Source organism: Apium graveolens, chromosome 9 (assembly GCF_009905375.1).
Source record: "Apium graveolens cultivar Ventura chromosome 9, ASM990537v1, whole genome shotgun sequence".
Lineage (NCBI taxonomy): Eukaryota > Viridiplantae > Streptophyta > Magnoliopsida > Apiales > Apiaceae > Apium > Apium graveolens.
In genome coordinates, this window is record NC_133655.1 from 11,027,197 (window position 1) to 11,099,285 (window position 72,089).

Below are 72,089 nucleotides of genomic sequence, written 5' to 3' on the forward strand. Positions count from 1 at the left end.
CAGTCTTCCCAGCTCCTTATATCTCTTATTCTAATCCAATTTGTAATGTTAGGTCCCTAAGAGTTAGGTTCCAATCATAAACAGATTCGAGACCCGAAGTATCAAGAACCATGTTTAGGGATGAGGAAATTGGATATGGTGTTTATCCTTCTTCCTCATTGTGAGTGTGTGATTCTGTTTAGTGTACCTCACATGTGTTTCACTCTTCTCTCCACTCGTGTTTACACTCATTCTCACAAGTGTATCACTCCTCTCATAGCTCTAAAATTCAGCTGTACCTGCAAGAAAAATCACCTTAGCCATCCTTAAGGAGGTCATAGGTGGTGCAATGGGAGTTCGCAAATCCCCATCCTCGTTAAACTCGTCAGAAGAATCTGAGTCATAATCTATAAGTTGCTAGTTTCCTTTTTAGGGTTCCAGATTTGAACTCTGCGAAGGTAAACAATGATCCAACGAATTTAGCATAAAGATCAAAGTTCCCTTCTAATATTTGTGAAGACAATTCCTTGTGACACATCAGGTAATATCTGAATCATTATCAACAAGTTGCCGATCTGCGCCTATGTAAGATCCACTATCCGCAGATGCATTCAGGGGATTTAAGCCTGGGGAGGTAGACACTGATCACTGACATATGGCTATTGGATCAGTATCCTCTCCTAACACCTGTAAAGGTAATTTGTCCATTAAAGAACCTTGAACAATTGAATCTGACCTTAAAATGGTCGAAACTCTTGTTTCTGTCAACTCCTCCTTTGTGTGTGTAACCTTTCCTTGTGCATCAAGAATTGTTTATGTTTGAGGTGGTGACACTACATCGGATACCCTGGCCGACAGGCAAATTTCAATAGACGCACCCTGTTGAGAGGATGAATCTAGTAACTATTTTGTGCCTTTTTAGCCATTACATTTTTTTGAGAAGATTTATGGGGGCTAGCAGTTGTCTCGGTTTAAATACTACTCATCTTTGTAGGAGACAGAGCTGCTGGGTTGACTTCAGAACCTTCCTTATGTTGTGCACTAAGACACTATCTCCCTCACGCTCATTCGTACTTCATTTTAGTGGTAAGAGAGTGTTGGTTGGTTCTGTTTCTGTGTTTGTCTTTACAGTTTGGGATAAAAGTTGTGGGTTTTCAACCTCATAACTGTCAATGAAAGAAGGCCATTGGAGGCTGAACCTGTATCACAGAACATACGACAATATAGAGATAAAATGTACTTAAGATCTATAATGAATGAAAATTATACATTTTTTTTTGCTAAATGAAAATTATACATTTAATCTTTTGAGAGAAATGATGTACAATAATGATTTCAAAATATTTTAATGAAAATAAGAAATCACTAATGTAGAAGGAAGTTTGATTTTCTCCTAAAACTGTTCGAGTGCACAAGTCTGTTTTTATGCCTAAAAAGATAAATGATTTGATAAGACACAGGCTGATGACCTAGCAGTATTAAGAAGAGAAAGAAAGATTTTGTCTTTCAATATGAATGAGTTTTTTTTGTTAAAGCATTGATCACTTAGGGTAAAGTCTAAGTAATTCTCATTCATGTCAAAAGCTCCATAATATATCTTAATAAAATTATAATCAACAACATTGTTTGTTGAAAAATAATATTAATAAGAATGACTATGCCGCTGATTCCAAATTATAGTGAATCCTTTAGATATAGCAACTCATATAAATCCACCAGAACTTAAAATCTCACAATTATCTACAACAAAATATTAACAATATATCATTGACTGATACTTGTCAAGTATTTTAGATATCAATAATTATGTTGCATCCTATTTACAATATTAAAATAATATATCAATGAATTAAATACCAATTATCTATAAAAAAGATATCAGCATTTAATTTTATATATCATACAATTGTTAACTCCTAACAAAAAAAATTTAATAACATAGAAATGCAAAATACTTAACTATATTTACAAATCCATAAAATACAAATAAAAACTTATATTAATATAGCAAGAATACATAAAATATTTACAAATAAAAATACTCAGAAATAACTATATTTTAGTCCAAAAATATATTTCTTTTGAATTTTAGCAAATAAAATTCATAGAAAAATATTTTTAGAGAAAATAAAAATATTCTGAGATATTAAAATAGACAAGTAGGATAGATAAGTAAGATAAGATAATAAAATTACATAGAATAAGCAATAAATATGGTATAAATGATAAAATAAATTTGCGAATGAATTTTTCATACATGAAAAAATTATTTGTAAATTCATTCAAGAACAGATCTCAGATATTAACTAGTTTAATCACTAAAACTATTCAACATACCCAATTTACCAACTAATCTGGTAAATGTGGATTCATCAAGAGATTTACTGAAAATATCTACTATTTGTTCTTCTGTTGAAATAAAAAATAGTTCAACAGTACCATTCATGACATGCTCTCTGATAAAATGATACCCGATGTCGATGTGCTTGGTCCTCGTGTGTTGCACAGGGTTGTTGGTGATGGCTATTGCACTTGTATTGTCACATAGAATAGGAATTTTGTTCAATACAGAGCCATAGTCCCGTAGCTGGTTCCTAATCCACAAGATCTGAGCATAGCAGTTTCCAGCAACAATATATTCAGCCTCGGTCGTTGAGTTGGAAACTGTTTGTTGTTTCTCGCTGTACCATGAGACTAGCCTGCTACCTAGGAATTGACAAGTCCCTGAGGTGCTTTTCCTATCAACAACACTTCCTGCGTAATCTAAATCTGTATATCCAACAAGGTTAAAACCAGATTCTTTAGGGTACCAAATACCTAGATTTGGTGTTCCCTTAAGATATCTCAAGATTCGTTTTACAGCAACGAGATGAATATCTCTAGGATCCGCTTGGAACCTTGCACATAAGCATGTAACATACATAATATCTGGTCTACTTGCAGTAAGATAGAGTAATGAGCCAATCATACCTCTGTAGCTCGTGATATCTACCTTAATGGAGTTTCACATGTTTCAAGCTTGACAGCTGTAGATGACGGAGTCCTTGCTGATGCAGAATCCTCTAGATTGTACTTTTTGAGGAGTTCCTTGAGATACTTGGATTGACAAATAAATATTCCATCTAACCTTTGATTTACTTGTAATCCGAGAAAGAACTTCAGCTATCCCATCATGCTCATTTCAAATTTGCTGTGCATTAACTTAGCAAATCGCTTATAGAGACTATCGTTAGTAGACCCAAATATTATATCATCCACATAGACTTGGACTAATATAGTATCATTCTTATGTTTTTTTGAAAAGAGAGTTTTGTCTATGACACCTCTAATAAAACCATTTTCAATAAGAAATTCAGAAAGAGTGTCATACCATTTTCTCGGAGACTGTTTGAGACCATAGATAGCCTTGAAAAGAAAGTAGACAAAATCCAAATGATATGGATCTTCAAAACTAGGAGGTTGCTCTACATATACCTCTTCATCCAGCTTTCCATTCAGAAAGGCACTCTTGACATCCATTTGATAAACTTTAAAGTTCGAGAATGCTGTGAATGCCAGAAATACCCTGATGGCCTCAAGTCTAGCCACTGGAGCATAGGTTTCATCATAATCAATGCCTTCAGCTTGAGAATACCCTTTAGCTACCAGTCTTGCTTTATTTCTTGTAACCACACCATCTTTATCTAGTTTATTCCTGAATACCCACCGAGTACCAACAACTTTCTTGTGTGTAGGTCTAGGTACCAGTTTTCAGACTTGTTGATGTTCAAACTGATTGAGTTCATCTTGCATAGCAATCACCCAATCTGGATCAGTCAGTGCTTCCTCAATCTTCTTAGGTTCCATCTTAGAAAGAAATCCTGAGAACAGACATTCATTTTGAGTGTCACGTCTAGTTCTGACTCCAACATCTGGATCACCAATAATCAATTCAAAAGGATGAGCTTTATTCCAGATAGTCTGTCTTGGAAGATTTGATCTTGATGATTCGCCTTAAAATACATTGGGATGTTGTGTCCTACTAGTTGATCCTTCAGCATCTCCCCCTGATTTGTTGCCAGGTTGACTTGATGATTCCCCGTCATTAGCAGTGGTATCTCCATTGTTGCCAATGTTTCCATCACCATTACCTTGAGTATCATCATAATTAACAGGTTCTTCACCAGCAGCAACCTCAGGTTCTTGATCATTATCTGATTCTGAATCTGACATATCATCAAACTTCAGTTTCTCAGAAGGATCTTCAGTTTGGATACTTGGGAGTTTAGTGTCATCAAATGTAATATTGACACTTTCAGTTACTCTATGTTGATCAATGATATACACCCTGTATGATCTTCTTCCATAACCAACAAAAATACCCTCATATGCCTTTGCCTCGAACTTGCCACGACGATCATCTCCATCCTTGAGCACGAAACATCTGGCACCAAATACATGAAAGTATTTGATAGAAGGTTTCTGTTCATTCATAATCTGATAAGGAGTCTTCATGAAGTCCTTGTTGGTTAGAGTTTGATTCTGAGTATAACATGCAATATTGACAACTTCAACCCAAAAATACATTGGAAGACCTGATTCACTTAACATAGTTCTTGCAGCTTCAATCAACTTACGATTCTTCCTTTCTACCATTCTATTCTGCTGAGGGGTTCTAGGAGCTGAATATTGTCTGGTAATCCCTTTGTCTGTACGGAATCCATTGAGAAGTGAATTCTTGAATTTTGTTCCATTATCTGACCTTATCGCTCTAACATGGATATTAGAATCTAACTCGATCAACTTGATATGATCAATCACAGCTTGTGGAGTTTCATCCTTGGAGTGAAGGAAGAAAACCCACGTATACTTGGAATAGTCATCAACTATCACAAGACAGTAACACTTCTTTGACATCAAAAGAACATTAACTGGTCCAAATAAATCCATGTGCAATAACTGAAGAACACCGGTTATGGAGGATGTGTCAGTGCCTTTATGACTTGCTTTCTTTGACTTTCCTTTCTGGCATGCCTCACACAGTCCTTCTGGGGAGAATCCCAGTTGAGGCAGACCTCTGACCAATTCTCTCTTGACAAGAGAATTCATTGTTTTGAAATTGAGATGGGAAAGTCTCTTGTGCCATAGCCAACTCTCATTTGACGATGCTTTTGCCTAGAAACAATTGACTTCAGGACTGCTTCCAGAGTTCATGTCAGCTACGAACAGATTTCCTTTCCGGATTCCCATCAAGGAGGGTTTATCACTTTTCTTATGCAGGATCTAACACTTCAGCTTGTCGAATAAAACATAGTAGCCCTTGTCATAGAATTGACTGATACTAAGCAGATTGTGTTCAAGTCCTTGCACAATATACACATTTTCAATGATAACATTTCCAGCTTGCAAGCAGCCATATCCCTCAGTTAAACCTTTGCTGTTATCTCCAAAGGTAACCACTGGGCCAGCTTTCTCAACCATATTTGATAGCAGAGCTCTATCTCCGGTCATATGTCTTGACGATCCGCTGTCAAGAATCCACACTACCGGTTCCACCTGTTTAATGCCCTGCAATACAAATGGATTAGACCTTCTTCGGAACCCAAACTTGGTTAGGTCCGACATACTTGTAGAATTTGTCTTTATCAGGCAAAACAACATTCTTAACTTTTATGTTCTCAACTTTCTCAACGATTGGACATTTGACCTTGTAAACAGCCTTAACAAATTTTTGTTTAGGCTTAGGCATAAATGTCTCCTTTCTAGCCTTAGGAGGACTAGCAGTCTTAGACCTATCATGCTTCCTATTATTCACATGCTGACGAGGAGTAGTCTTATCACTAGAAACATGCTTACCATTAAAATAAGCATACATCAAATTAAAAGCACAAGACATACAATTAGGAACACCACATACTTTATGAGAGGGATTAACAATAGGAAAATTATGCATGGTAGACATGACATTTTTGTTATCCAACTCATGTGTGTCTGAGTTAGTCTCAGTTGCTTTCACAACTTTGACTGGAACTTTCGACACATTTGGCTTGGAAGCAACCTTCTCATTAGCAAGATCTTCAGCACATATTTCTTCTTGAATAATAAAGGAGGTCTCATCAAATGGTTCAACAATTGATTTTTTATAGAGGGGTTTATCAACACCCTTAAGCACATGTGGTACTTCCCTACCTTTAGCACAAACATGAGGAGGGGAGTCTATGCCTAATTCTCCAATAGCAACTTGTAATCAAAACCTATTCCAGATGTTTGATTAATAGCTTGCTTATTATAGAACTCTTTAGCCTTTGAATACGAATTAAAGTAAGCTTTAACCTTAGTCTCAAGACCGGTGATCTTGTCTTTGAGAATAGTTTCGAGTTATCTATAACAGTTAACTCTATTCTCTAGAAAAGATACTTGTTCTTTTAACTTGTCTTGATTAATGTGCACAAGTTTTAATTCATTGAACTCTTTCTCAAGGTCTTTGATTTGTTGAATTAAAATTTCATTATCACGACGAGCACAATCTAAGGAACCTCATAGATGATAAACTAATTCAGCATCGGTAAATTTTACCTATTTTCTTAACAATGAAGTATTTCCATCAATAGACATAAGAGAAAGATTCCCAACTTCTTCATCTTCACTATCAGTATCATCCCAGCTTCTTCCCTTTGCCAGATAAGCCCTTTCAGATTTACTCTTCTGATTTGAATCATAAGAGTTCTTCCTTACTTGCTTTGGCTTCCTGCATTCTGTGGCAAAGTGTCCCAACTCATTGCAGTTAAAGCATCGAATGGTGCTCCGATCAACCATCCCTATTTTGTATCCACCACAGCTGGTGTTAGAGGATGAAAATCCACCTTTCTGGAATCTGTTGTAGTTGGACTTGTACTTGAACTTGGGATTCCTCTTGAATCTGACATTGGAGAATCTCTTGACAATCAGGGCCATTGACTCATCTTCCAATTGCTCCAGCTCTTCCAAGGAGTAAACATCATCACCGGATTGATTTGTAGTAGGAGGATCATATTCTGCTACTATCATATTTTCCTCAGCCTTGGAAGACTGTACCATTCTCTCTGACCGTTGAGATTGTTGTTGTTGTTGTTGTTATTGTCGTCATTGTTGTTTTTGTTCTTCAGCTACGAGAGCAGTAGACGTGTTGACCACTCTACCTTTCCTGTAGACTTCCTTCTGCTGAATCTGCTCCAACTCATAGGTTTTTAACACACCATAGAGCCTTTCCAAAGAAATCTCACTCATATATCTCGCTTCTCTTATGGAAGTGATTCTATGTTCAAGATGAGTTGGCAGTGTTAAAAGGAACTTTTTGTCGACCTCCCTGATTGAATAATATTTTCCATTTATGTTCAGGTTGTTGATCAATGCATTGTACCTCTCGAACACTTCAGTAATTCCTTCTCCTGGATTGGATTTAAAATGTTTATACTCAGAGGTTAGGATCTCTAACTTGTTCTCCCTAACTTCCTCTATGCCTTCATTAATCACTTCAATAGTTTCCCAGATGTGTTTGGAATTTTTACATTTCATCACATGTCTGTTCATCAAGGGATCAAAGGGAATCAACTAAAATTAATTGAAGGCTGGCATCCAAGGAGGCTTCTTCCTTTTCAGCAGGAGTAAAATCCTCAGGCTCTTTTGCATAGGTTCTAGCTTTGGTAATTACAACATTATCTTCTATAACCTCTGGTTCAATAACCATCGGAATTTTTGGACCTTCCTTAACACGTCCAGATATTTGGGATTTGCAACTTGTAAAAACAAGAGCATCTTCTTCTTCCACATAATATAATTTTCTTTATCATACTGTGGAATTTTAACGGTTCCAACTTTTTGTGAAGTCATTATGAATTTTTGAAGAAATAAAAATTCAAGGAGTTGAAAAATCACAAAAGTCTAGGATCTTGATTTGTTCGTTAATCAGAAGGCTCTGATACCTATTGTTAGGTCCCAATATGTTTGTAGAAGGGGGGTTGAATACGAACTTTACCATTTAACTGAATTTAATGCGGAATAAAAAAAGTGAAACAAAATTCAAGTTAAATAAAACTATTATTAAACTTGAAAGGTGTTACAACAACGGTATCGTTTACAAGGGATTAATCTCAAATAAATTATCACAAATCTAGAATAAATTTGACATGAACTTTTTCTATTTTTGCAATAAAAAAATCAAATGATAGAAGCAATTTGAGATTAAGTTCTAGGGATTTTGATCCGCTAGATAGTGACACAAGAACAAGAGAATGATTTCTAGTGGTTTAGATTTAACTTTAGTTGCTAGAAATTAATGATCTTGAATTTGCAGTTGAGAGATGAAATGCTTCTGCGGCTTCTGTTGTTTTTGTTCTTGAGTAGTTGAAGTGTATTCAATGTGTGTTGAATGATCAGCTGCTCCTTGTCTTTTATAATTTAATCTACAGAACTGAATTGAACTGGCAAGACAATCTGAGAATTGGCATGACTTTCAGTGAGACAATCTGATTTAACTAGCAAGACAATCGGTGAGGCAATCACTTGAACTAGCAAGATAATCGGTGAGACAATCACTTGAACTAGCAAGACAATCGGTGAGACAATCACTTGAACTAGCAAGACAATCGGTATGACAATCTGATTGTCATATCAGTTCAATTGATTGTCATGCTGAATTAATATTGAATATAAATTCAAAATCAATTCTGAAAATTCATAATATTAATTCAGAATTAATTAATCAATTAATTCAATTAATAAATAAATTAATCTTTGCAGATATAATTTATTTTCTTAATTAAATTATATGACTTAATTAATTAATAGAGAATTAATACTGATCTTGAACAACAACCATTCTTCTGAAAATCTTCTGAAAATCACTGAAAATTATGAATCAATTCCACCACTTCAATGTTGACACTCAATGTACTGTTTGGTTCATGAGTGACTAACTTCCGAGACGTTTCTTCATGTCTTGACTTTGATAACTTGATTTTCTTCAGACTAAATCCCTGTAATTATTTGATACCCTGACAAAATCTCTGTCACTTGATTAAATCCACAATCTTGATTTATATCACTGAGGCTTGATCAATTTCTTGAACTTCTTCCAGTAAAGTAATTCCTCAAGTCTATAGATGAACATTATTTCTAAATCCTTTGACAGATGTTACTTTGTGAGATCTATTTGATGATAGATCCACTATTTACTTGTTACATTCTTATTTGAGTTGAGTTAAATCCTCGAATAAACAAATAGGCTATGACTATGCCTTTCAATATATAAAAAGAGAGAGAGGAGAGGGAGGAGGGAGAGAGGGGGACGAGAGAGAGCGAGAGAGATAGATAGAGAGAGAGGGGCAGAGAGAGGGAGGAGGGAGGGGAGGGGAGGGGAGGGGAGGGGAGGGGAGGGGGGGAGAGAGAGAGAAGCAAAGAGAGGGAGGAGGGAGGGAGAGGGGGGGGGTAATAGTAGCAATTCAAAGATTTGTGATGTATGCCCTATGCTTTAATAGACCAAACCCTCTATTTCTGTCCATTTATTATTTCCTTAATTTCTTATATAAACTTCAAAACTCAAGTCTACTCTAATATCTGCAACTTCTAAACTTTCCTCATCTGATTAAATATCAAAGAAATCTTTATACAATATAAAGATTGATGCACCAAATTAGATATTTTAATCATTCAACCACTGTAAGCTAATCTCTCTTCTACTCAAGCTATCATGGAAGCTAATCTCTCTTCAACCACTGTAATAATTGTTTATTTTGCAGGTGGTCTGGGCTGGTCCAAAATCACAGAAGGGTAAAGAAGACAGGGGTGATGAAGAAAGTTTTGTGGAAGGGAATAAAGAGGTTGGTGAAAGCAGCCGCAAAATAATATTTGAGAGGAAAATGCGAAACTGCTCTGAAGGGGACTACTCGAGGAAACCGGCACCAGATGCAAGGCCAACGATTCATTTTCTTCTTAACGAGAAAGGGTAAGAGATTGTATGCAATTTCTATTCTAAAATTTCTATTTCTAGTCTGGAAAGAGGCAGTACAAGGTTGTAGGTAGAGTTGCTATGGAACTTTTTCATTCCAGACTATGAATATTTTTCGTGCTCTAAAAGCTCAGCAATATTTTGCTAGCTGCAGAGATTAATCCAAAAATTGCCAACTTTGCCATGGCAAGGCTATTCAATTTAGATGGGACTTGAGGAATTACAAGTATGAAAAATGTCAATATAGGACTGCATCTGGTGTCAAAGATCCAGTAGTAAATACTCAAGTTATTAACTTTTTAGTTAATATTTATTGTGGTCTTTTCTTATTGCTTCTATGTTGTGTTATATTGGTGAAATTTCAGCCTTATATTGTATATTAGTTATTAGAATTGCTATTATATCAAATGCCATTCTTATTAACACCAACTTGTGTGATATGACTTGTTAGGCCACACACACTGTAGAAGGGGGTTGAATACAGTGTTTACTACAATCAAATCGAATATAAGAACTCAAGTAACAGAAAACAGATTTTATTCAACACAATAAACTCTGTTACAAAAAATTGTCCTCTCTCAGTGATGAACAAATTATCACGAGAGCTTCTAGGGTTACAATGAATAATAAACTCGATTATGATAACACTTATAGTGTAAACCCTATGCCTGTGTTTATATACTACATAGTTACAAGATAATCTTCTAATTGATATCGAATACAATTCTGCTTCCTAATATATATCAATCAGTTATCTTTTCTTCCAAGTATTCTATTCCTTATAGAATTCTTCTCCATGCATATTTCTTCTTATGTTTGTCTTGATCTTCTTTCCTTTCAATCAGCCGCCTTCCTTATCTGAACGTCTCCTTAAGTCCTAATATTATCTCCTGATAAATATCTCCTGATAACTTAAGTTCTGACAACTTAAGTTCTGATATCTTAAGTCCTGACTTCAGTATAAGTACTGATTTCCAGTTAAGTACTGATTTGTCCTGTTAAGTAAGATCTGAAAACTAAACACAAATCATAATAGACATGATATCACAAATATATCTAACAATCTCCACCAACTTGAAAATTAGAATAATATACAAGTTTAACAGGTATTTGATGATGTCAAAAATTTTAAGTACAAATGCATGAGAATTTGACTAGATAACTACAACTTACAGTCCTTATAGCTTTACCATCCTCAAGGTCTGATAACAACTTCAGTCTGTATACACTTCAGAATTTAAGCAGTTGTAGATCTTTGACTTGGCTTCAATTTCTGATCTCTTTGATGTCAGGAGTTGTCCTGAGATAGTTCTTCAACAAACATCTCTCAACATATTCAAGTTCATTGATCATCCTCCTTTTAGCATTCTTCAATTCAACTGTACCTTCACCAGTTTGAAAGATAGCAGCTCTGAGATCATTTATTTTAGCTTTCCTTATATCCTGATCTAGTCTGATTATGTAAGCTTTGTCAGACTCAAGATTGAATTCAAGTCCCTTAATACCAGAAAATGTAGTGATGATTTTTAGCAGTATTAGGCTTCATTTCAACAATTTCTCCACTATGAGATCTGTACTTGGGACAGTATGGGCTGTCAAACTTTACAGAGTAAAGCTTCTTCTGTGTTGAATATTTGACTTTAAACACCCTGCAACACCATCAGTTGATCTGTTTTTAACTTGAAGCAGAAATAGAACATGTTCCAGTTCTTCAAAATACTTCAATGAAATTGCATTCTCCCTGATCTGGAATACCCTCCCATCAGTCATAAAGTATAACATGATGTCTTCTTTCAAAATAGAATGGTAAACCATTTATACAGATTCAAGTTGATTCAATCTCTCAGGAGTTGCTCCTACACCTGGTTCACTTAAGGAAGTTGGATCATTGGTAGTATTGCTTACTCTCTTCTCTTTTGAACTACCCAATCCAGATTTGTCTCTTGCTTCCTTTCCTGTAACAACTCTTGCTTCAAAACCACTTGATATAGTCTTTAAAGGTTGAGTCTGTTGAGCTTTGGTGAATACTGGTAGTAGCATCTTTGAAGGTTTAACATGAGCAATGTCAGAGGTTTCCTTTTCCTTATCTTCTGATATCAAGCCAACTTGAGCTATGTCAGTAGAACTTATCCTTTTACCAGTATCATAACTTATTCTTCTCCCAGTATCAGAACTTGTTCTTTGTGTAGAAATTTCAGTTGTCTTTGATGAAGAACCTTTTCCACCTTTTCCTTGACCATGACCTCTACCCATTCCAGAGTTTCCCTGGTCATAATTTCCATCATCCTTTCCTTTCAGTGATTGAATAGATTTGCATTTGGACTTAATTACTTTCTCCCCCTTTTTGGCATCAGCAGGTAAAAGAAGAGGGACAAGCAATTCCACTGAGGATTGGATCTCATTGAGTTGAGTTTGATGAGAAGCTTGATTCTTTAGAATTTCATCAATTTGAGCTTGTTGCTTCTCCTGAGTCTTTTCAATATACCCAATTCTGACAAAGGCTGGCTTGAAAAATCTGTTCTTTTCCAATTTATATTCATATCTTGCTGGATCAAGGATTCTTGAATTTTATTCACCTTGTCATGCGTTATTGAGTGTTAACCTTGAAGGTGCCTAGTACTCATTGCAGTAACTCTCAGTGTGCCTTGAAATCATCAGTTATCAGCTTTGGCAAGGTGCTCAGCAAGAATTTTTCCAGTAGGAACAAAACTAACGGAGTTCCATTCCTTAGTCCACTCCTTTCCTCTAGGAGTTTCACTCAAAGGTACTGGTGCATCCTCTCTAACAAACTTCTTGATTAAATCAGTTTTGTTTGGAGCTTGTTGAGGTGCATGTCCTGATGGACTAGCTGCATCAGCATCTACATTTGCAGCAGCTTCACCAGTAAGTTCAGCATTATCAGCATCAGAACTTAGAGATCCTGCAGCATCACCATCCTCTGATAAAAGAACAGTATGTGAGGCTATAGAGGCTTCAACATCATCCTCTAAGTTCTGATCTGCAGCTAAGTTCTGATCAACAGCCAAATCTTGATGCCCACCTAAAATCTGATTTTCATCATCCAGATTCAGAATTGGTGTGGTTGGAATATCTTCATTGAAATCAGCATCTAGAAGTGGTGTTGTTGGCGGAGTGAGTTGAGTTGGTGGAGATTCCAAGTACAGAACCTCAGGCACAACCAAGTTATGAATATCAATTTCAGCACTTGTACCTGGGTCTTCAGTATGTACTGGATCAATTACAGGAGACACAGGAGGTGTAAGCACTTGCTCTGGAATATTCCCTTGTTCTTGAATAGGAGACTTTTGAGCTGATTCAGCAGTAGGAAGTAATTCAATTACTATAGGTTCTGTTGGGATCAGAGATTCCTGACCCCCTTCCTGAGCTGCTTCTTCCAGAGTTGCTTCAGAGTGTGATGATACACTTACAGCCCTCCTGGCTCTTTGCTTTTTAAGTCTCTTTGTAGAATTAGAACCTTTGGGAGCTTCATCATCAGAATTTATCTTTCTAAGCCTTTTAAGGGGCCTAGAACTCCCAGTTTTAGTGTCTTTCTGAAAAGAAATCTTCTCAGCTTCTACAACAACAGGTGCTGATATGGGAACCTGTTCCTCATTGTCTAACTCATCTCTCAAAACAATTCTCCTTCTCTTCTGTTTAGATTGAGGTACTATCTTAGTCCTCTTAGGTTTTGAAGATGAAGGCTGAATGTGCTGAAGGTTGAGGTTGAGATGACTGTGATGATTTGAAATATGTCCTGATGAAGGGTTGAGTAGGTTGAGATTGAGAAGTTTGAGGTGGTTGTGTAGTTGTGGTATGTTCTGATGGCTGTTGAGTTGGCTGTGATATGTTGGTGGGTTGAACATCAGGTTAAAGAGATGTGTATGTTTGTGGATCAGCATTTACCAGAATCTGTTTTACTAACCGAGGAATCTATAAGGGTCTCTGTACTGGTTTCTTAATGTCAGCATTTAACAAATCATTGAAAGCCCTTTTTGCAAGCTTAAAGGGTGGAATTAAATCACTGGTAGGTTGGGGTTCATCATCACAACAAAATGTATATATAAGCTGACAGAATCTAGCAAAGTATACTACATTCCTATCATCCGTCATCCTATCCCCTATGAAACCTAGCACAACACTTGCAAAATCAAAATGAGTTTGATGAATAAGGGCATATCCGATTTGTTGACTCATGATGGGAATAACATCAAAGTTGGACCACTTATTGGCGAATGCCTTAGTGATACAATCAAAGAAAAAGCTCCATTCTTTTCTGATATTTGCACTTTTCAGTTGACCCAGCTTTCCCAAACTTTTCTCATAGCCCAAACTAGCCATGAGCTGCTGTAAGACAGGATCCTCCACTGTTGAGAATGTGCAACCTTCAGGTAAGTGGAGATCTTTACGAACTGCTCCAGGAGTAACCACATGCTCAATATCTCCTGATGTGAAAACAATGCTTGGAGTACCAGTAGCACCACCATCATCAAAAAGCCAAGTTCTCCAAAATGTCAGCACTTGTTGGCTTGAAATAGTTTGACGTTGGGTCAAAGCATACCCAATCTCACTATGAGCTAATAAATCTTGCACAAAGTGCAAATCTGATGGAGCTTCAGCCTTGGTCAGGATTGCAGCATAATTATTTGGGACAAACTTGGATCCTTTATAATTAAATCCTTGGGTGCCATCAGAAATAAGTGAGAAGTTAGAGTGCCTGTAAGCTGTTTGAGAAAATGTCTGTAAAGAAAACCGTCAGAAAATGTAAGAGAAAATAAGAAAAGAGAGAGAGTATAATAAAAATGAAAAGAAAAAATTTGAAAATCTTTTATCTCTTTTACTTGGACACCCCACGTGACAGCAGTTAATAAGAAGTGGAACAGACCTTTACACCTGTCAGGCATGCAGCAGTTAAGGCAAAAGTTAATGGGCACGGTAAATAAGTAATAATTACATTGCACATTCAGTTTTTTTTAAAAAAATGTTCCCACTAAACAAATGATTATTACTGCTTTATCTCACATAAACCAATATTCTGTAAAAATATGACCGTTCAAGTAATGACAAAAAATAAACCAAGTAATTAAATACTGCCACGTCGGCATCAGAACTTGATTATTATCAGAATTTAAAAGTCATCAGAATATGGCTCCTTAACTTAAAAAGTGAATGTTTATTCATGTTATACTTCACACAAATACTGATATGGGTACATCAGAACTTCCATCAGAACTTATCCTCAGAATTTATGCAACTGACACTTAAACTGTTCATCCAAAATAATATTTATCACCACAGTAATTTTCATCATTCATATGGAGTGTATGTGTGTGCATTAAGCTAAATATCAGACAAAGAGTAAAGTCTGATTCACTTCAGTTTATCTTACAAATAAGGCATAACTAAGAACTTTGCTTAAAATCTGTCATTATTCTGAAGTCTACCATGGAATGAGTTCATGCATGAGTCCACCTCAACTGTTTTGTGCTCATTTTATGCATCTTTTGAAATTCCTTTTTACAGTGGCTTCTCAATGTAAGTGAGTCACAACTGCTTATCAGAATTTATGCTTTTATCAGAGTATTTCTCCAGTAATCAGGGAATGTGAAAGGTCACCAAGAAAATTTTATTTCGCTTTTCTAATGCATATTACTTAATACCAGCAATGCACTTGGGACTTCCCTTTCACATATATTTTTCTCTAGATCTCAAAGAAGTACCTGATATTTATTACTTTTCTTTTTTTTTCTTTTGATAAGTGAGGCTTATCAGCACTTAGTACATCCATTAGATTTACTAACATCAGAACTTAACAGATAAGAAGAACTATTCTAGTTTTTGACTTAGTAATAAGATACACAAAATAAACTTTAACCAAGCTCAATATCAGAATTTGCTTGTGTTAAAAGATTTCCACATAAACAATTACTTCACACATGGGATTATTAGTATATTAAAGATTACTAGGTCAGCATCTAGCACAGTTATCCTCATTGGATTGAATAGTCACGGAAACATTCATATCACTATCAGAGTTTAGAAATTCACATCAGACAACAATCAACACTTAGAAAATTTCAATTTAAGCACAAAATACACAAAGATAGTAATATCTGTAAATACTGATCATAAAGTCTGATGTATCAGAACATAAACTAAGCAGATTTAGAGAAGGAACCTGAAACCATTCCAAGTTCATTTACAAATCTTGTAAAAGTAGCTTCACATAGTGGTTTTATGAAGATATCTGCTAGTTGTTGATCTGTTGGAACAAAATGCAATTCCACTGTACCTTCATCCATATGTTCCCTTATGAAGTGGTACCTAATGCTGATGTGCTTTGTCATTTAGTGTTGAACTGGATTACCTGTCATAGCAATAGCACTTTGATTATCACAGTAAATAGGGATTTTAGAAAATGTTAACCCATAATCCAGTAACTGATTCTTCATCCAAAGAATTTGTGCACAACAGCTTCCTGCAGCAATGTATTCTGCTTCTGCAGTTGATGTAGAAATTGACTTTTGTTTCTTGCTAAACCAAGAAACTAATCTGCCTCCAAGAAATTGGCAGCTTCCACTTGTGCTTTTCCTGTCAATTTTGCATCCTGCAAAATCTGCATCTGAGTAACCTATCAGCTTAAAGTCTGAATCTCTAGGATACCACAATCCCAGATCAGCTATACCCTTAAGGTACTTGAAAATTCCTTTTACAGCTGTTAAGTGAGGTTCTCTTGGATCTGCTTGAAATCTTGCACAAAGACAGGTAGCATACATGATATCAGGTCTACTTGCAGTTAGATAGAGTAGCGAGTCAATCATACCTCTGTAATCAGTAATATTTACTGATGTACCAATATCTTTATCCAATTTTATTGCAGTGGCCATAGGAGTGGATGCATGTAACAACCCACACTTCCGGACTATTAAATCAAAATCAAAACTAATACAATATATAATCTATGTATCGAAAATTCAAAATCTATTACAAAGGTACTATTTCGAAAGCGCAGCTAACGGAAGTACAACAATTAATATGCCCCAATTCCAAGTCCTCGAACTCCAACGATATCCAACTCGAATCTTATGATGAAACCTGAAATTGTAAGAATGAGCTATATAGCCCAGCAAGAGACCAATCGATCCAACTAGCAGGCCAAGTAACATGAACACATATAACAAAATACGATAATCTATACGATACAATGTGCAATATATGAAACAAACACTTTCGATACACTTTCATATTCTTATTCGATACACATAGCACATAAACAACAATAATTTAAAATCCATAATCCATGACACGACCACTACAACCCGGTGATAACGGTCCTAAATTTTCTGAAAACCGTCACTACAATCCGGTGACTGCGGTCCTAAGTTCTTATTCGATATTTTCACAAACCATAGCACAAATTAAATATCTCAAATTATCGTCTAGACACCACACATACACCTCGATACATATTCTATAACACATAATACTTTCAAATATATCATCACTTAGCCCAAGTTTTGATCATCAAATATACATGTATAACACACAAGTTTGAAAACACTAGCAAGATCGATCGAAAACTTACTTCCAACTCTGACTAGATCTGAATTTAGCCTTTTGATCATCTAAACGATGTTATCTTGAAAAATACAAAACAGGAAAGTTGAAGATAAGGAAAAGACCTCTCCGAAAAGTCCAGAATCACTGAATTCTGACTTACGATGAATTTACTACGAATTTTACAAGACTGCTGATTTATGAAGAAAATCCCCTACGAATTTTAATGATAAAAACAAGAAACACGAATTGGGTGTATTTATAACGATACAAAACCCTATAACTTAACCTACAAGTTATCCATATTAGAATCTGATCCAAATTTTAGGCCCATTAGTCTAGTTCAATTTTAAAATCATAATCTTTATCCAATTTTAATCTTTTTTTTATTCTATTATTCTATTAATAATCTAATTCTAAAAATTATGGGATATTACGTACTACCCTCCTTAAAAAGAATTTGGTCCTCAAATTCACAACAATTCTATACGTCTACACCGTTTAATCTCCTATAGGTCAAACTAAATTACGGTCCACAGGAACGCATCCTAAGGAATGTACTAGTCCCATACCTAATACACTCCGAAAGACAGCCTGCTCTGATACCAACTGTAACGACCCGCCCTTCCGGACCATTAAATCTAAATCAAAACTAAAACAAAATACAATTACTAATCCAAAATCTCTATTACAAAGGTGACTATTACGAATGCGCAGCTAACGGAAGTCCAAAAGTCAATCTACTCCAATACTAAGTCCTTGAACTCCAATGCTATCCAACTCGAACTCCTAGATGAAACCTGAAATATTAAAAGAATGAGCTGTGAAGCCCAACAAGCAACTATCGTCCAACGACTCAAAATAATATTTTTATTTTTTCAAAAACACACTTTATACATATAACACATTAACGGATCACATAGAATCACACAAATATTCGATAACAATTAGCATAAGATTCGCACAATATATTCTATAACAATTATCAAAACAAAGTGCACAACATATTTTATAATCCACATCAATCTTAATAATAAATTCTTATCTTTAGTCCCACAGTCCTAAATCACACCTTATGCCACACTTTGCCAGTGACCGGTATCTTATACTTTATGTCACACTTCCCAAGTGACCGAGTTCTAATTCTTATTCGAAGGGGGGCTAGTTTACGTCCCTCGTCAAGTGAAACTGAAGCTTGACAAGGTATCGATGTGTTCCGGAACATGCGCAAACTAGTTCTAAGTTCTAAGTATCACACTGTCCAGTGATCGGAATCTTATTCTTATACATGATTAAGACTGGGGATTTCCGAAAATTTGTTATCTTATTAATCACATATATGTATCACACTTATAATAACTAAATAAATATCCGTGAACATCTAACCAAACATAATAAGGCACGTTACACAATACATACGGAGCAATAAAGATTCACTTACATACTCAAACAGATAATTCATGTTTCAAAATATACGAAATAACGAATAGTCACTTACAGAACACGTAAGCAAACAAATAATACAGAGCAACGGAAAGTTACTTGCCTCAATCACAAAAACATATAATTCACATTAGAGCACACATACAATCCTTAGCAACCCATCAAATACGACACGTTTAAAATCTCGATCTTCTCTGCGATTCCAATTCTGATCAGATCTTTGTTTATCCTTTTTGACCCTCTAAACGATATTATCTTGAAAAATACAAAACACAAAAGTTGAAGATAAGGAAAAGAACTCTCCGAAAAGTCCAGAATGACTGAATTCTGACTTACGATGAATTTACTACGAATTTTACAAGAATGCTGATTTATGAAGAAAAGCCCCTACGAATTTTAATGATAAAAACAAGGAACACGAATTGGGTGTATTTATAACGATACAAAACCCTATAACTTAACCTACAAGTTATCCATATTAGAATCTGATCCAAATTTTAGGTCCATTAGTCTAGTTCAATTTTAAAATCATCATCCTTATCCAATTTTAATCTTTTTTTATTCTATTATTCTATTAATAATCTAATTCTAAAAATTATGGGATATTACAATGCACTTGAACAATCTTGCATTCCAAATTTCTTCAACAAATTTCTGGTGTAATTAGATTGAAAAATAAAAGTTCCTTCTTCATTCTGCTTGACTTGAAGGCCCAGAAAATAGCTAAGTTCTCCCATCATACTCATTTGATATCTTGACTGCATTAGCTTGGCAAACCTTTTACAAAGTCTGTCATTTGTAGAACCAAAAATGATATCATCAACATAGATCTGTACTAAAAGTAAGTCCTTTCCATGGTTGAGATAAAATAATGTTTTGTCAATAGTCCCTCTATTAAATCCACTTTCCAGAAGAAACTGAGCTAATGTCTCATACCATGCTCTTGGAGCTTGCTTAAGGCTATAAAGTGCTTTATCAAGTCCGTAGACATGATGAGGAAATTTTGAATCTACAAAACCTGGAGGTTGTTCAACATATACTTCTTCTTCTAATTCTCCATTAATAAAAGCACTTTTTACATCCATTTGAAAGACTGTAAACTTTTTGTGAGCAACATAAGCCAAAAATATCCTTATGGCTTCCAATCTAGCAACTGGTGCAAATGTTTCATCATAATCAATTCCCTCATGTTAAGAATATCATTTTGCAACCAGCCTTGCTTTATTCCTTATAATTATGCCATCACTATCAGTTTTGTTTCTGAACACCCACTTTCTACCAACAACAGATATGTTCTTTGGTCTTGGCACTAGGGTCCAGACTTTATTTCTTTCAAATTCATTTAACTCTTCCTGCATTGCTTGCACCCAATCAGCATCTTGAAGAGCTTCTTTCACTTTCTTTGGTTCAGTCTGAGAAAGAAAAGAGTGATAGAGACATTCATTTGATGTTGCTGTTCTAGTTCTTATACCTGCTTCAGGATCTCCAATAATCAAGTCAGGTGTATGTGCTTTAGTCCACTTTCTTGCAGATGGAAGGTTATATCTAGAACTGGATGCTCCCCCATGATCCATGTTGTCTCCATCAACATTTTCTGATTCTCCCCCTGAAATTATGCTCTCTAAGTTGGATCCTTCAGAATTTGAGTTTCCAGAATTATCAGAACTTGGCTCATCAGAACTTGATGAATCAGAACTTGAGGAGCTTGTTCTAGATTCTGATGCTTCTTGAGATGTGGTTGGATCTTCTATATGCTCCCCCTGCACAGGTGCATTTTCCTTTGGTATAGTCACCATAGTTTCAATAACATCAGAGTTTAACCCATCAGAGTTTGATGTTACAGGATTTAGACTGTCAGAATTTAGACTATCAGGATTTACAGAATCAGAATTTAAAACTTCATTCTCAAATCTCAGCTGATCATGATCATTGAAATCTTCAAGTCCAGTAATCTTCTTATCATCAAATGAGACATTGATAGATTCCATGACAACCCTTGTTCTTAAATTGTAGACTCTGAAGGCTTTTGTGGAAAGTGGATATCCAACAAAAATTCCTTCATCAGCTTTTTGATCAAATTTGGATAGCTGTTCAGGATGAGTCTTAAGAACAAAACACTTGCATCCAAACACATGAAAATACTTCAGATTTGGCTTCTTTTTCTTCACCATCTCATATGGTGTCTTTCCATGCTTGTTGATAAGTGTTGCATTCTGAGTAAAATAAGCAGTCTGCACAGCTTCAGCCCAAACATAGGTTGGTAACTTTGCTTCATCAAGCATAGTTCGTGCAGCTTCAATAAGAGTACTATTCTTTCTTTCAACAACTCCATTTTGCTGTGGAGTTCCAGGAGCAGAGAATTCCTGCTTGATTCCTTGGTCTTTGCAGAACTCTTCCATAATCAAATTCTTGAACTCAGTGCCATTATCACTTCTTATGATTTTCATAGAGTCTTTAACCACTTTATCCATTTGCTTGACATGATCAATCAAGATAGATGCAGTTTCACTTTTTGTGTGCAAGAAATACACCCATGTGTATCTGGTGAACTCATCCACTATGACCATAGCATATTTCTTCTTTGCAATAGACATGACATTCACTGGACCAAATAGATCAACATGTAGAAGGTGATAAGGCTCAAGAATTGAAGATTCAGTCTTGCTCTTGAATGAAGATTTTCTTTGTTTTGCCTTTTGACATGAATCACAAAGGCCATCAGGAGCAAATACTGATTTTGGCAATCCTCTCACAAAATCTTTCTTGACTAGTTCATTTATATTGTTGAAATTTAAATGAGAGAGTTTCTTGTGCCAATTCCAGCTTTCTTCAATTGATGCTCTACTTAACAGACAGATTGCAGAATCATCAGTACTTGTCGAAAGCTTGGCTTCATAAATGTTATTTGCCTGTATCCTTTCAGAACAACTTTTCCTGTAGATTTGCTTACAACTTCACAGTGTTCTTCAAAGAAATCCATATGATAACCTCTGTCACAGATTTGACTAACACTCATCAAATTGTGTTTAAGTCCTGAGACTAGAGCTACATTTTCAATGATGACATTCCCAAGATTGATATTGCCATATCCCAGAGTTTTTCCCATGTTGCCATCTCCATAAGAAACACCTGGGCCAACTTTCTCCACAAAGTCTGATAGTAGGGCTTTATTTCCAGTCATATGTCCTGAACATCCACTGTCCAAAAATAGGATGTTTTTCCTGTTGCCCTGCAATCATAAAGACCACTAATGATTAGTTTTAAGGACCCAGACTTGCTTGGATCCTTTGGCCTTATTAAGTTTATTAACATTTGCAGCGAATTTAGCATCAAAATTTATATTAACAGTTTTCTTATCAGAATTTGCAATATCAGACTTTGCATCAGAACTTACACTAGAAGGAATAATGCTAACTTTCTTTAAAGAAGGTTTTATTTGATAATAATCATAGTACAAACTATGATATTCCTTACAAGTATAAATGGAATGCCATAAACTACCACAATGAAAACTAGGATTTTGTGGCCTATATATAACAGACTGTCTCTTAACTCCTGATTTTGAAGGTAAGGAGTTTATGTTCTTATTTTTCCTGCAAAAAGAAACCAGATGGTTAGAATTTCCACAGTTATAACATTTCTTTCTAGGAGCATTAGGAGCAGGCTTATAATCATTGCTTTTATTCACACCTTCCTTTCCATTCCTATTTTTCCTAGGTGGCTTTACCTTGTTTACATTCTTAACATCTTTCAGCTTATGCTTAAGCTGCTTCTTTGGCATTAAGCCTATGTTTACTTCAGTTGACTTATCCTGTTTTGGTTTGTCAAAAGTTAATTTCCCTTTAACTTCTGATTCATCAATATCAGACTTTACAGCTACAAACTTAACAGGATTTACCTTTGGCTTTTGTTTAACAACTATAGGCTCAATTTCTAAAGTTTCTTTATTATTCTTATCATCTCCATAACCTAAGCCCTCTTTCCAGTTTTCACTACTTAATAAATTCTGAGTTGTTCTGCCAGAGTTAGTCCAAGTCCTAATAATCTCTCTTTCCTTTTCTAACTCAGTTTTTAGAGATTCATTCATTTTAAGCACTTCATCTCTAACATAGAAAGCATCATCTCTATCTTTCTGAGTTTGATGGAACATAACTAACTCTTTTTCTAAATAATCATTCCTCTTTTTATAAGCAAGATTTTCAGAAGTTAATCTTTCACATGTTAAAGTTTGATCTCTATAACTAATGAACATGGTTTTAAGATATCTTCTCAACTCAGTAATATCATCAGTATGAAAAGCATAGGTTGTTTGAGGTGTCTTTAACTCAGCAGCTTCAGAACTGCTATCAGCATTTGCCATCAAGGCATAGTTCACCTCACTTTCAGAATCTGAAGTGTCTGTCCAACTTTTCTTCTTTGCGACAATAGTCTTGCCTTTGTCACTCTTCACTTTCTTGCAATCAGGAGATATATGGTCTTTCTCACCACAGTTGTAGCATTTGACATTTGAGTAATCTCCTCTGTCAGACTTTCTTCCTTTGTCTTCAGATTTTCTGAAACCTTTCTTATCAGAACTTGCACCTTTCCTGGAAAACTTCTTTCCCCTTCTGAATTTCCTGTATGCAATCTTTGTGATTTCTTTTACCATAAGAGCACACAGCTTCATTATCTCTTCATCAGGGTCCATCTCAGATAGACTTTCAGTTTCTGAATCCTCATCACTATCAGAACTTGGTGACTCAGTATCAGACTTTGTGATGAGAGCCTTTCCTTTTCCTTTCTTTGAGACAACCACTTTAGGGGATTCCTCCTCAGCCTTAAGAGCAACTGTCCTTAACTTTCTCCCATGCCTCTTGCTTCTTTGATCCATCTCAAGTTCATGGGTCTTGAGCATTCCATAAATTTCGTCAAGAGTAGTTTCATCAAGAGCATAGTTGTCTCTTATTGTTGTGGCCTTCAGATCCCAACTTTCAGGAAGAGCTAAAAGGAATTTGAGATTAGTATCTTCAAGATCATATTCCTTATCCACCAGTGACAGATCATTCAAGAGTTTGACAAATCTATCATATAAACCAGTCAATGACTCATCAGGTTTTGAGTCAAAGTGTTCATACTCTTGAGTGAGTATAATCCTCTTGTTCTTCTTAATTGAATCAGTTTCCTGACATCTTGTCTCCAAGGCATCCCATATCTCTTTTGCAGTCTTGCAGTTAATTACCCTATTTGACATGACATTATCAATGGCACTGTGCAGCAAATGTCTTACCTTTGCAATAGATGAGATATCTTCAGCTGTATATTCACTTTTCTCCTTTGGTACAGTCTGTGTTGACTGATCTGCAACTATAACAGAGAGCTTGGTTGGCTTGTGTGGTCCTTCATTAATTCTGTCAAGGTATTCTAGATCATAGCTTTAAGAAACATAGACATCCTCACCTTCCATATGGGATACTCAGAAGGTTTCAGTATGGGAACCCTAATAGTCTCATATCGATTATGGATTTGAGTCTTTGGAGTTTCTTCAGTTTTGGTGGGCTTGGTTGGAGTTTGTACTTCTTCAGACATAATTGTTTTTGGATCTTTACTGTATGTATATTAACAAATTGCTCTGATACCACTTGTTAGGTCACACACACTGTAGAATGGGGTTGAATACAGTGTTTACTACAATCAAATCGAATATAAGAACTCAGGTAACAGAAAATAGATTTTATTCAACACAATAAGCTCTGTTACAAAGAACTGTCCTCTCTCAGTGATGAACAAATTATCACGAGAGCTGCTAGGGTTACAATAATAAACTCGATTATGATAACGCTTATAGTGTAAAATCTATGCCTGTGTTTAAATACTACACAGTTACAAGATAATCTTCTAATTGATATCGAATACAATTCTGCTTCCTAATATATATCAATCAGTTATCTTTTCTTCCAAGTATTCTATTCCTTATAGAATTCTTCTCCATGCATATTTCTTCTTATGTTTGTCTTGATCTTCTTTCCTTTCAATCAGCCGCCTTTCTTATCTGAACGTCTCCTTAAGTCCTGATATTATCTCCTGATAACTTAAGTTCTGACAACTTTAAGTTCTGATATCTTAAGTTCTGACTTCAGTATAAGTACTGATTTCCGGTTAAATACTGATTTGCCCTGTTAAGTAAGATCTGAAAACTAAACACAAATCATAATAGACATGACATCACAAATATATTTAACATGACTGAATTAAGAGATAAAATGGAACATTATCCATTAACACTCCTCGACTATCTTAAAACACGTTTAAATTTATTAACTAACTATTTTCATATTTATGTTAGTTTAATATGTTTAAACTCAAATTAATGGTAAAATTTTATGTGTCACTGGCAAAAAAAATTATGTTAGCTTGAGTCATGTTATATCAACCAAATACAGCTAATTATACCACTATTTTGTTTAATTTTATTTTAACCTGGGATGATTACTATTTTATTGTAGACTGAATGAATATTATGTATTATTTTGTTTTACTTTGATGACATTATATTGACCCCGCAATTTTTTTTTTCAATTTTTTTTTTCATTATAGTCTGATCCAATAATATAATGTTTCGGCAGTGTGCATGCAACCCCTCTTTGTACGAAAGGTAGAATTAGTCAATTCAACTAATTTTGATATATTTTCTTTTTATGAAACAATAAATCAATTTTTATAAATAAAATTTAATTATTTTCTAGAATATTATTGTATCACTAATTATTTAATAACTAATTTAATTTAATTACTTGATAAATCAAATGAAATATGTTGAAAATATATAATTTTTGCACATTTCTTTATTTTGCATTATTGGTCGATCATAAAAAACTTCGATATATCGAAGTAGATTTTGGCATTTTTTGTAATACAATGAAAATTATACGAGTTGTGGACGAAATTTTGTGTTAGCGGAGAAAAAAAATTATATTTTCATAATTTTATAATGAATATATATTACGTAATTTTAGGAAAATTTTGTGTTAACGGAGAAAAAATATCTCATTATAAATTATTCTTGAAATATAAAAACTAAATATATGCACCGCTTGATTCCACTTTTCATATATATAAACGTAACGAGGACAAATGCCTAAAAAACGGAAGTAGTTCATTAAATATAACAAAATTTATTTCACCTTTTTTATTAATTTTTATATTAATTTAATATTCGAGAAATATAAAATCAAAAAATATGCACTACTTTGTTTCACTTTTCATATATTTAGATGCATAAAATAAAAAGGGACACACTTCGTTAAATTTAACAATAACTTAACTTCCTTTATTTTTATTTTTTTTTAAATTAATTTAATATACTTAAATTAAATTAATAAAATTTGAAAAATGTTTCTAAAAATTTAAGAAAATGAAAAAAGACTCGAAACTGGTACGGATAAGGGGAATCCGACTGTGTCACGGAGTTTGTTTAAAGCATGATGGCTGGGGAATTCTGTAATTTTTTTCATTCTTCTGAATTAGGGTTGGGTTTTACCTTTCCCGTACAATGCCATCTATTTGGTTTGGTTTACCCTGCTTTGATTTAACAAAGTTTCAACAGAAATTCAAAACACGTAGTTTATGTTCATGAACATATTTTTTTTTGAAAAGCCATTGATTCATTAAAATGAAAAGCCTTCATTGTAGTAGAAGGCAAGCATTACAACGACAGGAAAGAAAACAAACAAGAAACTACTAAATCTGAAAACTGAAAACGAAACAGACTACTCAAAGCTTGCAAGGTTCTTACACTTGACTTGAGGACCATGTTTGTTTGCTTCAAATTTCAAAATGAAATTTAGGGTTACTAATAAATTAAAACTGAGCTTGTTCCAGAGCTTGACACCAAAACCACCAACACTTCACTTCTCTACCTTTATGCTTCTTCTACATTCTCTCGGACTTTGGGTTGGTTCCTGAAGTCTCTTGCTTTGGATTTTTCAAAGTACAGAACTTGAGGCCGTTGCTCAAGACTGAAGTAGATCTCAGAGATGCGCGCAACAAGTTAAGAGCCTGCACAAGTTAAGAGAATCAGTTGAGATCAATGTCTTCAATTACCTTCATACTCTCTGGTTATATATAAGTTTCTTTAGTTACCTCATTCATGCCAATGTTGATCACCTGTTCTTCAACATCACTAGGAGGCACTCTCAGTTTGTGGAGATACGTGAAGCAAGACATCGAAGATAAATGGGGTAACAACCAATTCATCTGTCACCATAAAATTTGTTGGCCCCCTTACAAATCCTCCTTTTAGCCTTAAATATGGACTTTGATCTATCAAATTTCTATACGCATGTGTAGAGTCCAAAGTTAAAGAGTACTCATAAAGTCCACCAGAAGTACTACTTGTTCGTTTTAAAAATTTAGTTGGCTTTGGATTTTCCTCAAGAGGGAATATGTGGTTGGAACAAAGGTAGTTCGGCAGCAATTTAGGATGAAGTATCATATCTTTAAGAAGCTGCGATTTTAAGTATTCACCAACATTCAACTCTGACACACTATGATGAATGTTTTCGATACTTAATGAACCGTGATCTTTAGTTAATAGACTAATAAGTTTTCCCAAAGGAACAGTGAGAAGACTGAAAAGAAAGTTTACAAAATCTTCTGAACTATGAGCCAACAATATCTTGCTGGTTGATTTCTGCACATATACTTTAATTTTCATGTTCTTGGCTCCATCAGTGCTCTCTGTCCGAATGGGATATTGAATAGTTTCAACTCGGGAACTAATTGATTTCTTGCCAAAAAAATATCTGACAAAGGAGTCTTTGACACGAATGAGGAATCAAGCAGATGGAGAATCTGTACATAATCAAGATACTAATAAGAAAAGGCTAGAAAGAACATATAATAAAATTAAGATCAATCACAAGCAAGATTTGTTAAAGTACTTCATTGGAACCAAGTTTCATTGTATTCTCTTCAAGTGCTGCAAAATCATTAATGCCGCAACTTTCAAGCATTCCAAGGGTGGAAGTTGGATTGTTAGGAATCACATGCAGATCATCACTAATAACAAAAGACGAAGTCTTGACAACAAAAACACCTTCTCCGTTGGCATCGAAATCTATTGCCTTTCTCATGAGTTTGGGACAAACTGGGCATTTTACAGTACTGCAAGTGTTCAAGTAAGTGTTGTAGTTAAAATTTTGAAAGCATAGAGACTCACAAATGAAGTACTGAATGGGCTTCATATCATCAATATTAATCTTAAGATTTCGACAATGTACTTCTGCTGAACTCCTTGTATTGAGCAGCTTCTCTTTGCATTCCTTGTCTCAAAATACAAGTCATCGAGATTCGTTACACTTCCATATAAATTGCTAAAGCTCCCAATATTCACCTTCTTCTGATGTGAAGGATCAGAGTGGTTAGCTATACGCCTGACTATTGTCCCCATGGGCAAAGTGAGAAAGCTAAACAGAATATCAGCAAAATCACTACTTGCTTCAGCAAAAACCACCTTTTTCTTCTGTCTATCTATCACTACTTTCAAGGGTATTTTTGTTTCTGCCATTTCAATATCGAAAGCTAGGTTAGGTCTGCTTCTTTTTGTGTTCACAATATTGGCACTGTAAATGTGTTTATATAGTATGAGTATTAGATAATGAAGAGTCATTTGAGTTTAAAATCTGAAGACCCTTCACATTCTTGACAATAAATTTACAATACTACTTCAGTTCACCATCCTTTAGTATTCGGGCAATTTATTGGTGTAGATTGTCATCCTAAATTGTCATGATATATCATATAAGAATACCTCCGGTTCCAATGAAAATATATTTATCTGTATTAACGGTCAACTAGCCTTATTACCCGTGCAAGGCATGGTAGCTTTATTTATAAAAAAATATTGCTACTTTTTAATGTACTTTTACGATATTTGTGTTATTTCATATAATATTGTGTGGTTCATGTTACAAGAATTAATGTAACAACGATTATCCCTAAATTTATATTATGCCACGAATATAAAGTTTAAAATGCACTTCTACCATTGAAAATAATGGTTTTCTATCAAATTTTAATAATTTTTTCAATTGGAGATACCAAAAATACTATAATGTTTATGTGTCATATTTATCAAAATATGGGGGGAAAATAGTAAAAAAATTTACACGGTCGAGTTCGAACTTCAAATTATTCGCCTCATAAGGCTCACGAGTCTTATCGAGCCGATGCTTTTTTTTTAATATAAATATATTTGTATGTAAATATTTAATATTTCATTTATATTTTATATATTTAATAGAAGCGATTTCGAGCATAACCTATCATATTTCGAGTTTTTGTCAATATTTGGTGAAATTGATTCAAGATTTTGAGTCGAACTTGAGGCGAACGGACTCTTTACGACCCGAGTTTCAAGCTTGATTTAAGATTCGGTTGAAACTGAGCTCGTGCTCGAGTCTGGATATTTTTAATCGAGTTCGAGCCTGAAAGTTTTCGACTCGGCTCGGCTTGATTATAGCCTTAGTTGTTGTACACAACTATAAAGTTAATATTTTTTTTATCGTAGGTAACACGCAGCCGCTACCCTTCGGGTGTGCACTGGGTAAACCCTACGGGCTCACGCAATAGCTTGCAAACCACGTGAACCAAGGTAAACCGCATTTAAGTGACAGACTCTGACTCAGGAGGCACAATCATAAATTTTTCTCCTGTGAGATTCGAATCCGTGACCAAGAGGATAGTTTTTCCCCTCTTTAACCAACTGAGTCAACCCTTGCAGGCCTATAAAGTTAATATTTTGAAGTGAGTTAATTACAAAAGTCTCGATAATTAATAAATTATTAATATATGATAATATATTATCAACAAGTTAATATGGTAACATAAAATCAACAAGTTATTTATATAATGGTTGTAATTTTTTTATAAATAAAAAAATTATAATCTCGTTGTTGTACATGAGTATAAAGTTAGTATATTGTAGTGAGCTAATTACGCAAGTCTTAGAATAATTTTATTCTATATCAATATTAGCCTCTACCTCAATTGATTGAAAGCACATGTTTGGACATATGTATCACGTGTTCAGTTCTACGCAAGCCAACAATATTTTTTTCATATTTATTCAAGTACGGGCGCAAAATAGTAATTTCTAATTATTTGTTTCTCTTAAAAAAATTGAGCCTATCGAACTTTTTATGACCCGAGATTCGAGTTTGAAATTTAAGGTTCGGTTGAACTTGAGTTCGTGCTTAAACCCGAACATTTTTAATCGAGTTCGAGCCTAACAGTTTTCGACTCGACTCAGATTGATAATATATTTAGTTGTTACACGAGTATAAAGTTAGTATCTTGAAGCGAATTAATTACCGGAGTCTCGATAATTAATAAATCAGTATTATACGATAAGATATTATTAACAAGTTAATATGATAATATATTATCAACAAGAAAATATTTATTTGATTTATAAATTAAAAAATAATTATAATCCCATTGTTGCACATGAGTATAAAGTTATTATATTGTAATCAACTAATTACCCAAGTCTTAGAATAATTTTATCCTGTATAAATATTGAATTATATAGGTTTAGTCACCCAAAATAAAGAAAGAAGTATGTAACTCAATAGTTCATGTTATCAAAATATAATCAAATGAGCCTCTAGCTCACTTGGTTGAAGTCATATGTTTGTTATAAGTGTGTCATGGGTTCAATTCTCCATGCCAATAATATTTTTTCATATTCATTCAAATACAAGAGCAAAATAATAATTTTGAATTAAATGTTTCCCCACGAAAGCAAGAAGTTGTTTATTTAATGTATCAATTTAAAAAAATAATTATAATCCTGATGTTACACATGAATATAAAATTATTATATTGTAATCTAGGACTATCAAACGGATAATTCGGATACGGATCTGCCTATATCCGTATTCGGATCCGAATTCGAAAATTCGTATCCGTATCCGTATCCGAATCCGGAAATATTTAAAGAATATATCTGAATCCAGATCCGACGGATACTATCCGGATACGGATAATATCCGGATCCGAATCCGATTTTCCATCAGATTTTTTATTTTTATATTAAAAATTCAAAAAAATTGAAAAAAATTACAGTAAAAGTTAAAATTTCATTTTTAAAAATTTAAATAAGAGTTAAAGAGATTTAATCCTATTTAATGTATTTAAAATTAATTTTTATTTATCTTTCCAATATATTTGTTATCTTTAAATTGTTGAAATCAACTGATTTTTTTATATATCTCAATATTATTTTTACAATTATATAAAATTTGTATAAAAATAATATTTAAATATATATATATATATATATATGTTTGTGAGTGTGTACGTGTTTATATATTTATATACACATACATACACTATAAATTTAATATAATAAATTTTAAATTATATATATAATATATTTATTCGGATTCAGATATTATCGAATACGAATATGGCTATATCTGTATCTATATCTGCAATCGTCGGATTCGAATACGAATAATATCCGCTTTGTTTCGAATACGCATAATATTCGCTTTATTTCGCATACGAATGCAGATTTTTCGGACGAATATCGGATTTTTCGAATTTTTTTGACAACCCTATTGTAATCAGCTAATTATCCAGTCTTAACTCAATAGTTAATGTTATCAAAATATAAACAAATGAGTCTCTAGCTCAACTGGTTATATATAATAGATATTAACGTAAATTTATTGATGTAAATTATGAATTATTCCCTCCATCCCATTTAATTGTCATATTTTCATTTTCGTAGATCAAATTGACTGATTTTTGACTAAAAAATAAAAATTATTCTTATATTATTTAAAAACCTGGAAATTACATATTAGATCAAATGTTTTTTCCAATGATACGAACATTTTTCTATATAAGTATAAATTATTAATAAACTTTAATTAAAAGTTGGTCAATTTGATTGTATAAAAGCCAAATGCGATAATTAAAAGGGACGGAGGGAGTGTTATGGATAAAAAACATGTATTTCTTTAATTCGAGTTTTTAATAAGGGTTTGATAAACTTCGAGTTTTAATGGTCGCGCTTGTGTTTCGTGGCTTGAATCTACCCTCACAAGATACCTACGTACCTCGGCGTATGCTAAGGATCAAGCCAAAACGTAGTCCTTGGTGATACTTACCCTCGGGGCTATGGCAGCGGGAGTTCACCAAGGATGTAGTGACTTTCATGTCCTTCGAGGACCGAGTCTAAAATGTTGCTCCAGGTAATGGCCCTGTGGCTTGAAGGATGCCTTCTCGGCTTTGTGACGTGTGGAGCTCTTGTCCTAAAATGTTATGCTGAAGTTGAAGGGATAAGATCCTTTATATAGAGGTTGAGAGACTGGGAATTAGGGTAGAATTGGGTGACTTGATGGGCAAGTCTCCACCTCAGATTGGACTTTGGAGTCCTAGAAAACAAGAATTAGTTTCCTTCTGAATTTGGGTTGCTTGGAGGCTACTTCTTGTAGAATTAGTTACTTATTTGAACATATTTATTGGGCTATTTAATTAGCCCCTTTATTAATTATAAATTTAATAAATAGTTAAGGTTTTGGGCCTCATTAATTGGGCATTCCCCTTCGACCAAATCAGATCTAATTAATGCGACATTAACTCCATTATTAGGGTTATTTTTATTCCCTATCATATGCCCCCCAACTTCTGGGAAACACACTCGATGTTTCGTAGAAGTTAGGTTATCTCTTACCCTATCCGGATTATCGTTTTTAGCGTAAAGTGTGGAACGACCTACACATTTACTACGATTTGTCTTATCCGAGGCTTCAGGATATTTTCTGGAATAAATATAATTTTCCATACTCATTTTATTAACTTATTCCTATTTTTAAAAATATTCTGGTATTATCCCTTAATTTTCGGGGATTATCTCGTACTCACATGTATTTTTCTCAATTTTCAGAAAGTATTCCGTACTCGCATATATTTTCCCTAAATTTTTAGGAATTTTTCGTACGTCCTGATTTTTTTTCATAATTTTTCCTAATATTTTAGGAATTTTTCCGTACCTCCGGGTATTTTTCATAATTTTTCCTAATATTTTATGAATTTTTCTATATCTTCGAGTCTTTTTCCTAATTTTTTCTAATATTTTAGGAATTTTTCCGTACCTCCGGGTATTTTCATAATTTTTTCTAATATTTTAGGAATTTTTCCGTACCTCCGGGTATTTTTCATAATTTTTTCTAATATTTTAGGAATTTTTCTATACCTCCGGGTATTTTTCATAATTTTTCCTAATATTTTAGGAATTTTTCCGTACCTCCGGGTTTTTCATAATTTTTTCTAATATTTTAATAATTTTTCCATACCTCCGGGTATTTTTCATAATCTTTCCTAATATTTTAGGAATTTTTCCGTAGCTCTGGGTATTTTTCATAATTTTTAAATGTGTCAACTTTTAAATTTCAGGAACCGTCATGCAAAGTTTACAAAACTAGGGGTACTAAGTTGCAATTTGCCACCTTCCCCCCCCCGGACCAGAGGTCTGGTCGAACTCAACACAATTACTCCCTCCTAGTCGATTGGAATTCGACCAGGATATATACAATGTATTTTTTTTCTCTCTTTTTCTTTTTTCACTCTTTTTTTCTTTCTTTTTTTTCCTTTTCACTCTTTTTTTCTTTTTTTCTTTTTTCCTTCTTTTATTATTATTTATTATTATTATTATTAAATAATAATATTTAATTATTCAAAAAAATTTGAATAATATTGGCCCCAAATTAGGGGTGTCCAATTCGAATAAAATTTTACACAGATAAATTTCGATCCGAATTCTAATAATATTTTTCTTCCTTATATTTATTATTTGAATCATGAATATATTTTTTGTGGAGGGGTCTTATGCAACATGATTGAGGGATTCTAATCATTGTAGATCAGGAATTTGCACCTTTCAGACCAGGAATTCGTACCCTTTTGACGTGAATTTTGTTAGTGTTTGTGCCCTAGATACAATACTGTGATGTTTTAGTTTAAGACATTAGGATTATTAATGTTTATGTTCTATCGATTATTCTCTTTATAATTTATTAATTCTTAATTTACTGCGATATAAATGTTAGATTAATAAATGTCCTTGGAATATGATATGCAATTTTATATCTCTAAGTACGTGACTTAGAAATGAGATTATGAGAATAGTATCAATATTCCTAAAGGCCCCTAGTCGAGTATTATTATTAAGGGACAAATAATAATGCATTAAGACTGGTGTGTTTGTTGACTGAAGATCACATCTCATTAATCATAGGTATAGTGATACTAAAGTAAAAAACACAGGCAGATGTATATGTACATGGTGTTGGACAGACCCAATGTGTGATTCTACATGTCTGTTGTGTCATAAGTAATTCTCAAAGTGATAATGATGTAATGGTCCTTAGACCTTAAGTCATTAAATTTTTATACGAGAATTAATATACATTGATTCCATTATAAGTTATCATTGACCGGGTAATGATAAAAGTGGACATTGGGTATATTATGAATCGTATGAGAAATATGAATGATCTAGATGAGATTTAACACTCCTATTTTAGGAGTGATATTATTGGCCTCTTGTGTGAGCTATACTATAAAATACGTGGTCACGCTCAAATATTGATTTGATATGATAGTCTACTCATTGATCAAGGAAACTTGGATAAAACTATGATGAGAATGACACATCACATGCCTATAGTTTAATCTATAATATTTGGTTAAATAGATTATATTACATTGTACATTATTCACAAAAGGTTTAATCGATCACCGATTCAATTATTATTACTTGGGTAGCAATGATGTATTACTATATGCCACTCATTATTTACGATTTTAAATTAGATTTAAAATTTGTTGCCAACGTAATAATAACCTATAGGATCACACACTAAGAATGCTTGAAGGATTATTTAATTTAAATTGGATTTAAATTATATTAAAGTAATTCGAATTATTTATAATATTAAGTATGACTTAATTAATTAGATAAATACTGATATTCGAATTTATTAATATTAGTTATGAAATTTATTTGTTAAATAATTAAGTGAGGCTTAATTATAATACAAATAGGAATTTCGAATTAATAATAACTCCTAATTAATAAAGAGTTATAATTCATTTTTCTACTCTCTATATAATACCTCTTGTGTGGCTGATTTTTGGTGGGCAGGCAAGAATTTTACTAAAACCCTAGCCACCAAGAGAGAAGATAGAGAGAGTAAGAAGAAACGAGTTTGCGATAGTACACATTCAATCCTTGCGTTCAAGCATTCGTGTGGATACCAATAGAGCGTAGATCGCGAGAGCGGGATCCGTGGTGATTGAATAAGTTTTGGATCTCCATTAGTCAACCAATTTGTAAAGTTTCTTAAGGTAAACAATCTGATCTATGAATTAAATATCTATTTTTCGCATGGATCCTGCGGTAGGTTTCGAATTTTTTTGGTTTTTTCACATTTTAATTACTGTTTCCGTTGCGTTTATGTGCTCGAAACCCTTCAAATTCTTGGTAGAATTTCGACCAGGATGCATCCTCGTCGAATTCGACCCGGATTCTCGTCGGATTATGGGTGATTTTATCGCTCTGGTTGGATTGATTTTCGACCAGGATGCAACACTCTTCCAACAAGGACTCTCGTTGGATTATGGGTGACTTTGTCGCTCTAGTCGAATTGATTTTCGACCAGGATGCGGCCCCTATCCAACAAAGACTCTCATCGAATTATGGGTGATTTTAACACCCTGATCGAGTTGATTTTCGACCAGGAATCCTGACCTCGTATACCAGGAATCCTAGTCTTTTAGATCAGGAATCCTAAATTATGGGTTACCAGCCTTTTAATGGCCATAACTTTTCGCTCTTTGCTCTGATTTGAGCATATAATATACTGAAATGAAGATTATTACGAGCTCTAACTCATGATGACATCTTCATATTTTTTTCTTACATTCCTCGATCCCTCAATTTTGACGGAAAGTGGTATATACGAGCTTTCATTTAACGTGATCTCTACGAGCCTTATTTCTACTTAGTCCAACCATGTGAGTTGTCCTACTTATATTCTCATCCATATTAAACCTTGGGGTTTAAGGTATATCAAGTCTGAGTACCTTATTTTCTCAAACTGTTTCCAAGTTTGTGGGATCCTTTTCCCAAATATGTTCATGTTTAGGATGACTCTTCGAAAATAGGTATTGTCTTTCCTTTCTGCCCAACTCAGGACGCCTTAATTTTTCCGAGGACTAAGTCTCTCTATCGAAGAAATCTTTCTTTTATTCTTACAGTATAGTCATCGAAACTTGTTTCAGATGCTCAACAATCCCGGTGTTGGCTTTATCAAATATAAAGTATGTGTCCTATCTTCCTCGTTCTCCCTGGGCTCAAAGACCTCAACCTTTGGAGTTATTTGAGTGATTTATAATGGCATCACAACCTCAGCTTTATCAGCCAGTAAGAATGGAATAACTCCTCTAATTTCTTTGCAAGTGGCATGTCTACCTAGTCATTTCTCGAGTATTCTTCCCTTTTTCGGTCCATCAAGGATTACTCGACTTCGTACCTCGGCTTGCCCTTACGTTTAAGGGTGAGAAATAGTTGTGGAGCAGGATTTATTATCGCTCTTCTCACATCATTGATGTTGTACTGTCTTCTATCACCCGTCACCAGGATTTGTGGGAGTTCATACCTTTATATCGCACTTTTCTGGGGGAATTATGTCACTTGGATGCTGGTTATACAAGCAAGGGTTTTAGCCTCAATCCTCTTTGTGTCAGGATCTACCTCCGGGAACTGGCTATGGGAATGTATCAAGAGTATCAATATTATACGTTTTAAATGAGACATGGGAATTGATTAAAATCAATATCTTATAAGATTTCCTAAAAACATGTGTGTGCTTCTGACATCAAGTATACTTTCTTCTCGTAATATTTAGCATCAACCATCATCTTTAACCAATAGAATTCAAACAAGTAATTTTTGAGTGTCGGCCCCGTACCCCGTACGTAACCCACATTTCTTCTCATGTATTCATTTAAGACCAACTCCATTTTTCGGGATCTCGGACATTTCAGGTAAGGAATCACGAACTACTTCTTGTATAAAGTCCTTGCAATCGGATTAAGCTTCAAAACTTTTTCCAGCATTTTTCATGCTTCCATGACATCGTCGGGTCACCGACTAGTTTGAGTCGAGACTTCTAGGCAATGAGTCCTCGCACATATCGGTGCTATCAGCTTTGTATTAGTTTTTGGGTCTTTGAGACTTAGAAGTAAAAACATCCCTTATAATTTTGTATCTCTTGAGTCACGGCCCTCATGTTTTCCTTCCTCAGGATGTAGAATTCATCAAATTCAGTCATGATTTCACAAGTCTCTCATATCTTGTTGACGAATCTATTAATTCTAAAACTCCAGCTTTCTGTATCGACTTATCTTTAATTCAGATAGCCTGGTTGAACCGTATTTCGGTCAGGATTCAGTCTCCTTTTGAGCTGAATTCTGCTCGACTACTTTTTTTTTGGTGTCACCCCTGCCTCCCGGATGCTGCTCATGGATGAACTTCTTTCGAGGTTAGTTCCGCTTCTTTGGGTCCCAGGTATTCCGAGTATGGAATCACAAAGAATTTTTTTATGTGACACCTCTCAACCAGAACGTACCTAGGAGCTTTTCCAATGGCTTTCATGCCTCATATGCATTGGGCAACCACTAGTTTCTAGGTAAACCTTCATAAAACTAACCCAACAATTTTAACAATTTTCCACACCTACTGGTGGTATCAACTTGGAATCCATGCTTTAGGTTCCGAAATTTATAAATCTCTATCATTGAATATGCAAACTCAAAAAGGACATTATCCTTCATGATTTCCTCCACTAGGATGTAACTTTACGTAACATCCATTGAATTTATTCACGGCTTCGCATGCCTCTCTCATACTTTGTTTCGAATTCCCCATTTACTTGAGAAATCACCAACACCGAGTCTTCATAAACTTTGAGGTTTTCAACCCTCAAGGTTCGAGCTAAACCAAGTCTGGCCATCGAGGCCTTATTTTCAACTTCGTCATTCGTTATTGAGAAATCCGATGTCAAGGTTAACTATATCATTAATCCGTCATGAATTTGCAACACACACTTTTGTTTTGAATGTTCCATCAAAATAGAGAACCAAATAGTACTTCATTATGATCTCTTTATCTTGTCCTACATGTTTCCTTGCCCTCATAGGGTAACTCATCCTGCCCCCCGATTTCTTGGTTGTCAATGGGACATTCAACCATGAAGTCGGTCAAATCTTAAACCTTAAATACGGTACTTGTTTATACTAAATTCGTCAGGCGCGCTTGTCCACTTAAACAACCTTCCACCAGTCTCAGGGCTATGTATTGTACCCCCGGGGCTACTTTTGCACATTTGGAAATACAGTTTAAATTCCTCATGTCGTGGTCATGGCTAACGCGAACTTCTCAATACTAGAGTTATTCACATAAATTTAGTACTTCTTCTGGTGTTTGATTTTTTGTTTCTTCAATTTCTCAAAGATTACATGGCTTTTATCAATCCATAAAGGGTCATTTACTTTCTTTAATATTGTGAAGAAGGCCAAACACTTGCCACTGGGTTCGGAGATGAACCTCTCCTAAATTGCACTCTTTAGTTTCTCTATTTTCTTAATGAAAGATGAGGGTTCCATAACCAGGAATCTTATCAACATTGACCTTGATTCCCTACTCAGAAATGTGGTCCAAAAATTTACAGATCCTACCTCGAAGGCACACCTTGTACGATTTAACATCATCTTGTGGTGTATCGGCACTTCAAATGCCTCTTGAAGGTGCTTCATGCATTCTGCCTTGTCTAGACTCTTAATTCTATTACAACGTAGACTCTCATGGTATTTTAATAGGTATGCTCAAAAAAAATTACTTTCTAATCTTTGGTAGGCGGCATCTATTTTTTCAAAAATAAAAACATTAAAAAGATACATAATATTACAAAGTTAGTGAGGAGTGGTACCTTAGAAATGTCATCCTTATAATTAGCTTACTGTTTTTTGGTTTCTCTCCTGCCAAGGGCAAAAATTCCTCTTTGTTTTCCTCATTGTACTCCAGTTACAAGTGGATAAGAATCATATCTGTTGTTGAATTTCTCATTGTTCGGCGAACTTTTGGAATTCCATGTCTTCTTTTGGGAGGACCTGCCCCCCACTCAATCGGGCCTTTAATCGTGGCAATATATCATAAAAGGCAAGTTGGGAATTAGCGAGTCCCATTTGCCAAGAATCTTTCAAAGTTTTATATCATAGTGTGATGATCATCGGGTCTTCATGGGGGAATTTCAACCCTTTCGAATTAGAATCATCAAAGTTATTAAAAATTTCCATTGTCGCTCTTTATGGTGTACTACCTTTCGGGCGCAAGCATTTATTGAGTTTCTTGAAGTCCCAAGGATTATTAGTCTTCTAAATATTATATTGACAATTGGCCCTCGGGGCTGCTTATTTTCCTGGAGTATCTTGATCTCCCCTCTTATTCTTCATAATATTTCATTCTATTATTTCTCCACCATTTTGGTGAACCTCTTTAGTATCCCTCCTCGGATTTATAACTCAATTGTATTCCTTAGCTAACGGCAATCGTCGATGTCCTCTATGTGAAATCTCATATATAAATTCTTGTTCCTCTTTTCAGGGTTGGTGCGTAGTTACATCGACCATCAACAGTCTTCATCTTTTTTAATTTTCATCAACATGCGACTTCTTGGAGTATTAAAACGTGCACACTTTGTTAATTTTGGTTCTCTATTACTCTTTCTTGAGGGAGAATCGGGGTCTACATCGGGGATACTTATTATTATTATCACACTCTTGATCCTACTTTGGCTTCTAATTGTAATATTATTCGCCTCATATTATGGGTCAAATTCTTCTTCATGTTGTTCATTTGTATATTGACATACTTGCCTTCCCACTATTGTAATTTGTGTATTCTTTTCAGATTGGTTTCGGCCAATGATAACTTAAAGTTAACATCTCAGGCTCCTTGTTAGAATATCAATGACATCCTATCATTCAAGTATATGGTGATCAAGGATTTTTTTTGAATCGGTCTAGGTCATACAAGGATTCCTTTTATCCTCGTTTCATGTTCTTGGGGGATGCAAAATAGCTCATACAGTTTTGCACCATTATCGAGTCATGCCCCCGGGGGGTTTAAAAAAACGTCATGCACTTTATAAAATTGTTCATCTGCTGTTGTACTACAGAGTTGAAAACTTTCTTACGTGGTTATTCGGATTACTGAATCTATAATATGCTCAGATTAGGGTACCTTTAGCTTCCTTGAAATATAGGTATTTGTAGTTTCTCTCGTGGAGAGATACGTGGGATTATTTAGACCTTCAAAGGGCATCAAATCTTTGGGATCAATCCTTGGAACTTCCGTCTTCTCTGTTCATGGAAGGCCGTCCGAACCAACTATATCGGGTAATCGACCCTCGGGGTTCAGGCTTTCCAAATTTTGCAAGTATTCGAGTTTATTGTTCCCTTTTCAGGTTTATTTTCCTCCATTAAATCACGATTTTGATGAGGCAAAAATCCGATCTTCATCATCCTAAGCTTCCAGTCCTTGAGGCCCTTGAGGCTTGGGACATCTTTTTTCGGTCGGTCGCTTCTGAAGGATTTTAATCGCAGCGGAGGCATGGTAAAACACTTTTACACATATAAAATCCAAATAAAAGCATATAAATCGTGGTAAAAACATATGAATCGATTACTAACCTTTAATAGCGATCCAAAAGCAACGATCGGAGATCCTTAGCAGCTGCTCCTCAAACGTGAAGCACTCCACCGGTATCCACCAAGAAAACGACGTTAAGGAGGAGGAGGAGGTGGAGAGAATTAGGTTTTCTAAAACTTTTGGGTTTTGGGTTAGAATAAAAATAGGGTTTATAATAGTATATTTATAGGCAAAATTTTCAGCTGAAATTTTCCCATAAATATTATTATTATTATCCCATTTATTATTCTCATTAATAATTAAAATACCTTTTAATTATTAATCCTTTTTCTAAACACTTTAGAAATAATTCTCTCTCTTGATTTAATTTCCAAAAAATTAAATCCTTAATTAATAATATTAAGAACTTTTCTTAATTAATTTATAATCAATTAAATCTCATTTAATCAATTATTAAATTTGCCAATTAATTATTTATTTCATAAATAAATAATTATTAGCCATTATTAATTAATTCCTTCACCATTAAATCATTCTCTTTTTATGGTGTGACCCTGTAGGTTCAATATTAAGCCGGTAGTAGAAATAAATAATAATAAAACTATTTTATCATTATTTATATAAATTCTCTAATTTATTAAATATGATTAATTAATTAATCACATTTATTCTACATCGTGAGGGATACTTCTCAGCATATCGCGATTATCCGGATAATATGAATTCACTGCTTAGAATACCTAGAACCTATTCAGTGAATAGTTACCGTACAATAAACTCCTTCTACCCTACAATGTCCCGATTAAATACAAGGCATGGATCTCGTGTCAAGTCTATCTAATTTAATCACTTGCTTACCATTTACTATGCTCAGTTCTATGTAAATTAGAAACTCCTTTCTAATTTCATTCACTCTGGCCAGAGATTCCTGAACTAGCATAAGTGGATCAGCCTTGAACATTCGCTTCCTTCACTGGAAGGGGTAGATCCTTTATTGATCATACACTATCTTCGTGTACAAATTCCTATACCCAGTAGAGCCCTAATAATTGTCCCTGAAGACTAAGAACTAAATCAAAGCATAGTTCAGTGTACACAAGATGACTATGATGACCTCAAGTCTAAGGATACTTGTACAACTATCACTATGTGAACAACTGCTGACACGTGAGTGAACTCCATCAGTTGTTCAGCTGGGCGAGTCATGTTCAGTGAGCTTATTCTATAATAAGCACCTACATACTAGCTATAGTGTCACCACACAAATGTCTATGAGAGCAGACATCCTTCATAATGAAGCAAGCATAGTATGTACCGATCTCTGTGGATTATTAATTACCAGTTAGTAATCCTACAACCAGGAACTATTTAAGTTTAGAGTTATCATCTTTTAGTTCTCACTATTATGATCTCATCATAATCCATAAAAAGCTTTACTCTAAACTATGGTATATCTTATTTAAACACTTAAATAGATAAAGCCCGTAATAAAAACAAAACAAGTCTTTTATTAATATCAATGAAATCAAAACAGATTACACAGGAAGTTATTCTTAAATCCTAATATATGATTGGACTTAGGACATATTCCTTTCAATCTCCCGCTTGTACTAAAGCCAATCACTCTGGTATCTAATACCCATCTAGTCTTTATGACGATCAAAGTGACTTTCAGAAAGTAGCTTTGTGAGTGGGTCTGCTATGTTGTTATGTGTGTCAACTCTATTTCAATACAATACAAGAAATGTTACCGCGCTCCCACTAACCCTTTTGTAGACGCATGGTTCATTTACGTTTTTGATAAAATCAAACTCTTTGATTGTCTCATCAAAATGAATGTTCCATCTTTCGAGACGCTTGCTTTAAACCACATTTGGTTCGCAGCAGCTTACACACTAGGTTTTCATTTCTCTTGGAAAGAAAACCATCTGGCTATTTGCCAGATCTCATAGTCGTAGTAAGCAGCATTCGCAAGCAAAATCCGAACTGATTGTAACAGGGCTACAGGTAAAAGGCTTCATCAAAGTCAATCCATTGCCTTTGTTTGAATTCTTTTACCACAAGCCTGGCCTTATAGGTCTCCACCTGGCCATCTGTTCTAATCATTCTTTTGTATCCCATATACATAGATTTCATTCCGGATTTCATGGCACTATGCCATTTCTCTGAGTCAACACTACTCATAGCCACATTATAGGTCACAGAGTTGTCATCATCAATGATTGACAACTCATTGTCATTCTCAATGACAAGGCCATATTACCTCTCAGGTTGGCGAGACACTCTCCCTGTTCTATGAATGGGCTGTTCCACAAAAGGTTGTTCAGTCAGAACAAATGTTTCCACTTGATCCGTAGTAGTTTGTGCTTCTTGAACTTCATCAAGTTCAAATTTTGCTCCCACTGTTTCCTTCAAGGATAAACTCCTTTTCCAAGAAGGTAGCATGTCTGGAGACAAACACCCGATGATCGGTATAAAAGTAATACCCTAAATTGTCTTTAGGATATCCCACAAAACTACATTTTACGGATCGATATTCCAGCTTATCTGGGTCAACTTTCTTGACATAAGCTAGACATCCCCAAATCTTAACGTGTTTAAGACTCGGTTTCCTTTCTTTCCATATCTCATACGGAGTTTGAGGAACAGATTTGGAAGGCACCTTATTCAGTAAATATGCTGAGGTTTCCAATGCATAACCCCATAGGAATACTGGAAGATTTGCATAGCTCATCATGGACCGAACTATGTCTAACAAAGTTCGATTTCTCCTTTCAGATACTAATCTGGAGGAGTCCACTGGGAGACTATACCATTTACTTTGAGATAATCCAGAAACTCTCCATTCAAGTATCCACCACCTCGATCTAATCGAAGAATTATAATACTATGTTTGGTTTGTTTCTCCACTTCATACTTATACTCTTTGAACTTTTCAAAGGCTTCAGACTTGTGTTTCATCAAACACATATCCGAATCTAGATCTATCATCTATGAAAGTAATGAAGTATGAAAATCCACCCATGGCTTGCTTAGACATTGGTCCACATACATCTGTGTGTACCATTCCTAGCAAATTTGCAGTCCTCTCTCCATGTCTACTAAATGGAGACTGCAGTGCCACAATGAAGTGAGATTTCCATCATCCCTTTTCTTTTATTAGTTTGTTCAATATGAAGTAAATTATGTCACATTTATACAGACCATTATTTAAAGTACCACGTCCATAAAGATTATTATCTCTAAGAATAGAACATTCATTATTCTCAATAATAAATGAAAATCCAGCGAAGTCTAACATGGGAATAGAAATAATATTCCTCCCAATCGAGGGAATAAAATAACAATTATTTAAAACAATAGTCTTGCCCGTAGGCATATGTAAATGAAATGATTCTACATCTTCAGCAGCAACTCTTGCTCCATTTCCCATCAGTAGAATCACCTCCTCTTCCTCAAGAGTCCTACTTCTCCTTAGTCCCTGCAACGAATTGCAGATGTGAGAACCATAGGCGGTATCTAATACCCAAGTAGAAATTTGGCTTAATGACATATTCACTTTTATCATGAACATACCTGAATCAGAAGCGGCAGTCTCACTACCCTTCATCTTTTCAATTCTGCAAGGTAAACCTTGCAGTTCCTCTTCCAGTGCCCCACCTTGTTACAGTGAAAGCAAACAACTTTGCTCTTGGGGTCTTCAGCTTTTGGTGGAACCGACGTTTTCTCACCTACTTTCTTCTTCTTGGAAGGGTTCCTCTTCCTTTTCTTAGGATTGGAACCTTCACCAATTAGAAGAACAGAACTCTTCTTAGGGGGAAAATTCGATTCCGCAGTCTTCAACATGTTGTGGAGTTCAGGCAGGCTGACATCCAACTTATTCACGTGAAAGTTCACAACAAACTGCGAGAACGAACTCGGAAGCGATTGCAAGACCAACTCTTGGCTCAACTCCCCATCCATGGCAAAACCAAGTTGTCCAAGACGTTCAATCAAATTGATCATCTTAAGTACATGGTCATTCACAGATGATCCCTCGGACATCCTACAACCGAACAACTCCTTCGATATCTCATATCGAGCTGTCCTCCCCGCCACATCATACAACTCTTGTAGATGCATGAGGATAGTGTGAGCATCCATATGCTCATGTTGCTTCTGTAGCTCAATGTTCATGGAAGCTAGCATGATGCATTGAGCAACATTTGCATCATCTATCCACCTACGATACACAACATGTTCATCATTATGTGCATCACTAGCAGGTTCGGTAGGCTTAGGTGAGTCAATCACGTATTCCAGCTTCTCAATCCTGAGAACAATTCTCAAGTTTCGAAGCCAGTCAGCATAATTAGGACCAGTCAATTTGTGAGCATCCAGTATGCTCCTGAGTGATAGTGCAGAAGACATAATGTATATTGTAAATTTATAAATGATAAACACATAACAACACTTAGCAAAAATTTGATTTCATTTTAAAACACTATATGAATCGGGTCTTTATTCATAAGTGGCTCCCACTAGTTTACCTAATTTATTCAACCCTCTACGTGAAAAATTAAGCATTCATAATGCTAGTGGGAATAGGGATCCTACATTCCATTACACAACCCCGGCTGTGGCACGAAACGCCATGTAATGTTCAATAGGCAGACAACTCTTGTCAATTACATCTAATGTTATTCCCTAATCAAACTTTAACCTCTTGAATAATTGAGTCACGGCTGTGGCACGATAAACTCAATATTCTAAGTCAAGTCTAACCCAACATTCCGTACAATTGAATCAGTCCCCAAAGGCCCACGGCTGTGGCACGTAACGACCTTTAGATTCTTATTCAATGTACACATCTCTATGTAATAGACAAGTATTTCTTATTTCGAAATCAAAGCCCTCGGCTGTGGCACGAAACGATAATGATTTAAAAATAAGAACTACTTTCTATCATGTTGGAAGGCTATGACCGACACAAGCCCGTTGTGTCATTGGCCAATTACTACTTGATATTATTTAATTTTAGAGGGATTATATTACATTACAATCATAATCATATTATAAAGAGATTCTTCCTTTTAAATTAAATATTTCAAATCAATAATCAATAATCAGATGATTCACAGATCGGGTGGAGCATTGTCAAGAGGCGTCACTTAATAACCCTTTCTTACAGATAGAAATCTGTTGTTGACAGAATCATCATTTCTCTCATATCGAAAATTCATATTCAATTACGTGTTTCATAAACACAAGAATCTCATGATTGTATTCATAATATTATTCTTAAGGTTATGAAACAATTTCACTATACTAGATTGTCTAACAAGCGCCTTATGTTCATTTAAGTTCACCTAAATCTATCATCGCATGATAAACTAAGCATATATCACATATATCAACATGAATAAACATCAAGGTAGGCATGTTACATCATCTAGCATATTAGTCTAAGCAATATACATCTCTATGTATCACATGAAGCACTTAAAAGCAATTCAAACGGTCAAAAAATAGCTTAAAAACACTTCTGTCAGCTATAAACAGTTCGAAACAATTTCATAAAATATCATATAATATACCATTAGAAGCGTCTCGAAAGGACGAATCCAACGGCACCAAAATCGCCCAAATCTGAGCTAGCACGCGCCCTCACGCGCCGAAACAAGGTCCCTCACGCGCGGCCACGCGCACACGCGCTGTCAGGCGCGTGTCAGAACTCTGCCCACGCGCGCCCACGCGCCCACGCGCTTCACGCGCCCAGAACCCTACGCTGACGTCAGCATGACGTCATCTGATGACGTCAGCATGACGTCACCAACGCGTGTCTACCACGCGCCGCGCGTGGCACGCCAGCGCGTGAGCCCACGCGCGGTCCTTCGTTCTGTTTTCAGGAGTCGCTGTTTTCCTCCTCGATAGTTGTGCCGCCGTACTTGTACTCTGTACCTTTGCTTTGCTTTTCTCCGTGCAGAACAACACAACAGTACAACAGACAATACAAACATATATATATATACATATACTATATATACATATATTTATACTTATTTAATTACGAATTTTAATTACAAGAACTTCAAAAATTCATAATAAAAAATCTATACATCCTAAAATTATGAAAAAAATACCCAGACGATCTACAACACTTGTAGAACCCAGATCAACATTCAAAATTATTCTGAGAAATGATTTCTCGTCAGACAAAATTAATCCATGATATAACTTGTAAAAATCATAATTAATTCATACAAGCACATAAAATTCTGAAATTTTTACCACAGATCTATATGCATACAACCTAAGCTCTGATACCATTGAAGGATTTTAATCGCAGCGGAGGCATGGTAAAACACTTTTACACATATAAAATCCAAATAAAAGCATATAAATCGTGAAAAAAAACATATGGATCGATTACTAACCTTTAATAGCGATCCAAAAGCAACGATCGGAGATCCTTAGCAGCTGCTCCTCAAACGTGAAGCACACCACCGGTATCCACCAAGAAAACGACGTTAAGGAGGAGGAGGAGGTGGAGAGAATTAGGTTTTCTAAAACTTTTGGGTTTTGGGTTAGAATAAAAATAGGGTTTATAATAGTATATTTATAGGCAAAATTTTTAGCTGAAATTTTCCCATAAATATTATTATTATTATCTCATTTATTATTCTCATTAATAATTAAAATACCTTTTAATTATTAATCCTTTTTCTAAACACTTTAGAAATAATTCTCTCTCTTGATTTAATTTCCAAAAAATTAAATCCTTAATTAATAATATTAAGAACTTTTCTTAATTAATTTATAATCAATTAAATCTCATTTAATCAATTATTAAATTTTCCAATTAATTATTTATTTCATAAATAAATAATTATTAGCCATTATTAATTAATTCATCCACCATTAAATCATTCTCTTTTTATGGTGTAACCCTGTAGGTTCAATATTAAGCCGGTAGTAGAAATAAATAATAATAAAACTATTTTATCATTATTTATATAAATTCTCTAATTTATTAAATATGATTAATTAATTAATCACATTTATTCTACATCGTGAGGGATACTTCTCAGCATATCGCGACTATCCGGATAATATGAATTCACTTCTTAGAATACCTAGAACCTATTCAGTGAATAGTTACCGTACAATAAACTCCTTCTACCCTATAATGTCCCGATTAAATACAAGGCATGGATCTCGTGTCAAGCCTATCTAATTTAATCACTTGCTTACCATTTACTATGCTCAGTTCTATGTAAATTAGAAACTCCTTTCTAATTTCATTCACTCTGGCCAGAGATTCCTGAACTAGCATAAGTGGATCAGCCTTGAACATTCGCTTCCTTCACTGGAAGGGGTAGATCCTTTATTGATCATACACTATCTTCGTGTACAAATTCCTATACCCAGTAGAGCCCTAATAATTGTCCCTGGAGACTAAGAACTAAACCAAAGCATAGTTCAGTGTACACAAGATGACTATGATGACCTCAAGTCTAAGGATACTTGTACAACTATCACTATGTGAACAACTGCTGACACGTGAGTGAACTCCATCAGTTGTTCAGCTGGGCGAGTCATGTTCAGTAAACTTATTCTATAATAAGCACCTACATACTAGCTATAGTGTCACCACACAAATGTCTATGAGAGCAGACATCTTTCATAATGAAGCAAGCATAGTATGTACCGATCTCTGCGGATTATTAATTACCAGTTAGTAATCCTACGACCAGGAACTATTTAAGTTTAGAGTTATCATCTTTTAGGTCTCACTATTATGATCTCATCATAATCCATAAAAAGCTTTACTCTAAACTATGGTATATCTTATTTAAACACTTAAATAGATAAAGCCTGTAATAAAAACAAAACAAGTCTTTTATTAATATCAATGAAATCAAAACAGATTACACAGGAAGTTATTCCTAAATCCTAATACATGATTGGACTTAGGACATATTCCTTTCAGCTTCCTGGACATCGCCTTCTTGGAGTGGTATCCTTCTCACTTCATATTTCATCGTCCTCTATTTAGGGATTGGAATAATCACAAATTTGGTCAATGATGGGTTTCAATCCTTGAATATAAGGGGGTGTATATCCTTTGCATGGTCGATGTTGAATTTCGCTTCCTTGGTTATAACCTTTGAACTCATATCCCGGATTGTCCATAGTTCAGGAAAGGAGAACGTTGGTAGATTTAAGGTCTCAATTACCATCTGAAATTGGGGATTCGACCCTTAAATTTGAGGATTCTATCTATCAAATTTGGGGATCTTAAATCGTCCCTTCGGATTAAGATTGAATTTTTGCCTAACGCATCTCCCAACTCGTTAAATCTTGTTGATGTGCTCCACATGAGCTCGAATTCTTTTTCACAATAGGTCGATGAATCATCCTTTCGCGCCCTCAAGACTGAGAACGTATTCTGACAACGGGAAATTTATTTGGTTGTCTCTTTTGTGGCTCGGTCACCTTATCAGATGGAAGATCACTGACCTAGGTATTGGAACTAGAAAAATCTAGGAATCTTTTATGAATGAGGATCAGCCCATGAAAATACCGGAATTCATAATCCTACTGCGTTCAACGGTGAGGTTTACTCCAGTCAGGTGGGTTAGTGTTTCTCCTAGATGAAAACATAATTTTTAACATCTGAAACCCAATTGGGGTTTCTTCCCCTAGTTTTACATTCCTTGAGATTGGGGATCGGTCCCTAGAATTAGATTTCGGTTACAGGGAATCCCATAATTGTGGGACCAGCTTCTGAGTTTTGTGATCGAAAGTTGTGGTGCTTCAAAAGGTGGAAGCGACAACTTGAGTTGTGGCTGGTAGATCTTGATCGCTATATGTTTCAAGATTTTTTTGGGTTTCCGAATGTGTGCCTCATGAGCACGGATCCTCTTCTTTATGATTTTGAGCATTCGCTCCTTCACGTATTCGGGGCTAAAACTGCCCTTTGACAATAGGTTCCTTGCTCGGATACACCCTTCTTGGGGTAATCTCCTCTTCAAATGAAGAATCATTATCCCCGATATGAGGATCATAGAAATCGTAACTTATCCCTTTAATAAGGTTTAGCCCTTGCAAATATTGAGGTTCGTACTTCTCATGCACTCGACGTTGCGTTTCTTCTCAAAATTATGCATCTCATAAGGTGGGTGATAATTCACCCTTGATGGAAGTACAATTATTAACATCTGAAATTCGGGTGTTCATTAGTGAGAGCATTATCTATAGTTTGGGACTTTTCCCTTAATTATGCATCTATTGAGGTTGTAGACCGTTCTTTGATCCAACAGTTGGGTAATGCCGATCTTCGTCCCTGAGAGATTAGTCCCTCAGATATTGAGGTTTGACTGTGGTGGAGTCTCAACGTTGGATGCAATTTTACACATCTCATCATGTAGTTTCTCGGTACTTCTTCGTGCTTTCATGGTTGTCGTCTTCTTCCCATAGACGGCGCCAAATGTTATGGATACAAAATATGTATTTCTTTAATTCGATTATTTAATAAGGATTTGATAAGTTTCGAGCTTTAATGATTGCGCTTGTGTTTCGTGGCTTGAATATGCCCTCACAAGATGCCTACGTACCTTGGCGTATTCTAAGGATCAAGCCAAAACGTAGTTTTTGGTGATACTTGCCCTCGGGGCTATGGCAGCGAGAGCTCACCAAGGACGTAGTGACTTTCATGTCCTTCGAGGACCGAGTCTAAAATGTCGTTCCAGGTAATGGCCTCGTGGCTTGAAGGATGCCTTCTCGGCTTTGTGACGTGAGGAGCTCTTGTCCCAAAACATTCTGCTGAAGTGGAAGGGATAAGATCCTTTATATAGATGTTGAGAGACTGGGAATTAGGGTAGAATTGGGTGACTTGATGGGCAAGTCTCTACCTCAGATTGGACTTTGGAGTCCTAGAAAGGAGGAATTAGTTTCCTTCTGAATTTGGGTTGCTTGGAGGCTACTTCTTGTAGAAATAGTTACCTATATGGACATATTTATTGAGCTGTTTAATTAGACCCTTTATTAATTACGAATTTAATAAATAGTTAGGGTTTTGAGCCTCATTAATTGGGCATTCCCCTTTGACCAAATCAGATCTAATTAATGTGATATTAACTCCGCAATTAGGGTTATTTTTATTCCCTATCAGAGAGTATTTATTAATTTTTTGTAAGATACATATTTTGATTTTTTGCATACCTTTAGAAGTTTTTTGGATCATGTACTTAAAATTAAAATTTTCAATTTTTTTTATAAATTATAGTATTCATTAAATATTTTTATTTTAATGAAGATAATAATTTAAAAATAATAATTATAACTACATGATTAAAAAAACTTTGAAGCAATGTGTAACAACCCGCACTTCTGAACTTTTAAATCTAATCAAAACTAAAATAAAATTTAATTTAATGATCCAAAATTCTATTACAAAGGAGACTAATACAAAAACGCAGCTAACGGAAGTTCAAAACTAAGGTACTCGAACTCCAATACTATCCAACTTGAATCTTATGCCGAACCTGAAAATTGTAAGTACTGAGTTATACGGCTCAACAAGAAACCAATCGATTCAACCAATAGGCCAAGTAACATGTACACGTTTTATAAAATACGATAATCTATACAATACGATATACGAAACAAACACTTTCGATACACATTCTTATTCTTATTTGATACATATTATACACATACCACATAAACAACAACAATTGAAAACACATGATTCATGCCACGACCACTATAATCTGGTGATAACGGTCCTAAATCTTCAGAAAACTGTCACTACAATCCGATGACTGCGGTCCTAGGTTCTTATTCGAAATTTTCACAAATTAACCATGGCATAAATCACAAATCCAAAATTATCGCCTAGACACCACACATACACCTCGATACATGTTCTATAACACATAATAATTTCAAATATATCATCACTTAGCCCTTATTTTAAAAATCAGATAGACACGTATAACACACAATTTTAAAAATCTCTAGTAAAATCGATCGAAAACTTATCTCAAAACCTGACCATATCTGAATTTACACTTTTTGACCCTCTAAACAATATTTTCTTGAAAAACACGAACACAAAAGTTATAGAGAATGAAAAGACCTTTACGAAAAGTTCAGAACCAATGAATTCAGACTTACGAACGATGAATTTTCTATGAATTTTACAAGATTGTTGATTTATACTCACAAGAGCCCTACGAACTTTGATATTAAAACGAGGAAGACGAATATGATGTATTTATAACGATAGAAAACCCTATTTCTTAACCACTAAATTATTCATATTAAAAACGGATCCAAATTCTAGGCCCATTAATCCAATTTTAAATCCTAATTTTTATCTAATTTTAATACTTTTTATTCTATTATTCTATTATTCTATTATCCATCTAATTTTAAAAATTATGAAATATTACTTAATGATCAGTTTAAAATTTTACATTTCTAAACTCATTAGCCAAGCGTCCAAGTTTTTCAAGGAGGAGTACCGGGGGCGTAGAAAATCAATTTTATTTTTAATATTTTATCTCTAATTAAACACAAATTTATAAATAATTAATTAAAAAATAAATCATTGTATCAAAATATATTAAATTAATATTTTAAAAAAATTAAAATTAATAATTTAGAATATTATAAATTAGAAATATATTCATTCTATACAACTATCGGTAATGATAACTCAATCCATACCCATATAATTATAATCATTCTTATGGATCATTTGGCAAATCTACTGATTTATATATGAATGATTAATATATCTGAAAAATCTAAATCATTCAAAAATATTATTTGGCAAATAAATATAACTCTTTCTGAATGACAATGTTTTTTAACCTTTTCCACATAAATAATAAACTTAATTGTTTGAATATTTATGTGTAAAATATCATATTGTAATTAGTTCCCTTTTCTTAAGACAAATAATATTAATTTTGTTGTTATGACATAGGAAATAGGTTTGAAAAAGATAATCAATTTAAACGATCTTATTATAAAAATGCACAAATTATGCTTATACAAGTTGTGCATGAAAATTATATGTGACATATTTGTTATTTTTAGTTTTTTAATACGAGCAGGTAATTCAGATTAACGTTTATGCATGTAAAGTTATAAAAAAAATTGGTTAAAAAACAGAACAACTTGTAGCTGAATCGCTCATCTAAAATTTTAAGAACGAATGAATTAGTTGTATATTATTGGCTCAACTCAATAAAAAGAAGAATCCAAATGATATGAACTACGGGAATCGATCAATTCAGCTAATGAAGAAGTGATTCAGAAGCAAACAAATGGGGCCTTACTTTGAACCTCATTCTCAACCAAACGAAATTTACTGTCATTTTATGCATTTTGATTCACATGTGCCATGAAAAAGACGGCCCATAATAATGTAACAAGTTTGCCGCCAGTTCTAACAAGTAGATCAAGCACAATAAATCGAATTTTACTAGGATCCCGAAAATTTCATAATAAATCTTGTAAATTTTGTTAAAATCTCTTAAGAGCCCTACCATTTTGTGATTTTCCTGAAAATTATTTCCCTTTTTACGTTTTGTTCAAAACTTTATAACAAAAAGTTTAAGAATTCGTTGAATTAATCTTTTTTATGAAACCTTTCAAGTTATCAAAAAGCTAGTACTGTGATCAAAATTCTTGATTTCTCTTAAAGCAAGTCCAATATAAAATGCAAAATAACTATAGTCATTGCTATAATTTGACACCAAAAAGTGTCTTTTTACGTTAAAATAAAACTTCAACTCGATGCATTTTGAAATCAAAATATTTTTTAATTTACCTAAATTTTGTTACTTTCCCCTAAGTTTCATTTAAAGCACAACAGCATTTTTCTCATTTGTAGTAGTTTGATGATGCGACTAAATGATAAATGTATCATTGGTTTCAAATTTAAAATAAGGATGCATATATGCACATTTGTGTCCAAGTATAAAAATACTTTAATTGGAGTTGAAATTTTTTATATTTATTTTCAAATTATAGAAATGACACCACTTATAGTATTGCATTAAACTTACTCTTGTAAAGATTAAAAATTTAACATTTATGTGAGTTTAACTACGAGGAAAAAAAGGTTTTGTTCAATACTAATATTTTCATAGCTTTCTCCATCTTGATATATACTTTTGAATGAAGAATGATATGCAAGTGTCAACTGTCACTGTTAGCCTATTTATCTCTTGATCAGTCTTATAAAGTAGTTGAAGTTGTTCTGCCTGAGCTGTTTCAAATTAATTAATAACCGTAATCACTATGATTTTTTTTATAAATGCTAGTATAATTTAGCACCCTTGCATATTCGGTTTTTAATGTGATTCAAATTTTCAACTCTCCCTAAAAACAAACAAAACACATATTCGGCTTGTATTCGACAAAATTCAAATTTTCGACTCTCATACTTGGAAAAAAGAATAAGAGAGAAACGGAAGAACAAAGATATCATTGAATACCATACAATCATGAGACCTATTTGTCATAAAAAAATTATGATAAATATTGGCTTATAATTTTAAAATTTAGGATAAGCGAGAATCGAACATGAAATATGAGCAAAAGTAAATTAAAGATATAGGAAAAAGTAGGAATTAATTTAAGCAGTTGCCAAAGCAACAGGTAAGTCTATTCATTCACATGTAAAACTATACACCTGTCTTCATTATATAATTTTATACTATATTTTAATGTACATTATTCTAATCCCATGTACACGTACTCAAATTTGTAAAAAGACAAACTAGAAAAACAAGTAATTAGAAGATATGCGAAAGATTTTAACGTCACGAAGAAAAGTCTAAAGTTTCTAGATGACGAAGCTGTCCTTAGCTTAATCATTCCATCAGTTTCTAACCCTTTGAAAATTGGAGTGCCTTATAATCAAAGCTTATTTATTATTCCATTGATATATATAAATATCGTAAAAATTAGAAATCGATTTTACTCAGTTACGTAGGTAAAATTCGAATTATCAAATAGAGTTTTTAGTCTCGTTTTAAGTATTTGAATATTTGACCTAGTAATCTATTACAACTGAATCAGTAGATTAGGGTCAAGTACACACCCGAATACTCGTCTGAATCACTGATTATTACAATAATGAAATAAAAGTTTTTATGTTCATTTCTCGTTCTTAATCGTTCAATTAATACCTTAATTTACTTGTTAACTAAATGTAGTATACTTCTTAAAATCATATATGAATTCAAGACGTGCAATCGAGGAAAGAAAAGTATAAATCCAAATGCTTAAAAGCATTCGAGGATAATGTAGGTTTATACTTCAATTTATTATAGAATTGGAAATCATATTTTCGTTTAGTTGAAAAGGATCTAGTGTAGGTAGGTTCAATTTGATATAAGCATATTTAAGAAATGTGAAAGATTGCGATCTTCGTTAGGTGTTAAACTCACGTCAAAGTTCACAATTTTGTCCTCTATGCAACATTCCAGAGTACTGGAATCTTTACTAATTACTCATTATTTGTTAGATTATAAATTTTTTTGATAATTTGAGCTAAATTATGCAGATTATTATTCGCAATAACGATGATATCTATACTACATTATGGAAATCGGATTATTAAAAATTTGATAGTCGATTAATTGGTCGATCAATACGATTTTTATATTTTAATTTTGTACATGTCTTTATTTATGTATCTTCGTCCTAGTTTTTTAAATGTAATAATTTTATTCAATATATATCTTTTTTGAAGAATAATAGATTTAATTCAATAATAAAAAGTCATACGACATTTACACAAATGATCGAGTTGAACAAATATAAAATGGATCAAATCGCCGATCTTTATGCAAGTCTTCGTGCAGAGAACATCAAGCGATATGTTGAAAAAGATATATTTACATGTACCTGTTTCATCATAATCCCAACGCGTTTGAGCTATCGATCATAAATGTAACATAGTATAAACCTTCATCACTAAATCAGGTCTAAAGGAGAAAAATAAACACACTCTAAATAAAAAATTCAGATCTGAAAAAATGAAATTTAAAAAGAGATAATCATTTCACCCTCAAATCCAATATGTTCCGCTTTAATTCAAGATGAAAGAAAATCCAAATTCTAACAATTAGATCTAAAAACAAACTAAATACTTAAGAATTCTTCCGTGAAAAGAAAGATTATTGAAAGAAACAAAAGAAATATAATAAATCAACAGATTTTGGGGCTTTCCGTCGGTTTACGGAAGCCCCGTTAGAAGGAGACTGATTTTGCAGAGGAGGCTAGGTTTTTGAAAGATGATTTATTCAATATATATCTATAAAATATTCTTAAAACACAAAATTATCGAAACACAATTTAATCGCGATGAAATACAAACACCAATTTTAATTCAGTAAATTAATTTTGTTGTGGTACAAGTTCATGTGTCGTTCCCGACGCCTTAATATTTTACGGCAATTGATTACATTCCATGGTATCCCGATTTAAGTTCGAGTCCTTCTAGTTTTATTTGTCTAATTTAAATATTTATCACTGATATTGATTAAAATTATTGTTATTCTAATTGTGTAATTTGTTGTAGTGAAAGACTAATAAACTGCTTCTAGTAATACTACAATAAAAGTATGTATGATTATCAATCATGTTAGCTGCATAATTTGCTGACTATCAAATGAATAATTGCATGCCTCAAAGTTCTGAAACTGAAAATAAAACATATGTGATGTATGTAAAAGAAAAATAAAAAGTTACTGCATTGATACTGTGAATTGAACTGTTACAAAGGAAATGAAATGAAGATTACAAAGAGAAAGAGGCCTATCAAGAGACCTCTAAAACAAAGATCCAACACTTTCACTAATACAAAACCTTGCTCTCCATCCACCCAAAAAAACCATTAATCCTCTGATTAAAAAAAAGCTAAGTGAAGCCATAAGGTCACTAACTTTACAAAAGGAGGGTAATTAACACAGTTAACAAGAACTGCGAAAAAAGTTGTATAAAAAACCCTCCTTAAAAAGGAACCTTATAGAAAATATGTATCAAGCTTTGTGGCAGATGGTCTGAGATGGTGGAGAGCTAGGCCTTGAGTATCAGGAACATGGAAAAACAATTATTCGAGAAATCGCAGGAAAATTACTGGCATATATAGGACATTAGGACATTATCTTCTTAAGGGCTACGCGTAAATCCTTTGCTAGATCTTTTGCTGTCATACTGAACTTTTCATCCATCTGCAATTTTGTAAGACATGATTTTATGAGTTCCTGTAATGAAATGAAGTTTTGCGTTGCAAAATTATGTTGAATAACATAAGATCATGTTGAGACATTTCTCTGACACCTTAAGGTTTTAGAGTGACTGGTTACTCAACAAATTAAATGTCAAAAGTGAAAAGATATGTAAAATTTGCAAGTGCAAGTATAAAGATGTAAAGAATTTTTATATTTGTGAAGTTACCTTAGCAATAATGGTTATGTCAAGAGTGGATGTTCCAAAAGTCATGGCAGTGTTATTGATGATCGAGAGTTGGAACTTTTCAATTTCAGCAAGGGTTTTTTCTATGACTCCTTTTCGCTTCTCGCAGTGAATTCTTATAAGGATATCTTTATCTGAAATTCTTACTTCGATTTCTGGTAGTGGCTCTTCAACAGGAGTGCTAGCTGCGTGATTATCTGAGGATGACTTGTTGGCAAAAGCCACTGATTCTGTGGACTTTCTGCGAGTTTGCTCCTCAAGAGTCTTCACTTTGTCTTGAAGTTGTTTCAAGTACTTGATAGCATCTCCTAGAACCGAAGCCTTGTCCATCTGTCATAGGGTACACGAACAATATCAGGATCTTGAGGTGTAATTCACAAACAATAAGAAAAGAATAGATCATAGATTCATAGTAGAAACTAATACCTTCTTTAAGCCTGGAACTAGAGCAGAGAGGGCAATGAACCTTTGGCTAAGCTTTTCGCGCCTCTTCCTCTCAGCCATGATGTGATCCTGAGCTTGAGAAAGTCGAGCATTTGTGCTGATCCGTTTAGCGCCTTGAGAAGATTTCAGCACATAATTCTGATTCTCAAATGAACCCTGGGAGGAGATAACATCAGTACCTAAAGGAGTGGTACTTCTAGAAGACAAGGCCTCTTCTTTAGGTTGTACAATGCCTACTTGATTATTGTAATTGCCATAACTAAACTGTTGTATGTTTGATATCTGATCATTAGTTTCAGAACTCCAACTGTTGGTCTTGAGTTGTTTCATAGGCCTCTCACTGATTGTGAAAGATGTTTCTGACGACGGTCTCATGTCATACATAGGTTGAGCAAAATTGTTATGCAAATTCTCCCCAAATGCAGCTGCTAGCGACACCGCGTTAAGCTCATCATAAGAACTCATTGGCCATGGATTATTGAAAAAAGAATCATCCATTCCCTACAAGTAAAAATTTAGTGTCAGATACACCAACTTCTAGTACTAAACTCTGCATTTTGCTACTATAACATAAAAGCAAAGATGATTACTTGAAAAATTGAGGGGAAAAAACTACAACTTTGCCCTACATTTCAAGAATCTTGAGATATTACAACGAGATAAATAAATGAACCGAACCAAACTGGGCTAGTAAACTTACCAATTCATTAAGGCCAATGATTTGTGAGACTTCCATATCTTCACTCAAGTGTCCCTGATGGATTACCTGAAGATATTCATAAAACAACAATATTATGATCCAAGAAATCACTTATATGACATAAATTTGCAGGTTCCACAAACTTGTGCCTGACAGAGAGTTGAGAACTAACCTTGTGGATTATTTGTTAAGAGCAAAACTCAAGACCAACCCCTCCAAAGTTAGAAGACTTAACCTTAACTTTTATAGACTATAGTCTACTTATAACAACTAATGGTAGTTTTGTACACGGGTATGTGAACTGGCCAAGAAACATTTATTTATTAAAATCTCAACATAAAATCTGTCAAATAATCAAAGTTGGCAGCCTCATATTAATCAAAAATCAAAAAGAAAAAATGCACATTAAAATATTTATGAGCCTGGTAAATACGTACTCACGTAATTTAGATTAGTTATGATTTAGGTGAGTATTAATAATTTTTTAATATAGATACAAGGAGTGGTATTGTTGTAAATATATAATTTATTTAAAAATTTACAACTTTAACATTAAAAATACACTACCGGACTATCGGGTCGATCGAAACGGGTTTAGCAAAAACCCAAATTCAAATCTGAACCTTTATTACAACTCTGTTATTAAAAATATAATATATATATTTAGCAAAAAAATATATATATATATATATATATAATATACGTATATCCTGAGTATGTATTTAGGGTATTTTTCTTCAATATTTATTTATTGCCTAATCATCAAACTTTTTAGACTTTGTCCACCAGTTGAATTTCATGGCTTTCAATGGAAACTCCCTCACCAAAAGTCCCAGCCTGTCCTTTTTGATTTAATTATCAGAAAAAAAATTGTCACTATCAATAAATTTTTCCTGCATATTTAGCGGCAATATGATAGGCTATTAAATGGGAGCCAGTGGGGGCACTTGTATTTAACTTAAGAAATAAATTAAGAGAGATTAATTAATTGTATGTCACTTAATCATTTGAGTTAGGAATTAATGATAATGGTATTTTTAGTTTATTCAAACAGACAAGTTACATCAATTGATATGAATGTCTGATTACGAGACTTCTAAAATCTAACAATGTGGGTTTTTTTTGTTATGTTTTATTAATATTTGAGATTAGAAAATGGATTACTTGAGATTGGGGATTTGATCTTTTTGTTAATGGATTTGGGGGTTGGGATTAACACTTTTTTTGTTTAACCTTCTTGTCTCATTACCATCTTCAATACAACCTTTATTTTTATTATTTATCTTTTAAAATTTAACTTAAAAATAAGAGTACATTAGTGTATGCCGTACTTTACACCAATTTTTAAAATAGTGATCAAATTTTTTAAATTCTTAAAATAGTGGCCAACTTTTTCTTTCTGACTTCCAAAAAAAATGGTTGCCGTCAACTCCCGTTAAGACTTCTCCGTTAACAAATATAACTTAAGCGTAAATTACATAATGAAATTAATTTTTATAATTAATTTTTTGAAACTTAACTTAAAAATAACTACATAAATGTATGAGGTATATATGTAACAAATTGCGTCCCATGTCCCATATTCTAATATTCAGCTGAAACTGCAGTCATAAAGTTCTCGTATATAATTTTTTAAATTCTGTTAAAAAAACTTTTATTCAGATTTTATTTTATTACTCACTCTATTTTTTTTATTTGTCGTTTTGAATGTTACGCACATTTTAATGTGCTTTAACCTGTTAGTTAGAAATATAATTTTAATTTTTTTTTGAATTAAAATTTAAGTTATTTATTTTTTATTTGTAAAAATAAATACAAATAATAATTCTAGCTAGCCCATCAAAATATATTGAAACGTGTGCAAAAGTCAACAGAATTTAAGGCTCCGTTTGGTATTGTTGTTGCAGACAGCTGAATCACCTTTTTACTGAAAATCTGTAAGATAGGTGTTTGGTAAATTCTAAAAACTGTTGTCTGGAAAATCGCTTGTTGTTTGGAAAAGCGCTTGTTGTTTGGAAATACGCTTTTGATCTAAAAACGGTTGTTGGCAAAAGCATGTACCCATGCCTTTGGAAAAAGCTGTTTTCAGCTTTTGGAAGAAATAGCTATTAGTTTCATCATCAAACCTTCTTAAAATAATTATTTTTATATATTATATCTTAAAATATGAATAAATTAAAAAATTTACCAAACAGTTATCTAATTTTCCTGACAGCACTTTTTTCAGCAGCACTTTTTTCCACAACACAGTAATTTTCAACGGTACTCTACAACGGAGCCTAATAACAATAAAGGATTAGCTAAAAAGCTGTTTGTTATTATCATTATTCGAAGAAAAGTTATGAATAAAACGACAAAAGAAAGCATCAAATGTCCCCAACAATTCAGGAATAAAGTCATCGCTCACACGAGGAATAAAGTCAAAGCTGGGAAAATAATGGTAAAGAATGTGGGTGACTCCGTGTGTGTAGGTCACCAGCCAAGCAGCCCATGCGAAGCCCTGTTTCATTCAAAGGAATTTAGGTTGCTACCGTCCATCAAGGTTTGAATGGATGGGCAGGGCCGGCCCTTGAGTAAGGCGTCCAAGGCGGCCGCCTACGGCACCATTGCATACAGGGACACCAAAATATTTCAATAACATATGTATATAGATGTATTTATTTTTTATATTATTATTTATTTATTTTATTTTTTATATTTTAAAATACAAATTTTAATTAGAATACATTAACATATATATGATTGGGGGACATATTAAAATTTTAAAATATATTATTATCTTTGTGATAACTTTATTTTAAAATTAAAATATAATTTACTTTAATTTACTTTAAAAATATAATTAATAAATTTATTTAATAAACAAAACAAAGTAAAAATGTGAAAGGTTTGGAGAAATTGAGTTTTTGGACTATGCGCGTCTATACCCATTACCCCAGATGGCCAGATGCATCGGTTCATCTTAGTAATGTAACTCAAGACTCTATGATAAGGTGTGAAGCTAGAAGTTTAGTTGAAAATGAAATTGAGAGTTTTGAGTTTCTATTTTTTATGTGCATCTGGTTTAACTTGTTAAATATCATTAATGCAGTTAGTAAGTTCTTACAACTTGAAGATATTGATAATGATATTGCATTGTCAAGATTGGAAGAACTTATAAATTTCTTTAATGAGTTTAGAGAAACTGGTTATGACTCTTGTAAGAAGGAGGCAAAAGAGTTAGTTTTGGAGTTGGATGTGGAGCTTGTGTTTTCAGAAAAGCGAAAAATTCGTAGGCTTGTTCATTTTGATGATCTTGGGGTTACTGCAGCTGATGATGATCAGAACTTGAGTGCTGAACAAAAATTCAGAAGGTATTATTTCTTGTATATTGTTGATCAAGGTGCTTTTCAACTCAAAAAACGGTTTAAACAGTTTCAAGATTATAAGAAAAAATTTGGGTTTTTATTTAACCTGAAGAAGCATTTATCTGGTGATGATGAGAGGTTAAAATCTTGTTGCATGAAACTTGAGGGATTTCTTAGACATGATATGCGATATGATATTGTTGGCGCAGAGTTGTTTAACGAGTTACTAGTGTTTCGAATGGTAATACCCGATGAGATAACAAAGGCAATAGATGTGCTTAATTATTTAAGTTCTAGTTCAAGACAAATAAATTATCCAAATGCTTGGAAAGCTTATAGAATCGTTGTGACCATTCCTGTTACAGTGGTAGAGGCAGAAATGACATTTTTTAGATTGAAACTGATCAAATCTTATCTCCGCTCTTCGATGTCTCAAGATAGACTTAATGGATTGGCTTTATTGTCTATTGAAAGTGAGCTGACAAGTTCTCTAGATTATAGCAAAATCATAGAGAGATTCACATCTCAAAAGCCTAGAAAAAAGTTTCAAAATCAATAAAGGTAAATTCATTTTTATAACTTTATTTTGACATTGTTGTGTACTAGTAATGATGATTGTTCTATATTCATGATACTACATCAGTGGCTTGCAGGAGATTATTGCAGGAGGTTGAAAACTTGGATATTTAGCGTACAAGAAATTCATTATATTCACTTGCTACTTTAGATTCAAGTAAGTTTTCTTTTATACAATGAATATATCTTATTGTGATTTTTTGGTTATGAATATGGGGCACCATTTTTGAATCCCGCCTAGGGCACCCAAATACATAGGGTCGGCCCTGTGGATGGGTTATGTTATGTAGAAGTTTGGTACGGGATAACATACTTGGCCTCGTTTGATACTCCCTCCGTCACAAAATGTTGTTCCTATTTTGACTTTTTTACTATTCATGATAAGTGATTGACTACTAATTTACGTCTAATCTATAATATCAAACTCGTCATGAGTAATTTTGATTGGATTCGTATTTATAAATACTTTAATATAATAAAGTTTTTATATTTAATACTAATACGAAATTAAAGATATTACTCCCTCCGTCTCATTTTACATGTCCCTTTCAGAAAAAAATGCATATTAAGAAAAGGGTTAGTTGGATAACATTTTCAACAAAATGCCTCATTAAATGCATTGAAAAAAGAGAATATATACTAATTTTAGAAAGTCAAATCTTGGAAATAACAAATCTAAGAATAATTTTGAAAAATTATGCTTAAATTTACATTGAAAGAATAGAGGGACAAGTAATTTGGTACAATTTTTTTTTAAAAGGGACATTATATTGGGACGGAGGGGATAACAATTAAAAGTGTACATTGGCAAATGTATCCAACACAAATAGGAAAATATTTTTAGGGACGGAGGGAGTAATAATTAATGAATAGAATTGGATGAAATAATTCTAATTCAAAGTTCTTAATTTACTTTTTATACAAGAATAAAAATTGAATATACTCATACACTTGTATAAGGTTGTAACATAGCGGTTTACAAATAAATTCGGGGTCTTCTCGTTTAAATTAATTTGGTTCAACAAGCCGGTCTTAAATATAAAATTATGTTTGAATGAGTAAAAGAGGTGAATTGAGCTGCACCTAACTTTTTGTCTGTTCGACTCGAACACCACTCATTTAACTTGGACTCGGCTTACTTTTAAAAAAAAAACCACACTGACACTAATTTTAGAAAAGAATAATCATCTTGACTTTTTTATCATAAGTTTAAAATTTTGAATTCAATATAATCAGATTTCTTCATTAACACTCTTGGACGATGATAAATCAACTAACCAAATAAATTCAGTAAATACTGCATAAATCAGTGTCCGGGGAGGGTATAATGTACGCAGTTTTACCCTCACTCAAAGGAATGAAGAAATTGTTTCCCACAAAGACCCCCAACTTGTGTGTGCACGTAGATGTGTGTTAAAGATTAGAAGTCATAAATAATGATACATCAAAATATGTAATGTAATAATTTAATCAACATGAATTTGAGCATATAATTCATACATTAGCACATGATTGTGTTGCGAATTACCTTTATCACGAAACTTTTCATCCATTCTGTAAAAATATGACCCAAAGAGTATAGTTTTGTATATCCACTCTATAAATCTTATGATTCTCAACATCAAAAGAAGACGGAAAAAAACTTACTGGAATGGAGAACCAAACATCCCCTAACAATCACCCCCGCACCGATCTCATAACCACATTTACTACCATCTCTTCACAAGAAACTCTCTTATTCCTCGAAAGTCATAACTTTGATATCGACGCCGCGATTTCCACTTTCTTCGAAACCTCCACCGATGTCGCCTCCAATGACGCTGTTATTCTCGTCGCTGCTGAATGATTTGAGTCTCTATCATCGGAATCGACACCATCGAGGTCTAGATCGTCGTATCTGCAGCTGTCGGTGCATCCATAATCAATGGTCTGGAGACGAAGAAGTAGAGGAAGAAGAAGAAGAAGAAGAAGAAGAAGAAGAAAGAAGAAGAAGAAGAAGAAGAAGAAGAAGTAGAAGAAGAGAAGAAGAAGAAGAAGAAGAAGAAGAAGAAGAAGAAGAAGAAGAAAGAAGAAGAAGAAAGAAGAAGAAGAAGAAAAGAAGAAGAAGAGAAGAAGAAGAAGAAGAAGAAGAAGAAGAAGAAGAAGAAGAAGAAGAAGAAGAAGAAGAAGAAGAAGAAGAAGAAGAAGAAGAAGAAGAAGAAGAAGAAGAAGAAGAAGAAGAAGAAGAAGAAGAAGAAGAAGAAGAAGAAGAAGAAGAAGAAGAAGAAGAAGAAGAAGAAGAAGAAGAAGAAGAAGAAGAAGAAGAAGAAGAAGAAGAAGAAGAAGAAGAAGAAGAAGAAGAAGAAGAAGAAGAAGAAGAAGAAGAAGAAGAAGAAGAAAGAAGAAGAAGAAAGAAGAAGAAGAAGAAGAAGAAGAAGAAGAAGAAGAAGAAGAAGAAGAAGAGAAGAAGAAGAAGAAGAAGAAGAAGAAGAAGAAGAAGAAGAGAGAAGAAGAAGAAGAAGAAGAAGAAGAAGAAGAAGAAGAAGAAGAAAGAAGAAGAAGAAGAAGAAGAAAGAAGAAGAGAAGAAGAAGAAGAAGAAGAAGAAGAAGAAGAAGAAGAAGAAGAAGAAGAAGAAGAAGAAGAAGAAAGAAGAAGAAGAAGAAGAAGAAGAAGAAGAAGAAGAAGAAGAAGAAGAAGAAGAAGAAGAAGAAGAAGAAGAAGAAGAAGAAGAAGAAGAAGAAGAGAAGAAGAAGAAGAAGAAGAAGAAGAAGAAGAAGAATAGCAGCAGAAGAAGAAGAAGAATAGCAGCAGCCAACACAGACTTATCGCTCATCCGATTCATTCTCATTCGAGTCATCCCCAAATTTTTCAAATATCCTTTATCATGATTTGCAAGTCCCTACTCATGGACGATGATCATGATGTGAATAACGATATAATAAGAATAATAAATTGTAAGTTAAAAAAAATCTTCGCTCCAAGCATGTTCTGTCAGATATGTTTTTGTTAGGTTTTATATTTACTAAAAAGGAATTTTCGAGGTGAAACAGTTGGACAGTGCATATCCAATAGAGGTTGTTAACGAATTGTCAAATTTTACGTGACATGAGAACCCCGGTTGCCAACCTATTGAAATTGTATGGTAGTCAACGAGTTGACTAACAAGATTGTCAAAATTTGGCAACTTCCGGAGTTGGTTAAAATCATGTATCAATGTAAATAATTTATTTAAATAACACTCTTTATTTTAGTTTATGACTCATTTATAATTTGAATTAGGGAAAACATAGAGAATTTTTAAAGATTGTTAATGTTAGATGTATTTGATAATGTCATGTCTAATATGATTTGTGTTTAGTTTTCATATCTTACTTAAACATGACAAATCAGTACTTAACTGGAAATCAGGACTTATACTGAAGTCAGAACTTAAGTTATTAGTACTTAAGGTTCAGGAGATACTTATCAGGAGATAATATCAGGACTTAAAGGAAACTTTCAGATAAGGAAGGCGGTTGGTAGAAAGGAAAGAAGATCAAGAGAAACGCAAGAAGAGATATGCATGAAGAAGGAATTCAATGAAGAATATAATACTTGGAAGAAAAGATAAATGGTTGATATATTTTAGGAAGCAGAATTGTATTCCATATCAATTAGCGATTATCTTGTAACTGTGTAGTATATAAACACAGATATAGGATTTACACTATAAGTGTTATCATTATCGAGAATAATATTCATTGTTACCCTAACAGCTCTCGTGATATTTGTTCATCAATGAGAGATGACAGTTCTACATTGTAAAAGAGTTTAATAAAGTTTGTTTTCTGTTACTTGTGTTCTTTGAATTCGATTTGATTGTGCTATACACTGTATTCAACCCCCTTCTACAGTGTGTGTGACCTAACAAGTGGTATCAGAGCCTATCTTAACACACAAACAGTTTAAGATCCAAAAACAATCATGTCTGAAGCAGAAACTCCAACCAAGCCCACCAAAACTGAAGAACCTCCAAAAACTCAAATCCATAGTCGATATGAGGCTATTAGAGTTCCCATACTGAAACCATATGAATATCCCATATGGAAGGTGAGGATGACTATGTTTCTAGAAGCTACAAATCCAGAATATATTGATAGAATCAATGAAGGACCTCACAAGCCAACAAAACTCGCTGTTGTAGTTGTAGGTGAAGCAGCAAAGTCTGTACCAAAGGAGAAGAGTGATTACACTGCTGAAGATATCGCATCAATTGCTAAGGATGCTAAGGTACGACACTTGCTGCATAGTGTCATTGATAATGTAATGTCAAACAGGGTAATTAACTACAAGACTGCAAATAAGATATGGGATGCCTTGGAGACAAGATGCCAGGGAACTGATTCGATTAAGAAGAACAAGAAGACTATACTCACTCAAGAGTATGAACACTTTGACTCAAAGCCTAATGAGTCATTGACTGATTTATATGACAGATTTGTCAAACTCTTGAATGATTTGTCACTAGTTGATAAGGAGTATGATCTTGAAGATTCAAATCTTAAATTCCTGTTAGCTCTTCATGAAAGTTGGGATTTGAAGGCCACAATTATAAGAGACAACTATAATCTTGAAGAAATAACTCTTGATGAAATTTATGGGATGCTCAAGACTCATGAACTTGAGATGGAACAAAGAAGCAAAAGGAAAGGAGGAAAGTCAAGGACAGTTGCTCTTAAGGCTGAGGAAGAATCCCCCAAGGCAGCTACCTCAAGGAAAGGCAAGGGAAAAGCGCTCAACACAAAGTCTGATACTGAGTCATCAAGTTCTGATAGTGATGATGACTCAGAAACTGAAAGCTTGCCGAGATGGATGCTGATGAAGAGATGATGAAGCTGTGTGCTCTTATGGTGAAAGGAATCACAAGGATTGCATACAGAAAATTCAGGAAGGGAAAGAAGTTTTCCAGGAAAGGTGCAAGTTTTGACAAGAAGAATTTCAGAAAAACTGAAGGCAAATGAGGGAAGTCTGACAGAGGAGATTACACAAATGTCAAATGCTACAACTGTGGTGAGAAAGGCCACATATCTCCTGATTGCAAGAAAGTGAAGAGTGACAAAGGCAAGGCTCTTGTCACAAAGAAAAAAAGATGGACAAACACTTCAGATTCTGAAAGTGAGGTGAACTATGCCTTGATGGTAAATGCTGATAGCAGTTCTGAAGCTGCTGAGTTAAAGGTACCTCAAACTACTTATGCCTTTCATATTGATGACATTAATGAGTTGAGAAGATATCTTAAAACCATGTTCATTAGTTATAGAGATCAAACTTTAACATGTGAAAGATTAACTTCTGAAAATCTTGCTTGTAAAAAGAGGAATGATTATTTAGAAAAAGAGTTAGTCATGTTCCATCAAACTCAGAAAGAAAGAGATGATGCCTTTTATGTTAGAGATGAAGTGCTAAAAATGAATAAATCTCTAAAAACTGAGTTAAAAAAAGAAAGAGAGATTATCAGGACTTGGACTAACTCTGGCAGAACAACTCAGAATTTGTTAAGTAGTGGAAAATGGAAAGAGGGCTTAGGTTATGGAGATGATAAGAATGATAAAAGAACTGTAGAAATTAAGCCTATAGTTGTTAAATAAAAGCCAAAGGTAAAACCTGTTAAGTTTGTAGATGTAAAGTCTGAAACTGAGAAATCAGAAGTTAAAGAGGAATTAACTTCTGACAAACTAAAACAGGAAAAGCCAACTGAAGTTAACGTAGGCTTAATGACAAAGAAGCAGCTTAAGCATAAGCTGAAAGATGTTAAGAATGTAAACAAGGTAAAGTCACCTAGGAAAAATAGGAATGGAAAGGAAGGTGTGAATAAAAGCAATGATTATAAGCATGTTCCTAATGCTCCTAGAAAAACATGTCATAACTGTGGAAGTTCTAACCATCTGGCCTCTTTTTGCAGGAAGAATAAGAACATAAACTCCTTACCTTCAAAGTCAGGAGTTAAGAGTCAGCCTGTTAGATATAGGCCACAAAATCCTTGTTTTCATTGTGGTAGTTTATGGAATTCCATTTATACTTGTAAGGAATATCATAGTTTGTACGATGATTATTATCAAATAAAACATTGTTTAAAGAAAGTTAGCATTGTTCCTTCTAGTGTAAGTTCTGATACAAAGTCTGATAGTGTAAATGCTGATAAGAAAAATGTTAACATAAACTCTGATGCTAAAACTGCTGCAAATGTTAACAAACTTAATAAGGCCAAAGGATCCAAGCTAGTCTGGGTCCTTAAAACTAATCATTAGTGGTCTTTGTGATTGCAGGGCAACAGGAAAAATATCATAGTTCTGGACAGTGGATGCTCAGGACATATGCCTGGAAATAAAGCCCTGCTTTCAGACTTTATGGAGAAAGCTGGCCCAAGTGTTTCTTATGGAGATGGCAACATTGGAAAAATACTGGGATATGGCAATATCAATCTTGGGAATGTCATCATTAAACAAGTAGCTCTAGTCTCAGGACTTAAACACAATCTGCTGAGTGTTAGTCAAATCTGTCACAGAGGTTATCATGTGGATTTCTTTGAAGAACACTGTGAAGTTGTAAGTAAATCTACATGTAAAGTTGTTCTGAAAGGATACATACATGGTAACATTTACAGACATGGTAACATTCATGTCAGAAGGCTAAACAAAGAAAATCTTCATTCAAGAGCAAGACTGAATCATCAATTCTTGAGCCTTATCACCTACTACATGTAGGTCTATTTGGTCCAGTGAATGTCATATCTATTGCAAAGAAGAAATATATTATGGTCAGAGTGGATGAGTTCACCAGATGCACATGGGTGTATTTCTTGCACACAAAAAGTGAAACTGCATCTATCTTGATTGATCATGTCAATCAACTGGATAAATTGGTCAAAGATTCTGTGAAGATCATAAGAAGTGATAATGGCACTGAGTTCAAGAATTTGATCATGGAAGAGTTCTGCAAAAGACCATGGAATCAAGCAGGAATTTTCTGCTCCTGGAACTCCACATCAAAATGGAGTTGTTGAAAGAAAGAATAGAACTCTTATTGAAGCTGCACGAACAATGTTTGATGAAGCAAAGCTACCAACCTATTTTTGGGCTGAAGCTGTGCAGGCTGCTTGTTTTACTCAGAATGTTAAACTCATTAACAAGCATGGAAAGACACCATATAAGATGGTGAAGAAAAAGAAGCCAAATCTGAAGCATTTTCATGTATTTGGATGCAAGTGTTTTGTTCTTAAGACTCATCCTGAACAGCTATCCAAATTTGATTTCAAAGTTGATGAAGGAATTTTTGTTGGATATCCACTTTCCACAAAAGCCTTCAGAGTCTACAATTTAAGAACAAGGATTGTCATGGAATCTATCAATGTCTCATTTGATGACAAGAAGATTACTGGACTTGAAGATTTCAATGATCATGACCAGCTGAGATTTGAAAAATGAAGACTTAAATTCTGATACTGAAAATCCTGACAGTCTAAATCTTGATACTGCAAACTCTGATGGATTAAACTCTGATGTTATTGAAACTGTGTTGACTACGCCAAAGAAAGATGCACCTGTGCAGGGGGGGGCATACTAGAGATACAACCACATCTCAGGAAGCATCAGAACATGCAACTGGCTCTTCAAGTTCTAATTCATCAAGTTTTGATAAGCCAAGTTTCGATAATTCTGAAAACTTAAATTCTGAAGGATCCAACTCAGAGGGCATAGTTTCAGGGGGAGCATCAGAAAATGTTGATGAAGATAGCATGGATCATGGGGGAGCATCCAGTTCTAGAGAAAACCTTCCATCTGCAAGGAAGTGGACTAAATCACATACACCTGACTTAATTATTGGAAATCCTGATGCAGGTGTCAGAACTAGAACAACTACTTCAAGTGAATGTCTCTATAATTCTTTTCTTTCTCAGACTGAACCAAAGAAAGTGGAAGAAGCTCTTCAAGATGCTGATTGGGTGCAAGAAATGCAGGAAGGGTTAAATGAATTTGAAAGAAACAAAGTCTGGACCCTAGTGCCAAGACCAAAGAACAGATTTGTTGTTGGTACAAAGTGGGTGTTCAGAAACAAAACTGATAGTGATGGCATAATTACAAGGAATAAAGCAAGACTGGTTGCAAAAGGATATTCTCAACAGGAGGGAATTGATTATGATGAAACATTTGCACCAGTTGCTAGATTGGAAGCCATAAGGATATTTTTGGCTTATGTTGCTCACAAAAAGTTTAATGTCTTTCAAATGGATGTGAAAAGTGTTTTTCTCAATGGAGAGTTGGAAGAGGAAGTATATGTTGAAAAACCTCCAGGCTTTGTAGATTCTAAATTTCCAAATCATGTCTACAGGCTTGATAAAGCACTTTATGGCCTTAAGCAAGCTCCAAGAGTATGGTATGAGACTTTAGCTCAGTTTCTTCTGAAAAGTGGATTTAACAGAGGGACTATTGACAAAACACTGTTTTACCTCAACCATGGAAAGGACTTGCTTTTGGTACAAATATATGTTGATGATATCATTTTTGGTTCTACAAATGACAGACTTTACAAGAAGTTTGCCAAACTGATGCAGTTAAGATATCAAATGAGTATGATCGGGAAACTTAGCTATTTTCTGGGCTTTCAAGTCAAGCAGAATGAAGAAGGTACTTTTATTTGTCAATCCAAGTATACCAGAAATTTGCTGAAGAAATTTGGAATGCAAGATTGTTCAAGTGCATCCACTCCCATGGTCACTGCAATAAAATTGGATAAGGATACTGGTATATCAGTAGATATTACTGATTACAGAGGTATGATTGACTCTTTACTCTATCTAACTGCTAGTAGACCTGATATCATGTATGCTACCTGTTTTTGTGCAATATTTCAAGCAGATCCAAGAGAACCTCACTTAACAGCTGTGAAAAGAATTTTCAAGTATCTTAAGGGAACAGCTGATCTGGGATTGTGGTATCCCATATAATCAGATTTTAAACAAATAGGTTACTCAGATGCAGATTTTGCAGGATGCAAAATTGACAGGAAAAGCACAAGTGGAAGCTTCCAATTTCTTGGAGGCAGATTGATTTCTTGGTTTAGAAAGAAACAAAAGTCAATTTCCACATCAACTGCAAAAGCAAAGTACATTGCTGCAGGAAGCTGTTGTGCACAGATTCTTTGGATGAAGAATTAGTTACTGGATTATGGGTTAACATATTTTAAAATCCCTATTTACTGTGATAATCAAAGTGTTATTGCTATGACAGGTAATCCAGTTCAACGCTCAATGACAAAGCACATCAGCATTAGGTACCACTTCATAAGGGAACATGTGGATGGAGGTACAGTGGAATTGAATTTTGTTCCAACAGATCAATAACTAGCAAATATCTTCACAAAACCACTGTGTGAAGCCACTTTTACAAGATATGTAAATGAACTTGGAATGGTTTCAGGTTCTTTCTCTAAATCTGCTTAGTTTTTGTTCTGATGCATCAGATTTTATGATCAGTATTTACAGATATTACTATCTTTGGTTATTCTGTGCTTAATTAAAAATTGCTTAAGTATTGATTGTTGTCTGATGTGAATTTCTAAACTCGGATAGTGAGATGAATGTTTCTGTGACCATTCAATCCAATGAGGATAACTATGCTAGATGTTGACCTAGTAGTCTTTAATATACTAAAGATCCCATGTTTGAAGTAATTGTTTATGTGGAAATCTCTTAACACAAGCAAATTCTGATACTGAGCTTAGTTGAAGTTTACTTTGTGTATCTCATTACTAAGTCACAAATTAGAATAATGCTTCTTATCTGTTAAGTTCTAATGTTAGTAAATCTGATGGAA

At 34.1% G+C, this 72,089-nt stretch overlaps 3 protein-coding genes across 3 annotated transcripts; 1 reads left to right on the forward strand and 2 right to left on the reverse strand.

The window, feature by feature from the left end:
* Positions 1 to 26,783: 26,783 nt before the first annotated feature.
* On the reverse strand, positions 26,784 to 28,484 carry LOC141685009 (uncharacterized). The gene is made up of 5 exons (XM_074490136.1): positions 28,311 to 28,484; positions 27,859 to 28,155; positions 27,710 to 27,769; positions 27,059 to 27,608; positions 26,784 to 26,974 (listed from the first exon to the last, which is right to left on the reverse strand). The coding sequence occupies exons 1-4, from the start codon at positions 28,482 to 28,484 to the stop codon at positions 27,099 to 27,101; spliced, it is 1,041 nt and encodes a 346-aa protein (XP_074346237.1). The 3' UTR covers positions 26,784 to 26,974; positions 27,059 to 27,098.
* Positions 28,485 to 56,443: 27,959 nt separating this feature from the next.
* LOC141687529 (transcription factor bHLH18-like) lies at positions 56,444 to 58,595 on the reverse strand. The gene is made up of 5 exons (XM_074492836.1): positions 58,508 to 58,595; positions 58,336 to 58,401; positions 57,618 to 58,136; positions 57,174 to 57,521; positions 56,444 to 56,947 (listed from the first exon to the last, which is right to left on the reverse strand). Exons 2-5 carry the CDS (start codon positions 58,369 to 58,371, stop codon positions 56,870 to 56,872), a joined length of 981 nt encoding a protein of 326 aa, XP_074348937.1. The 5' UTR covers positions 58,372 to 58,401; positions 58,508 to 58,595; the 3' UTR covers positions 56,444 to 56,869.
* A 2,653-nt stretch (positions 58,596 to 61,248) lies between these two features.
* LOC141685010 (uncharacterized) lies at positions 61,249 to 62,053 on the forward strand. Its single transcript, XM_074490137.1, has 2 exons — positions 61,249 to 61,923; positions 62,048 to 62,053. The coding sequence occupies exons 1-2, from the start codon at positions 61,249 to 61,251 to the stop codon at positions 62,051 to 62,053; spliced, it is 681 nt and encodes a 226-aa protein (XP_074346238.1).
* Positions 62,054 to 72,089: the final 10,036 nt, after the last annotated feature.

Bases quoted from the DNA above. Each gene is read 5' to 3' on its own strand.
- LOC141685009 (XM_074490136.1), bottom strand. From the start codon at position 28,484: ATGGCAGAAACAAAAATACCCTTGAAAGTAGTGATAGATAGACAGAAG. The intron at 28,156-28,310 runs GTGAATATTGGG...GATGATATGAAG, and splicing joins ATCCTTCACATCAGAAGAAG to CCCATTCAGTACTTCATTTG. The intron at 27,609-27,709 runs GCAAGAAATCAA...GTATATGTGCAG, and splicing joins CTTTGTCAGATATTTTTTTG to AAATCAACCAGCAAGATATT.
- LOC141687529 (XM_074492836.1), bottom strand. From the start codon at position 58,371: ATGGAAGTCTCACAAATCATTGGCCTTAATGAATTG. The intron at 58,137-58,335 runs GTAAGTTTACTA...TTTTACTTGTAG, and splicing joins TCATTGGCCTTAATGAATTG to GGAATGGATGATTCTTTTTT. The intron at 56,948-57,173 runs GTAACTTCACAA...ACAAAATTGCAG, and splicing joins ACATAACCATTATTGCTAAG to ATGGATGAAAAGTTCAGTAT.
- LOC141685010 (XM_074490137.1), top strand. From the start codon at position 61,249: ATGCGCGTCTATACCCATTACCCCAGATGGCCAGATGCATCGGTTCAT.